We start from the raw sequence: 54,821 nt of genomic DNA, 5'->3' as shown, positions 1-54,821 counted from the left end.
CAGGGACCACTGTCCGCCAGATAGGTTGGTGATGTAATCCTTTGTGCAACAGAAAAGAATGTGAGCTCCCTGAATGGAGGCTTCTCTCAGGCCTGTGTGGCAAGGAAAGAACCCAGAAACCCAGCCTTTCTCAGGTCACCCCACCACAACAAACTGGCCTACCTTCTGCACCCTCTCCCAAAGGTGCCTTGTGAAAATGCAAATCAAACTACACCAGAGACCTGGAAGTAGCCAAACTGGAACTTCTGATTCCAAAGCTCATGTTTTCCTCCTCTGTGGTATGTTGTTCCCATCCCACGGTCAGATGATTTGTTCATTTAAAGCCTGGACCACCCAACTGTGTCCATGTCCTCCAGCCCTAATCTGCCAGGGTCATTTTCCCCCGGGCCTGTCTTCAAGTGCTCGCACCAGGGCGGTAGAGTGAGGCTCACCTTCAATCCCATCACTGTATTTTTTCTGCTCCATTTCCTGTTTAAGGCCTGCCCCCCACCCACCACCACCAGACCATTGCCCAGGACTAGAGTGCCTTGCCCACCAAGCACTATGCCTGATCGTCAGTGGCCATTCGGCACTTATAGAGTGAGTGGATCAATGAATGCAGTTCTCAGCAGCTCTGGCAAGATTAGCTGCCTGTGGACCCCAGGCTGGGAATCAGTCCACCATCATGCATGAATCAACCCCTTCTTTCCCTTTCACTGGGTTTTCCTGGTAGCTCCAGGAGCCCACACACACACACACACACACACGCACACACACACACACCACACAGAATATCCCTAACCCTTAAGATCCTGGTCCTCTGATATCACCATCAACTGAAGTCATATGGACCCACACACCCAAAGTGGGGTTGCTTCCTGGTAATGTCTCCCCTTTTCTTTTCCCTCCCCCAAATCCAGCCAGCTTTTGTCTTTGCTCTGGGGATAGAGAGCCTGAAGAATCTAGGCACAAACAGCAGGAAGGCTCCAACTGCTACATAACTTTTTATTGCAGAGGAGGAGTCCCAGGAAAAGAAGGGGATGGGGCAGTTCAGAGGGGAGGGGTGCTGGATCCAGGGAAAACAAATACCATGCTTCCCAGTGGCACAGCATCCAGCCTATCCCCACACTGGGGATGGGTCTACCATGGTCCAGTAAACTACATTCAAAGACTTTATAACCTAGGGTGGGGGACAAGAGGGAGAGGTAAGACGAGGGTCGGAACCGTGGGAGCGGGCATCTGAGACACAGGTCCAAGTCACTGGGGAGGAAGCTAGGGTTCCTTGACTTCTCTGGAGTAGGGCAGGAAGGATTCAGCATCTGCGTGAGCCGCTGCAGCGTAAACCCCCGACACAGCCGGGGGAGCCGCAGAGCGCACAGACGCCGCCAGGGGCGCTCGTCTCCACGGCGCTGGGACCCGCTCTGGGCGGCCGCAGTGCCTCAGGGCCCGAGGCTGAGCCCGGCAGGCCGGTGGGAGCACTTCCCAGGGCTGAGCGGAGAGAGGCTGTTGGAGGAAAAAACCCTGCCCTTTCCGCCCCAGAAGACAGACATACAGACATACAGATATACAGATGTGCAGACACCTCCTCCTACCAGATGACAGACGTGCAAACTCCTCAAAGTGACAGATACACAGACCCCATCCCCTAAGAAACAAACTCGGGAATGTCCCCTCCCTGGAGTCAGCCCCAGATTCTCCCCCACGTGAGAATAAAACAGTCTCTTCCACGGGGATAAACCCACAGACCTTCCTCCCACACCCCAGGACACATCTACAGATCCCCCACCAAAGAGCAGACCACAGAACCCCCTTTCCCAATACACACAAACACCAATTAACCACCCCCAAGAGAAAAAACAGCTCTCACAAAGGGGAGACACACAGGGGAAGAGGCTCCCTACTCCTTCCCAGAGAGGATACATGCCCAGGGTAGGGAGGGGATGACATGTGGCCCCTCCCACCCCAGGTTACTCTCTTATTTACTTACTGATATTTCCTGCCCCAAATCCCAGATCAAGCCTGCAGGGAGAAGGAGGGAGCAGGTGAGTGAACCCATCTACCAGGCAGAATACTCACCATTCTTCAAAACAAAGCACTTCTGGCCCTCTCCAGACAGGCAGAAATCCTTCCCTTCTGAAAGCTACTTGGGTCTCTCAGATCCACTCAGCCCTTTTGAGTAAAGACTCCTTCTGGACCTTTACACTCAACCCTTCCTGTCTTAAATTCAAATAATTCTTTTACTGAAGAATTCTTAGAGAAGGGAGAAGGCAGAAGATTTACACTGTCTTTAGCCTAAACTTATCTTGAAATTAGACCCCAGGATGGGGGCATTTTGAAGGCAGATCCCAGAGGAGATAGGTCAGTTGTCTGGAGAATATTGTTCAAGCCTCACCCAGTCTGTTTCTACTGGTAGGTCCCTAAGGTGGTCTTTTACTCTCTGAGACTCAGTTTCCTCATCTGTAAAATGGGGATAATAGAACCTCCCTCCCAGGAGTTTAAAGGAGACAATACATGCAGCTTGTCTGCTGCACGATGGGTTCCCTTTCCTTCCCCTCAGCCTAGTGGGCCCAGCTGGAGCTGGAAGCCCTTGGGTCTCTACCTGCCTAATGTTAAAAGCCAGGCCCTACCTCTTGCCATAAACCCTGCCTCCCCCAGGCCTGGAGGAGAGAGGAGCAGAGTTGAAGGCACCCACACCAGGGATCTTACTCCCCCTGGCTGGGCCTTGGTCCTTGCAGTTGTCTCAAGACAAACTGGCTCCTGCTTTCTGATCCTGAGAGTGAAAGAGTTATTCATCACAGGTGCTAAAATTACTTGTTAGCTGGGACCCTTGGTCTAAAGGTCTGTGAGATGGAGGGAAAAAAACTGACTCCAGGAGAAGAGATCCCTAGATACCCAGCTCACCTCTCCTCACCTTATCCCCAACCCCAGCTGGCGAGGACCCAGGCGGTATCCTCCCTTAAGCTTCTCTACTCCTCTCCTTGACCACATCTGAAGCACCGCCTAGCCCTCACCTGCTCTCCTCACCCTCCAGCAGCTTCCTGTAGATGGCGATCTCGAGCTCCAGGCCCAGCTTGACGATCATGAGCTCCTGGTACTCACGCAGCTGCCGCACCATGTCCTGCTTGGCCTTCTGCAGGGCAGCTTCCAGCCAGACCAGCTTGCCCTTGGCGCTTCCTGAGGCCCTTTCCTCCTGCAGAGCGGCTGGGTCCTTGCCTCTCTCTGGTTCACAGGCCTGGGGGCAAAGGGAAGACCACAGACGAGGACATCCTCAGCCCCTCCCCACTCAAGGGTCCAGACCTTTCTCCATAGCCGGAGGGCCGAAGAGAAGTTAGAGATCGCTAAGAGGAATGAGTGTGCCTGCTCTGAAATCTGTGTTTGTGTGTCTGCCCCACTCCCAGGGTGGAGGTTGTTGGGGACCAGCCATCTTAGGTGACTGAGAGCCTTTTGCATCTAGTATGTGGGTGTGCCTGCTAAGTCGCTTCAGTCACGTCCAACTCTTTGTGATCCTATGGACTGTAGCCCACCAGGCTCCTCTGTCCATGGGATTCTCCAGGCAAGAATACTGGAGTGGGTTGCCCCGCCCTCCTCCAGGGGGTCTCCCCAACCCAGGAGTTGAACCCGTGTCTTCCGCAGCTCCCACCTTGGCAGACTGGTTCTTTAGCTCTAGCCCACCTGGGAAGCCCACATCTAGTATAGTCATACTTCCAAAAGGAGCTAGGGTCTGGGAAGCAGCAGATACATTTTAGCATGTCATTCTGGGGTTATTGTTTCATCAGGGAAATGAACAGGAAAAGTATCCTTTCCTCACAACAGACTGGAATTTGTAGTCTCTAGAGAAAAAAAATATTGATAATAAAGGCCTGCCTTGGTGAGGCATACTTGCTGCTTAGGGAACCAGTCGGGGAATCAGAGCCGCTGAGGCTGCCGGGAGACTGCCAACAATGGGCCCACCCAGCCACCACTCTGTCACCCTTGGAGCCTGAACGGTTTGTCCCCTCCTCAAAGTCAGGGGTTCCTGGAGAAGGGAGAACCCCCACGAATATCCTGCAGAGCCTGAGACACTTGTCTCTGCAGAAAACAAGAACTGACTGGAAGCAGAACCTCTTCCCTTTGTGGGGTGGAGCATGGGCCAGGGCAGGAGCTTGACCCAGAGGGTGGCTGAGAGGAAAGAGGAGCAGGTGAGAGGGAGAGAGGTGGGGAGAAAGAGGGCATTCATGTGGGAACCTTCTCTTTCCGGAGCCTAAAGCCTGAGAAACACAAATGCCTACAGAGCCTGGCTGGAGACATCAAAAAGTATAGGCCAGCGACTTTCCTGATGGTTCAGTGGTGAAGACTGCACTCCCAATGCCCAGGGCCTGGTTCCATCCCTGATCAGGGAACTAGGATGCTGTAACTAAGACTGGGCACAGCGGGGTGGCAGGGAGGGAGGGGAGACGGAATAAAGGCCAAATATAAAGTGTATATGGATAGTACCCAGCTCCACAAAGAAATATACACACTCTAATTTTCCTGAAATCACAAGCATGTCTTTCCTGTTTTCAGTCTTTCATTTCTTCACCTTAGATAGAGAGCTAGATCCAGAGCCTAGCTGTATCTCTTTGACAAGCATGACAAGAGTACTAGCCAAGGTGAGGATAAATGGCAAAGATCCCTCTGCCTCAGTGTCAAAGGATGCAGTTTGGAGTGGTGGAGTCTGCGGCACACTGCAGGAGCATGACCCTCATGTGAAGATGAAAGAGAAGATAGAGGCCTCTCTTCTCTCACCAGATGTTACTGTGTGAGACCAGTTTAATATTGCCAGATCTGCATGTTTTTAGAGGGAATCCATGATACTGAATTTCTAGGTAAGATCTTGACATTTCTGAAGATGGGCTCAAATTTCACACTGTAGGACAATCACAAAACATACAGACTTAAAAATATATATACATAAAAAAATGATATAAAAACAAGCATCCATATACATAGATTTTTACCTACATGTTAATTACTTATCCACATTAAAAAAAACTCAAAGTCCTGGGCAAATGCAAGTATGGTATATACACACATAAACACACTCCTCTTTGCTCAGACATTCACAAAGAGAAACTCTATCCAAAGGATGAGGGGCGTCTGTCTAGTCTAGTCTAGGATGCATCACCAACATCACCACTCAGCTACCCCAACGCCCGCCCCTCACCTGGCTCTTGGTGCCGTCCACCTCCACTGTCAGCCGCTGGATGGCCTGGTTCAGCCTGTTTAGCTCCTCCTTACTGTGTCGCAGGTCCTGCATGTGTTTCTGCACTGTTGCCTTTATCTCCTCGCACTGTGAGGTGGGGACAGCCAAGTGGGGTTGGGGGTAGATCAAGAAGATGAGGAAGCAGCAGGTGCACTCACTGGAGACCAGCAAGACCGTTCCAGCACCCACCCACCCACTTGCTATCATGGGTGGGTCATTTGACTCCTCTGAGCCTCTGCTGCTCCATCTATAAGATGGGCATGGTCATCCTTTCTATCCCCAGAGGTGGTTGAGAGAAGGAAGGGCACGTGGCTGGCACCATGGCACATGGGCCACCAGGTCTGTGGATGCCAGAGGTAGTGTGGACTCAGCCACAAAGGGTAACAGCGCCGCAGTCTGTTGAGTCTTTGGACTGAGACCACACAGAGCTGACCCCAGGAATCAGGGTAGCTGACCCTAGGACATCAGTTCTCGTCCTTCACTACACAGGCTCATCTAAACGAATACAAAAGGCAGTTAAAAAAATTCAACATTCCTGAATTTCAAAAATACTTTTTCAAATCTAAGAATATGAAGAAACTTTCCTAATTTGATGAAGGTTATTAATCAGTGACAAAAGACCCAGTTTCCAGCTACTTCCCCAAACCCAAGGCCACTCTGGGACAACATTATGGGATGACAAGGGACAAAATCAGTGGGCCTTTACCCTTCCTGCATCCTGTCTGTACATGCCAACATCTAACCAGTTGGGTACGGTGACCAATGCTTTCACAGTGCCTTACACTCTCCAGTATTTTCCCTCCACCATCTGCCTGGGGCTCAGGACCACCTGTGAGGTAGGCCAGGGAGATGTTCTTGTCTCTAGTATCCTCCCTCGGGCAAGCTGATGCTCAGCCACCGTGCAAGAAGTAGGGACCCTGAGGGATATGACCAACCCTGCCAGTCAATGGCTGAGCCTGGCTGCATCTTAAGTCCACACACTTTGCTCTGCTCCCCAAGGAACAGATAAAGTCAACAGGCCCTTCAACACAGAGAATAGGAACTGTTCACTCCAGCCCAGTGCAAATTTCCTTCCAAGGTATTGATAGATAGGGTGTGGGGAATGGATGAAAAGAGACTGTGAAACTTCATCTCCGACCAATCTCTGCCCTATTCTTACTGCCTGCACCCGCTCTCATTCCCAAAAGCTGAAGACACAGCAGGCAAGCTTGTGCCTGGCAGGGTCCAACAGATCTGGGTGGAGTTCAAGACTCCTCCTCCTGTGTGAACTAATGAGCCGTACAGACAAGTCTCACCATGATGAGCAGAGCTGTTTTCTCCTCCAAGCCTCCCGTGGGCCCTGAAACTCAGCTCTAGCCCAGAGAGCTCCTAGAATGTTCAGCTCTGAGGGACAAAGCCTCTTCTTCCTGGGGGCTCTGTGACCTCATCTTGTTACATTTGCAGAGTTCTTTTTGGGGGGAGTGGTGGAAGGGGCCGTCCTGTGAGCCCAGAGGGGAACATGATAGTCTCTAAGCTGGAAAGGACCTGCAAAGAATAAGAGGAGGAGGAGGAAGCAGGGTAGGGGAAGGAAAATGACTTCAGGTGGGGGAAACCTGTGGAGCTGGGGAGTCTGGGCTTTGGGAGTGGGCCATGGGGAGCCACAGAAGGTGCTTGAAGAGGCCAGCAGCCTGGTGTACGTACGATGCAGTGTGGGAAGGCCTGTCTGGTAGCAATGCAGAAGACAGGAGGGAGAGAGACTACGGCTGGGAGTCCATTTCCACTAGTAGGTAGGAAATCTGGGGAAAGACAGGACTCCAAACTGAAGGAGTAACAGGGACCAGAGAACACAAGTTGATCGGCATTTTCTTTTGTTTGATAAATTTCTCATACATGCAAGAGTATATATAACATGCATTTAATGATTTAAATAGCGACATAATAAAACAAGCCCTTGTGTGCCCACCAGTACCTCCAAAGCCCGCTGTGGGATGGACCCTTCCTGCTTACAGCGTCCTCTCCCTCTGACCCCATTCAGTCTCCAAGGTGACCACTATCTTGGGCTTCTGCGTTGAGCACCCCCTTGCGTTTTCTTTATTGTTGTATCATATGTGTATGAATCCCTAAGCAACTGTTTTAGTTTTGCCTTCCTTTAAGACTTCTATATGGAGAAGGCAATGGCACCCCACTCCAGTACTCTTGCCTGGAAAATCCCATGGACAAAGGAGCCTAGTAGGCTGCAATCCATGGGGTCGCTAGAGTCAGACACAACTGAGCGACTTCACTTTCACTTTTCACTTTCATGCATTGGAGAAGGAAATGGCAACCCACTCCAGTGTTCTTGCCTGGAGAATCCCAGGGACGGTGAAGCCTGGTGGGTTGCCGTCTCTGGGGTCACACAGAGTCAGACACAACTGAAGTGACTTAGCAGTAGCAGCAAGACTTCTATAAATAGAATCACATGCAGGCTTCTATGACTTGCTTCTCCCTCCTCAACATGCTAATTGTGAGATTCAACCATTCTGATGTGTGTAGCTTAGTTTGTGTTGCAATGCTGTAGAGTATCCCAGTGTGATTATTGCTTCTAGGGGTATACACATGTGTGCTTTTTTTTTTTTTTTTTTTTGGTCATAGCAAACAATGCCACTATGAACTTTGGGGTTTGTATTTGCTAGTGTACTTTGGCAAGAGCTTCTTTAGGGTACTGGCTGTCAAATTTTTTTGTAGCCATAGCTCAAGTTATAAGAAATACATTTTAGGGACTTCCTTGGTGGTCCAGTGGTTAAGAATCTGTGTTGCAATGCAAGGAAGACAGATTCTATTCCTGGTCAGGGAGCTAAGATCTCACATGCCAAGGGAGCAACTAAACCCAAGTGCTACAATTACTGAGCCCACAGGCTCTGGAGCCCACGCACCACAACCAAAGACCCCACATGACTCAGCGATGATCTCATGTGCTGTAACTAAAACCCAACACAGCCAGTTAAATAAATAAAAATTAAATAAATTTTTTAAAAATATATTTTATATCATAGATCAGTACCTATACACATATCCACACACATGAACTGAAATAAATTTTATGAAACATTACTTCTACTATAAAGTGCCCTCTGATCCTCTAATTGATCACTTTAATGTTTCACTTTCAATTTATGGACCTAGGTTTTCAGTAAGGGCTTGTGTTCAGGTTTTCATACGTTTTAGTTTTTTCACCAAGCCTTATGTTTAGGTTTCATTTCTTATAAACAGCATATTAACCTCATTATTTGTTAAATAATGTAATGAAAATGAAATATCCATGAACTACCTTACTGCCACAAGAACCCATTCTGTCCTCTCCCTCTCACTCTGGAGGTAACCACTTCCTTGAATTTGTGTCAACATCCCCTTGCTTTTTTTTTTTAAGTTTTATCACATACATTACATATTTCTAAAAATATATCTGTAAGGTTTTCTTGTTTGTTTTTTAATAAAAAGGGTATCAGTTACACAGTGCTTGCTTTTTTTGTTGTTGTCTTTTAACATTATATAGCTAGGATTCCTCCCCTAGCATTCATAGTATTCTCTTGAGCGAATATACTACATTTCTATGTTGTTCTGTTTTATTTTTTCCTTTTACAAAGTTGGTTCTACAACCATTTTTCTAAATGACCCCTGATGCACATATGTGAGAATTTCTCTTTGATACACATCTAAGATCTAGGACTGGAACTTGGGGATCTTAGAATGGTCAAATGTTCAACATGACAAAACAAAAATTATCTGCCAAAGTTGTTATAGTAAGAATTTACACTTTGGTCAGCACTATATGACTTCCCAGGTGGAGCTAGTGGTAAAGAATCTGCCTTCCGATGCAAGAGAATCAAGAGACACAGATTCAAACCCTGAGTTGGGAAGATCGCCTGGAGTGAAACATGGAGACCCACTCCAGTATTCTTGCCTGGAGAATCCCATGGACAGAGGAGCCTGGTGGGCTACAGTTCAGTTCAGTTCAGTTGTTGCTCAGTTGTGTCCAACTCTTTGCGACCCCATGAATCGCAGCACACCAGGCCTCCCTGTCCATCACCAACTCCTGGAGTTCACTCAGACTCACGTCCATCGAGTCAGTGATGCCATCCAGCTATCTCATCCTCTGTCGTCCCCTTCTCCTCCTGCCCCCAATCCCTCCCAGCATCAGAGTCTTTTCCAATCAGTCAACTCTTTGCATGAGGTGGCCAAAGTACTGGAGTTTCAGCTTTAGCATCAGTCCTTCCAAAGAAATCCCAGGGCTGATCTCCTTTAGAATGGACTGGTTGGATCTCCTTGCAGTCCAAGGGACTCTCAAGAGTCTTCTCCAACACCACAGTTCAAAAGCATCAATTCTTCGGTGCTCAGCCTTCTTCACAGTCCAACTCTCACTTCCATACATGACCACAGGAAAAACCATAGCCTTGACTAGACGAACCTTTGTTGGCAAAGTAATGTCTCTGCTTTTCAATATGCTGTCTAGGTTGGTCATAACTTTCCTTCCAAGGAGTAAGCGTCTTTTAATTTCATGCCTGCAGTCACCATCTGCAGTGATTTTGGAGCCCAAAAAAATAAAGTCTGACACTGTTTCCCCATCTATTTCCCATGAAGTGATGGGACCAGATGCCATGATCTTCGTTTTCTGAACGTTGAGCTTTAAGCCAACTTTTTCACTCTCCACTTCCACTTTCATCAAGAGGCCTTTTAGTTCCTCTTCACTTTCTGCCATTAGGGTGGTGTCATCTGCCTATCTGAGGTTATTGATATTTCTCCCGGCAATCTTGATTCCAGCTTGTGTTTCTTCCAGTCCAGCGTTTCTCATGATGTACTCTGCATTTAAGTTAAATAAGCAGGGTGACAATATACAGCCTTGATGTACTCCTTTTCCTATTTGGAACCAGTCTGTTGCTCCATGTCCAGTTCTAACTGGTTGCTTCCTGACCTGCATATAGATTTTTCAAAAGGCAGATCAGGTGGTCTGGTATTCACATCTCTTTCAGAATTTTCCACAGTTTATTGTGATCCACACAGTCAAAGGCTTTGGCATAGTCAATAAAGCAGAAGGAGATGTTTTTCTGGAACTCTCTTGCTTTTTCCATGATCCAGTGGATGTTGGCAATTTGATCTCTGGTTCCTCTGCCTTTTCTAAAACCAGCTTGAACATCAGGAATTTCACAGTTCGTGTATTGCTGAAGCCTGGCTTGGAGAATTTTGAGCATTACTTTACTAGCGTGTGAGATGAGTGCAATTGTGCAGTAGTTTGAGCATTCTTTGGCATTGCCTTTCTTTGGGATTAGAATGAAGACTGACCTTTTCCAGTCCTGTGGCCACTGCTGAGTTTTCCAAATTTGCTGGCATATTGAGTGCAGCACTTTGACAGCATCATCTTTCAGGATTTGAAATAGCTCCACTGGAATTCCATCACCTCCACTAGCTTTGTTCGTAGTGATGCTCTCCAAGGCCCACTTGACTTCACATTCCAGGATGTCTGGCTCTAGGTCAGTAATCACACCATCGTGATTATCTGGGTCATGAAGATCTTTTTTGTACAGTTCTTCTGTGTATTCTTGCCATCTCTTCTTAATATCTTCTGCTTCTGTTAGGTCCATACCATTTCTGTCCTTTATCGAGCCCATCTTTGCATGAAATGTTCCCTTGGTATCTCTAATTTTCTTGAAGAGATCTCTAGTCTTTCCCATTCTGTTGTTTCTCTCTATTTCTTTGCATTGATCGCTGAAGAAGGCTTTCTTATCTCTCCTTGCTATTCTTTGGAACTCTGCATTCAGATGCTTATATCTTTCCTTTGCTCCTTCGCTTTTCGCTTCTCTTCTTTTCACAGCTATTTGTAAGGCCTCCCCAGACAGCCATTTTGCTTTTTTGCGTTTCTTTTCCATGGGGATGGTCTTGATCCCTGTCTCCTGTACAATGTCACGAACCTCATTCCATAGTTCATCAGGCACTCATCTATCAGATCTAGGCCCTTAAATCTATTTCTCACCTCCACTGTATAATCATAAGGGATTTGATTTAGGTCATACCTGTATGGTCTAGTGGTTTTCCCTACTTTCTTCAATTTAAGTCTGAATTTGGCAATAAGGAGTTCATGATCTGAGCCACAGTCAGCTCCTGGTCTTGTTTTTGCTGACTGTATAGAGCTTCTCCATCTTTGGCTGCAAAGAATATAATCAATCTGATTTCGGTGTTGACCATCTGGTGATGTCCATGTATGAGTCTTCTCTTGTGTTGTTGGAAGAGGGTGTTTGTTATGACCAGTACATTTTCTTGGCAAAACTCTATTAGTCTTTGCCCTGCTTCATTCTGTATTCCAAGGCCAAATTTGCCTGTTACTCCAGGTGTTTCTTATCTTCCTACTTTTGCATTCCAGTCCCCTATAATGAAAAGGACATCTTTTTTGGGTGTTAGTTCTAAAAGATCTTGTAGGTCTTCATAGAATCGTTCAACTTCAGCTTCTTCAGCATTACTGGTTGGGGCATAGACTCGGATTACTGTGATATTGAATGGTTTGCCTTGGAAACGAACAGAGATCATTCTGTTGTTTTTGAGATTGCATCCAAGTACTGCATTTGGGACTCTTTTGTTGACCATTATGGCTACTCCATTTCTTCTGAGGAATTCCTGCCTGCAGTAGTAGATATAATGGTCATATGAGTTAAATTCACACATTCCAGTCCATTTCAGTTCGCTGATTCCTAGAATGTTGACATTCACTCTTGCCATCTCTTGTTTGACCACTTCCAATTTGCCTTGATTCATGGACCTGACATTCCAGGTTCCTATGCAATATTGCTCTTTACAGCATCAGACCTTGCTTCTATCACCAGTCACATGCACAGCTGGGTATTGTTTTTGCTTTGGCTCCATCCCTTCATTCTTTCTGGAGTTATTTCTCCACTGATCTCCAGTAGCATATTGGGCACCTACTGACCTGGGGAGTTCCTATTTCAGGGCTACAGTTCATGGGGTCACAAAGAGTCAGACACGGCTGAGTAACAGGCATGGCATGACAGCATTGTATGAAAGATTCATACATTCTCCACATGTCTTAATTTTCAACAGTTTAATGGAGACTTCCCTGGTGGTCCAGTGACTAAGACTCCATGCTCCCGATGCCAGGGGACTGGGTTCAATCCCTGGTCAGGAAACTAGATCCCACATCCTGCAACTAAGAGTTTTCATGCAGCAGTTAAAGATACCATTTGCTGCAACTAAGACCCAGAACAGTCAAATATATAAATAAATATCTTTTAAAAAACAATTAAATAGTATAATCAATCTTATTTTTGACCTTGCTTTGAATTTTCATGATTACTGTTGAGGTTGAATAGCTCTTTAAATGTTTATTAGCCATATGGATTTGCTTTCTTTTGACCATTTTTTCCTATTGGATTGTTTGCCTTATTCCTATTGAATTAAAGATGTTCTTTATATTTCTAGATATTACTATTTTATCACTTATATGTATCACAAATAGCACTTTCAAATTTATAGCTCATCTTTTTACTTTCTTTACGGCATATTTTTATCAATAAAAGTTCTTAATTTTAATGTAGTCTAACTTATCAAGCTTTTATATTAAGCACTCTGTGTGACTTGCTTAAAAGTCCTTTTCTATACCAAGATCAGAAAGGTAGTCTCCATTTTTTTTCTTCTTAGAGTTTTAAAGTTTTGCGTTTGACATGTATAATTTTAATTTGCTTGAAATTGGTTTTGTGTATCACAGAAGTCAGAGATCCAATTTCATTCTTTCCCATGTGGATAACCAATGTATAGTTCTTTCTCTGCCATTGATCTGTGGATCAAAGATATATATAGATATATATCTATATAGATATAGATATAAGGTATATTTAGCTTTATATATTATATAATGTTATTTATGTCATATTTATTTAATATATTTATATCATATATACACACAAGAATAAATTGACCAATGTAACAAAACAGAGAGCCCCCAAATTGATATGTATTATATACGTGTGTGTCATATATACATATGATGCAATATATTATACTGTATGTCATAAGCATAAATAATGCAATACATATGTTTTATATATGTATGTATACAATACACATCAATTTAAGGGCTCTCTATTTTGTCTCATTGGTCAATTTGTCTAATCTTGTATAGATACTGCACTGAATTTCTGTAGCTTTCTGAAAGGGCAAATATTCATTCTTTCTTTTACATCAGTGCCTAACTATTCTCAAACTTTTCTCTTCACCATAAATTTAAGAAACAGCTTGTTAAGATTTATATAAACCCTTGTTTGGAATTCAATTGTAGTGGCACTGATACTGTAAATCAATTTAAGGAGAATTAATGTCTTCTTTTCTCTCAACAATGCTGTATCTCTTCATTTAGTTAGGTCTGCATTTTAACTTTCATTTCCTATAACATTTCGTAAAATGTTTGTATTTCTCTAGGCATAGTTCTCTCACATATTTGTTAGATTTATTTCTAAGTATCTTATGGGTTTTAAAGTCATTAGCTTATCTATTTTATTGGGAGATAATTTACATACAGTAAAATACACACAGTTCAACAAGTTTTGATAGATGTTTGCCCTCATTCAACCATCACTGAATGAAGATAAATGACATTCCAGCAAGCATCTCAGTAGTTTCCTTCACACCCCTTTGCAGCAATCTTCCCACCTCATCCAAGACAACTACTGAACTAATTTCTAGCAATGGAAATTAGTATCACCAGTTGGAGAGCTTCCTATGAATAGAAGCACACAGCGTACACTCTGATTATTTTCACTTAGCATAATGTTTTTGAATCATTCATGTTATTTCATGAATCAGTAGTTCATTCTTTTTTCTTGCTGAGTGATAATCATTACATGAATATATCTCTGTTTATCCATTTACCTATTAATAAAATGTTTTTATTGTTTCTACTTTGGGGCTATTATGATTCAAGCTCCTAAGTAATTCATGTACAAGTCTCTGTGTAGACCTGTTTTCATTTCTTGTAGATAAATACCCAAGAGAGGAATTGCTGTGCCATTTGGCAAATGTATGTTTAAATTTATAAGAAATTGGCAAACTGTTTTCAGAGGTGATTATCTCATTTTATCCTCCATGAAAGTTCCAGCTACTCCAGCTACTAGGTCAGTCTTTTAAATAATTAGTCTTTTAAATGATTAGTCTAGTGGGTAAGCTTTTTCTCATTGTGGTTTAGTTTAGGTTTCTCTGATGACTAATAATGATGAATGGCTTCTCACATACTTCAGTTCAGTTCAGTTGCTCAGTCATGCCCAACTCTTTGCGACCCCATGAACTGCAGCATGCCAGGCTTCCCTGTTCATCACCAACTCCCGGAGCCTACTCAAACTCATGTCCATTTCATCAGTGAAGCCATCCAACCATCTTATCCTCTGTCGTCCCCTTCTCCTCCTGCCTTCAATCTTTCCCAGCATCAGGGTCTTTTCCAATGAGTCAGCTCTTCACATCAGGTGGCCAAAGTATTGGACTTTTAGCTTCAGCATCAACCATTCCAATGAATATTCAGGACTGATTTCCTTTAGGATTGGCTGGTTGGATCTCCTTGCAGTCCAAGGGACTCTCAAGAGTCTTCTCCAACACCACAGTTCAAAAGCATCAATTCTTTGGCACTCAGCTTTCTTTATGGTCCAACTCTCACATCCATACATGACTACTGGAAAAATCATGGCTTTGATTAGATGGAACTTTGTTGGCAAAGTAATGTCTCTGCTTTGTAATATGCTGTCTAGGTTGGTCATAGCTTTTCTTCCAAGGAGCAAGAGTCTTTTAATTTCATGGCTGCAGTTACCACCTGCAGTGATTTTGGACCCCCCAAAAATAAAGTCTCTCACCATTTCCATTGTTTCCTCATCTATTTGGCGTGAAATGATGGGACCAGATGCCATGATCTTAGTTTTCTGAATATTGAGTTTTAAGCCAACTCTTTCACTCTCCTCTTTCATTTTCATCAAGAGGCTCTTTAGTTCTTCACTTTCTGCCATAAGGGTGGTGTCATCTGTGTATCTGAGGTTATTGATATTTCTCCCAGCAATCTTGATTCTCACATACTTACTCAACCTTAATACACCTTTGTATTAGGTTTGTAAAGTGTCAACTGAAGTCTTTTACCCATTTTGATTGAGTTGTTTGTCTTCTTGTTACCGAACCCAAGTCTGACTGCTCAATGCTTGAAAACTATTAAAGAGGCCAGGCTAGTGGAAAGAAACTTTGCTTTATTTTGCATGCCAGCAAGCAAGGAGGCAGGATGGGGGTGGGGGAGGTGGTCACCTGTCCAAAAACTGACTCCCCCGACCACTGACAGGGGGCAAGAGCTTTTATAGACAGAAGGAGAGGGTTACATGCAGAAATAGCACAGTCAGCTCTGACAGTCATCTTGAGGTTGGTCATCAGTGGTCTGACCAGTGTCAACTTGACTGTTTTAGGTATAGTTTATCTTCAGGTCCATGGTCTATTTGTTCTCATTTCCTTGAGGCCAAATCTTGGAATTACAGCAGCTTATGTCATGGCTACAGTCTGGTCATCATACAGTTACCTTCTTCCACCTGGTGAGGGTTTCAGTATCTATAAGATGGTTCATAGGATATGGCTCAGCATATTATCCACAGTCCTTGAGAGGGAACTAAATGTCCCTCATTATGCTTAATGACTATATTATTATTATGTTGTCTCCTTTGATTGTTTTCCTTTGTTTCTGCATTTTCTGATTTCTCTGATTAAACTTATTCTTTGGCTAAAGTTTTTCCATGGACAAAATGCAGGCAGAGGACACGAGGGGGCAAGGACTATGGGGTCCTGCTCCATTTCATTCTTATTGAGAGCTGAGTTCTTTACATTTACATTTAATGTAATCGTTGATATGATTGGTTTTAAGTCAGTAATTTTGTTGTCTGTTTCACATTTGTCTGGTGTGCTTTTTCTGTTCTCTAAAGTTCGTTTCCTGCCTTCTTTTGATTTAATCAAACATTTTTTAAATATTTCAAGATTATTTATTCTATTGGCGTTTTAGCACTTTTTTTTTTTATATAATAAACACTGTTTAGTGATTGTTCTAGAGCTAAAACTGATTGTGCATCCTTGGGACTTGCCTGGTGGTTCAGTGGTTAGGACTCTGATTCCACCGGTGGGGCTGAGGTTCAGTCCCTGGTCGGAGAACCAAGATACTATAAGCCATGCAACTTGATTTAAAAAAAAAAGCATCCTTAATTTATCAAAGTCAATTAAGATCCCCTGGAGGAGGACATGGCAATCCTCTCTCCAGTATTCTTGCCTGGAGAATCCCATGGACAGAGGAGCCTAGCGGGCTGCAGTCCCTAGGGTTGCAAAGAGTTGGACACGACTGAAGCATCTGAGCACACGCACAAGTCATCTTCCTGGGGATTAGGCTGATGTGAGATGCTTCTGTTCACCCCACTTATGATAGCATCTTGGTTCACATTTCATGATTTTTGATTAATTGTGAGCTTCCGTTTGTTGTAACACTCTCTGGAAGAATTCCTAGAAGCCTGGGTTTGAATGGCATTCTTCTAGAAAGGATTTGTATTTGCTCTTGCCAGATTCAGGGGAGAACCACCAACCTGGGCTCATTTTAAACAATGTTCTCAAGTGCGGTACTGTGGGTATTTGCCACCAAAAGAAAAAAAAAAAAGTAAACTGCGGCCCAGAGCTGGATGAGAGCAAACTTGTGGTTTAAAGTTATCAGGAAAAACTTTTCTTTACCAAAGCCAAGGTCAAGACGTACATGTTTCTTTCCTCTCTTTTTGTGGATTCTTGTCCTGCTTCCCCCTTCACTGAGGATCATCCAGTTGCCTATTATGGACCTTGGGTCCTATTTTCCCTTTTATGGGCCTAGGCTTTGTGTCCTGTCCCCTAACCATAGTGGGCTTCCATCCACTGAATGCCAATCACCAACAGATGCCCCTTCCATGCCATCAGGCTTCATCATTCACATACTTCCCTGGAGTCATGCTTATTGTTATTGTTATCCAACTCTGATCATCTCCCATGTGTTCTTGCTAGCTCATGATGCATTAAAATATTTTTTAAGTATATTATCTAGAATTTTAATGACAAAAACTTTATTCAGAGTTCCTAGTCTAATTTACTGCAAGAAAAGAAGTTGCTGGTGGCATTCTTCAGAGAAAACAATTCATGTAGTTTGGTGACTCGTTAGATAGGGAAAATAGGTGTCAAAGAGTTTTAAGCTGGAGATATTAGAAAGAACTGATAGAAAGAAGGAAAGTTGATGAATGGGCCATCTGTAGACGGGAAAATGATGAGATATTTTAAGGCTGCTTGAATTTCAATTATCAGTGCAACATTCATGTGGAGGTGCCCCGTGGTCGATCGGAAACCTCAGAGATGAATTCATTCATTCTCTCAACATTGCTCAGTGCCTGCTATAAGCCAACATTGTGTCAGACACTTCCTAGCACTAGAGAACTACCTCAGAGAGCTCTGAGCCATCGGAGCGCCCCTCCTCAAGGTCCCCAGCCCTGACCACACAAGAGCACAGCCTGAGCAGCAGGCCCCCCCACTCCCCCAACTCCCCACCCCCCACTTCCTGGAGATCCCACCCACCCATTCCAGGCCTGGAATAACGGACAGAAAGATGCACACATATGATGGAAACTAGATGGCTTTATTTTAAGCACAGTTAGCAAGGAGGAAAGATTTGGGAAAGGAAGTGAGAAACATTCAAGAATGCAAGGGAAAGAAAGGTGGGAGGGGGACTTAGGTGTTGCCCTCTTTGTGGGATCAGAGAGCCCAGGATCCTCAAATAGACTACATCCACGGATCACTCCTCCTAGCAGTCTTTCTCAGCTGGAGGCAGGCAGGAGACAAGGAGGGGAGGAAGGGACTCCCACACAAGAATTGAGAGGTGGACAGTAGAGAAGGTGAGTCAGAATGATGGGTTGCACATGGTAGGGTTGGGCAGACAGGCCAGCTGGGAGGCTCGGAGAGGGTGAGATGGGCTGGGGCTTGGGTGCCTCCTCAAGTCCTGCCAACTCAACACTTCTTACAGCTGCTGCCACAGGCTCCCACCCCATAGGAACTGATGCCACAGGTACGGGTGGCTGAGAGGTCACCACATACAACTCCACCCTGGGAGCGGCTCACACCTGCGCAGAGACAATAATGGTAAGTCAGAACCTTCGGGGGTGGTGGGGAGCTGGTCCCAAGCATAGCTCCCTCCCTAACTCCCAGTAGGACATCTCTGGATCATCCACATCTCCAGAGAGAAAGACAATCTGAACTCCTGTGTGGTCTTAGGACTCCCATCCTCACTGGACAGGAATGACCTCAATCTTTCTTAATCTATTCTTCTGTAGCTGATTTCAGGAAGACCTCCATGCAGACAACCACGCTGATAAAATACCTGTTTTGATCCAGAACAAGACAACTGGAGTATGGACAAGTGTGTTTGGACAAGGACAAAGTCAGAGCTTCCTATGATGGGGAAAATAAGACTGATACTCTAACAGGCAGGAGGTGAAGTGTTATTCCACTCATAACCTGTCAACCAGCTCCCTCTTTGTAACTGTGTGGTTGGAAATGAATGGAACTCTTCTCCCCGGGTCTTTTCACCCTCAGAGCTAAGACATTCTTCCCACTGTCTCACTTCAGTGTCTCCCCTTCAGGGCCCGAATTACTCACTGACATTCACAGCATTGATGCCTTCACACAGCCTAATGTGGGAGAGAAAAGAGCATTAGGACTGGGTGTTAGTTTCTGACAACAATCCCAGAAGTCACATGGTCACCCACTCTGAACCTGATCACCTAAGGAGCCACCCAAGTTCCTCACCAGAAGGTCAGAGAAGGTCTGGGGTCCAGCACCCCTAGAGGCTCAGCATCTCCCCAGCTCTGTTTCAAGAGAACACAAGGGGCAGGATCTCCCAGTCCCTCTAGGAAGACGGTCCTACTGAAGTGCAGTGGGACTGCCCCCAGGACTCCAGCTTCAGACTGCCTACCCCACTCCTACTGACTAGCTCTACCATCCTGAACAATCCAGTCTCCCTGGGCCACAAACTTTTTGTCTCTGTAATCGAAATGTATTTTTCTATTTGCCCTTTCAGTTTGAGGCCATTTTTATCCTGTCCCTTAAGCAAGGGTGTTCTGGCACCAGCTCCTACCAGTTGGTTCACAGATACTGTTTTGTACATTTCTAGCCAACTCTGCATGAAGTCACAGTGGTAGCTTGAGCCCAGCCATGATTGAAGTATTTATACCACTAAAATATGCAAATATTATACATCATAGACTTTTTATTCCCTCAGAGAACCAGCAAACTATTGTCCCTAACTAAATGATGTAGGAGCCCATTGGAAATCAGACAGGGGGCTCAACTGAGACTGTTCTCCTTAGCCTCTCCTCAGAGCAGAGAGGGAGGCAGAAAGGGTTCCAAGATGTGAGCAGAAGAAGGAATGGGGGAGTAGTAGAGGAAAAAAAAAGGGACAGGTCTATGCAATTGAGGCCCCAGCTGTGCAGACTGTACCCACCTCTGCTCCTCGCCCTCCAGCAGGCGCCTGTAGGTGGCGATCTCGATGTCCAGGCCCAGCTTGGAGCTCATCACCTCCTGGTACTCCTTGAGCAGGCAGGCCATGTCCTGCTTGGCCTTCTGCAGGGCTTTCTCCAGCCCCGCCAGCTTGCCCTGGGCATCATTAAGGGCCGCCTCGCCCTGCTGCTCCGCCTGGGTCACTGCGGCCTCCAGCTTGGAGTTCTAAGGGCCCAGGAGAGAACAAGGTGGGTTATGGCCTCTGGGTCTCTGTGTCCATTTCCTGGATGTGTCTAGTCTCTACCTAGATGAGATGGCCCCAGAAACAGACCTCTCCCCTTCATCAACTGGGGCTCCCTGAAGGGCCATAACCTGGGACTCAAGTCATACAAATGGGCTGGAGAGTGAATGGTGAGATCCAGCTGGGCACACACACTGCCTATGGGACCCTGGGTGGGCCTCAAAAAAACCCTACCTGGCTCTTAGCATTTTCAATCTCAGCTGTCAGCCTCTGGATCAGGCGGTTGAGCTCATTGATCTCCTCCTTGGTGCGGCTCAGGGTCTCCCCATGCCGGATCACTGTGGCCTTGATCTCCTCATACTGGAAGAGGAAGCAGAGAGGCTTATGAAAAATCAGGACAGACCTCCCACACATTCAGGACAACCTAGATGATTTGCAGATTGTCCAGTTCTCAGCCTGTGCAACCATACACGGCAGCCCTGCCTTTCTACTCCAGCCTGAGAGATGTCAATACTTTATTTACCGTCCCTAGGGATCAGAATCCCCAGACAAAAGTAGCCTTTTTATAATAAATGCCTTGAATCCCCCCCAGCGCCACATCTAGGAGGCAGGTGTCCTGGACCACTCACCTTGCTGCGGTACCAGCTCTCAGCCTTGGCCTGACTGCGGCTGGCGATTTCATCATAGTGAGCCTTGATCTCAGCGACAATGCTGTCCATGTTCAGGTACCGGCTATTGTCCATCTTGACAATAACTGAGGTGTCTGAGATGTGGGCTTGCATGACTCTCAACTCCTGTGGGGCCAAGAGTCAATCACATTACATACACCATCCAGAGCCAAGTAGAACAGAGTTCACATTCTACCTTTACACACACACACACACACACACACACACACACACACACAAGCCCACAATTTCCAAAACCCTCACGCCTGCAGGCACCCCTGTCTATTTCCTCTGTACACAGGCCGGCCTGGGAAGCAGGAGACCTGAGTAATGTTCTCTCTGCTGGTGCTTACCTCTTCATACAGGGTCTTCAGGAAGCCCACCTCCTCTACCAGGCTGTGTGCGTTGGCCTCCAGATCTCCCTTGAGCACATAGGCACAATTAACCTCCTGGAGATACAAACACACAGCAATCCCTGGTCATTGCAGAGGCTTTCCAGCGGGGGCTCCACCTCCCCCAACCCCATCCCCAGCCCTGCAAAGCAAGTCATAGGCATAGATCAGTAAGTCAAGAATAAGGGAACTAAGGTCTCCCACCAACTCTAGCAAAACGTCCTGTGTGACTTTAGAAAGTCCTTCCATCTCTCTGGGCCACCCTATTAAGGAAGAGCCAAAGAATGCCTGCCCTGTAGATCTCCCAGAGTGTGAAAAGGGAAATGCCCTTCTATCGGTTGGAATAAAATATAAGTTTATTAACTGAACAAGGGCATACCGATGCCCTGAGGGCTACCAGACTCCCAGGCAACTATCCCCCAAGCAGACCTACTCACCTGCTTGATTTTGACAAACTCATTCTCTGCCGTGGTCTTCAGGGCGACCTCTTCTTCATACCTCCACAAGGGAAGGTAATTTGAAACAAGAGATTTAGCTAGTAATGGAAAGGAGGGCTCAACCTGACCCATCACATCCAGCCCCCAGGATATCTGAAACATCCCTCTCACCCATATCCCTAATTACACATTTCTCTAACTTAGACATGATTCACTTTAAAGATATTGGTTTTGTTATTACTCAAGTATAATAAACTGCCTGGAAAGGTGGATGGAACTAGTAAGTTGAACCAGTGATTGTGAACAGTGGAGAAGACATAGTGTCATTTCTTTGTACCTCCAGTACCTAGCACAGTAAAGCAAAAGAGTGAGTGTTCAGAACAGGTTTATGGGATGGGTCAATGGATGGATGGATGGATGGATGAAGAGGGATATGGTCGCTAGCCTAAGAAGTTCATAACGCAATAGAAAAAGACTCTTTGCTGACATTTCAGCTTCTCTTCTTTTCGTGTGTCTTCCTGTCACTGCCTTTAAAGCTGATAAAAGCAAAAGCAGGTTAATGAAGAAGTTTCTAAGGCCAGTGTGCTCAGTGGTTCCCCAATTGTCGTATCATGTCAACCTTCTGAGAGAAGTGGACCTTCCCAAATGCACTCACTTCTTCTTGTAGCCCTGCAGCACCTCCTGCAGGCTGTTGAGCTCTGAGGCCAGCCTCCCGCTGTCGGCCTCCACACGCTCAGCCTCCCGCCTCAGCGTCTCGATGTAGCCATTGAACAGGGGCTCCAGGTTGCTCTCGCAGCAGCGCTGGTTCTGGTAGAACTTCCACTTGGTCTCCAGCAGCTTGTTCTGCTGCTCCAGGAAGCGCACCTGCCGCCCAGAGGAATAGTCACCCAGACAGCCGTAATCCCAGCATCCTGCAGGACCTACCCTCCAAAACTTCCGCCCATCCCTTCCCCCATCCCACCCCAACACATACATGAGGATCTCTGTCACTGAGATGGCTGCAGATCTGAGTCCAAGTATCCATGATCAAGCGGAAAAGTCCTTTCTCATGCCTGGCTTCACTGTGCCAGGAATCAAAATCCCCTCCCAAATGACTAAGCCTTCCCCTGGAAAACCTTCCCCAGTTAGGTCTCCTGCTGGCCCATTCCTGTCTGAAGTGAACATTACTGGGGAAGCCTCAGCTGGCCCCAGAGTTCAGTGTGAGAGTGTGTGAGTGAGTGAGTGTGGGACGGGGGTGCGGAGAGAGAGATTGGCAGGGGACAACTAAGCATTCCAGGTGTCCGCAAGGATGACCCTATAGTCCTATTTCTATTTCTTTTTTTCTTCTGTTTCTATTTCTGACGTAAATTTTGTATGTGTCCCATGGGGGACAGGGGTCTGTGTCCGCTTCCCTCTGACATGCAGTTCCAAGCCTGTTCTTATCTCTCTTGTACGTTATAACAGTGCTATCATACCAGGAGCCCCTGCTCAATGCTCACATCTCTCTAGTCTGTCTGTGCCCTGGAAATGTGTCCATCTCCTCCATCGGACTTGGGGTTCATCTGGTCCACATCTCTCTTACTCCCTGACTAACCCTTCAGTGCCTACCCAGGAAAGAAGGTTCAGGAAGGGTGTGATCAAGGACACCCACCTTGTCAATGAAGGCAGCAAACTTGCTGTTGAGGCTCTTGATCTGCTCCTTCTCCTGGTGCTTTATGCTCTGCACATTGGGGTCGATCTCCAGGTTGAGGGGCCTGAGGAGGCTCTGGTTGACTGACACAGAGGTGATGCAGGGAGGGCTGGGGCCACCAGAGCGGTACCCAAAGCTGTGGCTGCTGGAACCAGCACGGGAGCCCCCACAGACACTGCGACTGCTGAAGCCCCCAGTGAGCCCACGGTAGCAGGAGACACCGCGGTAAGGAGCAGCCGTGATGCAGCAGCGGCTGGGCCTGGGCCCGCAGGCCGAGACACAGCTGAAGGTGCGCCCAGGAGCGTACCTTTGAGTGGTCACACAGGAGCTGGAATTGCGGACTCCACTACGGGAGCTAAAGCAAGCTGATCCACAGGTCATAGTGACTCAAGCCTGGAGGAGATGAAGCCGGAGGAAGAGGAGAAGGGTTCTGAGCTCTCCCTCACTGTCTGTGCCTTTTATAAACCCAGACACCTGGCACTGTCTACATCACCATGTGGAGCAAACTTCTTGTCACCTTTATGGGCTTGGGGAATTTCTCAGTCATTTCTCCGCTCTTGGGATAATATCATCAAGATGGGGCTTTGGAAAATCCTATACTCAGGCAACTCTGAAGCCTTGGCAGAATTTTTTCCATAGTTCAGGGCCTGAGGATGCCAAGGAGCCTAGGTCAACCAAGGCCTAGGGACTCTGCATTTTGCAAGATAATTGAGGAGAGGAAGGGAAGCTGGGTTGGGATAATGGTTTTCAGGTCAGCTGGACTCATAACCTCTGACTTTTAGTTTGGGCCACAAGATGCACTAAGACCAGGGACAAAGGGTGGGCCAGCCTAGGGTGGGAAGGTGAGCATGGACCCTGGCAGCTTTGAGAGCAAGAGCCTTCCAGGGGCTTCACAGGTAGGTCTTGGGGGCCAACTCTTCAGGGCAACCTATGACACTTGACCCTTGGCATGGCCAGAAGGAAACTGTGTTTACTCCCACCAAGACATGGAAAAGCCAGTCATACAACCAAAAAAAAGTATTTGTTCAGCCACTTCATGCTGGGGGATCCATGAAGTGAGTAGATGTGTGTGAGCAGTGTGGTGTGAGAGTTCAGTATCTGAATCCCTAAAACCCCCTCTGTCCACCCACCTCCACCCCTCTTTGTGTGCCTTCAAGATTCCTCACCCACACCTAACACAGAGTGTCTTCCTCAACTAGACTTTAAGTGCAAGGCCACACTCCCCAGACAGTCTCTTTCAAAGGCCTCCCTGTTTTCTGGGGCATTTTCAGAAGAGCTTCTCCAATAAGCTCTGGGCCTGGACTGAGTGGTGGGACCTGGGATCCATTCCAAGAAACTTCAATGGGCAGGAGGCCCCAGCTCCCAGACCTGGAAGACAAGGCAGGCCCAGGGTGGGGGTGAGGGGAGTGCGGAGGCCAGGATGGTTGGAAGGGAAGGTATCTGGGGCAACCAATGGGCCATAGAGGGGAAATAATAACAACAACAATAATGATAACAGCTGATATTTATTGACCACTTACTAGGCACCAGGCATTGTATTAATGCTTTACATATACCCTCACTTTATCCACATCACATCCCCGGATAAGTTTGATTATCTTCATTCTAGATACAAAGGTAACTGAGGCTCAGAGAGGTTATGGAATTTTCATCCAGATTGCAAGGTGCAGAGCCCAGGCTTGAACCCAGGTATGTCTGATTCCAGAATCACTTTGACTATTATTCCATGGAGAAAAAAGAAGTGTGTCTCTGAAATGGGCATGCTGATGTTCAAGATGTTTCATAAGGACGCCTTGGGTTACCAAAAGTAGACACACACACACACCCTCCACATACTATCCTCACATCCCATTTGGTCACACACGGTGAATACAGCCTTCTCCCGGTCAACTACCTCTCACACTCAGCTTGACAGTCTAAGCCCACCTTACCCACCCACCATTTTCACCATCCCCCTGCCTCCTTTCCCCCTAACCTCATCCATCCCCCATTTTCCAACCTAAGTAGACTCGCTGCCAGCTGTTCCCCCACATCCTCTGGCCTCCCTCGCTTTGTGTCTTTGCTTACATGGTTCCCTCTGCCTGAACCCTCCTCCCCTCTCTCTTCCCTGTACATCCAGCTCTTCAGTGTTTTTCATCCCCAGCCAAGCTGTCATTTCCTGTAAGACCATGCCCTGACCTCTGGCCCCAAGGCACTGGAGGCTGACTCTCCCACCAAGTACCCTGGCATTAAAGTCAGATCCCCTGCAGCCTTGATTTAAGTCCTTTGCATGTGCCTGCCCTCCGTGGGGACTGCAGACTCCTTCCAACTCTGAGCCTGGCTCCTGTTGGGTATCTATTTGCTCCCTGCCTTGTATCGGCTCCAGGGGCCTAGGGTGGGGGTAAAGAAGAGACACGACACCAACTTTCCATCCGTTGACTGGTGGGTTGGAGATAAAGGGGGCAAGGGATCAATTTCTAGAAGATGTGGCTGAAAATGGAGCAGCCCCCCTCTTCCCCATCACTGTGACCACCAACTGTCTTTATGGGGAAGTCTGTCCTTGAATGTATCAGAAATTGGAGCTGGGTCAGGGATTGGTACTGACACTTGGAGGACCACTGTGCTTTAGTTGTCAAACCTGTCATTTCCATCCTTCCGGTCATGTTAGAGAGCACAACTCAGCCTGCAGGCCTCTGGTCTCTTGGGGCTTTAAATGCACTTAATTATCAGTGTGAACAAAAGCTGATTATTAACCTCCTCATTGATTGTGATAGCACAGAAAATCTGCTCCATCCATCCACCAAAATGCAGAAGGAGATCCAAGCAAGCATCATGAAAGTGCTTCTGTAAGTCTAATTTAAATCTTTAAATTAAGGAAATTAAATACTTTGGGGTAAGTCCATTTCCTCTTGTGAGGGAGATACCAAGGGAAGACTTCTTCAATACCAATTTAGTCCCTAAAGAAAATTGGAGTAGAGGGCTTCCCAGGTGGCTCAGTGGTGAAGAATCCACCTGCCAATGCAGGACACACAGGTTCAGTCCCTGGTCTGGAAAGATCCCTCATGCAGATCAACTAAGCCCGTGTGTCACAAACTACTGAGCCCGCTTGCTGCAACTAAAGAGTAGCCCCTCTCTCTACAACTAGACAAAAATCCGCACAGTGACGAAGAGCCAGCACAGCCAAAAATAAATAATTTTTTAAAGAAGAAAACTGGAGTAGAAATTCATAATCCTGAAGCCATTAGTCACACAGCTAGAGCTGGGAGCAGAAGCAAAAGACACTGGAGGTGGGGCTCCATCTTCTACAGAGGATGGCACTAAGGTTACACTGAAACCCCTGCAAAATCAAAGCTGGACCAAAGGGATTCAGGCCCACAAGAGAATTGGGAAAGACAGCAAAGGGAGCAGTGAGGCACTCCCTAGAAATGGGACACCAGGCCACCAAAGCCAGGCATGCCCGGCCAGGGTGACCTCTGCTGTTCCAGGATTTAATTACCCCTTTGCATAATAACAAGTCATATTTAAAAGCAAAGGAAGCCAAAGATGATTTGCGTATTTCTCTTTAATGCAAGCTGCTGAGTTCACACTCTGGTTTCCTCTGTCCATAATTGGACACATAATTAACTACTATTATGACAGCTTGTAGCCTTCTAGGGTTTTGGCCATGAGCAAGCATCAGTTGAGGAGAAGGCTTTGGATCAGACTTTGGATCTGATTTCTCTAAGACCCCAAAGCCTAGCAGTCTGGGCTCCTGCCTCCATGAGGAACTTAACTCTCATTCAGTCCTGAAGACTCAGACCCTTGAGTCTTGGCAGAGGGCTAGGAGCCTCCTTCCAGATTCTGACTTTGCCCTTGATGGACCCTTCTGTGCTTTACCTTGTTTTTTTTTTTTAATCATTATTTTTATTTGTTTGTTTCTGACTGTGCTGGGTCCTTGTTGCTGCGAGGGCCTTTCTCTAGTTGTGGAGAGCGGGGGCTACGCTCTAGTTGCAGCAAGTAAGCTCAGTAGATGTGGCTCTCAGGCTGTACAGCACAGATTCAACAGTTGTGGCACACAGGCTTAGTTGCCTCACAGCATGTGGGATCTTCCCAGACCAGAGCTCAAACCCGTGTCTCCTGCGTTGGCAGGCAGATTCTTTACCACTGAGCCACCAGGGAAGCCCCCGTGCTTGATTGTAAATAAGCCATTGGTTCACTCTGAGTTCACCTTCCTAATCAAGTAAATGGGCACAGTAATTCTGACCTCAGAAGAATGCCCTCGGGGTTAGATGAAATAATGCAGTATAAATTCCTCACACATTGTATGTGCTTGTGTCCTCAGTCGCTTCAGTCGTCTCCTGCTCTTTCCAACCTCACAGACTGTAGCCCACCAGGCTCCTCTGTCCATGGGATTCTCCAAGCAAGAATACTGGAGTGGGTTGCCATGCCTCCCTCCAGGGGATCTTTCCAACCCAGGGATTGAACTCGCTTCTGTTGCGTCTCCTGCCTTGCAGGCAGATTCTCTAACTGCTGAGCCACCCAGGAAGCCCACACATTGTAGGTACTCCATAAATGTAAACTCCCTTTCTCCTCACCAGTAGAGTGGAGAGAAGTATGAGGGGTGGGGGTGGAGGATCCAGCCTTACTGGGTGAGGAGCTATGAGCTGAGTTCTGACAGAGAGGAGAGAGAGTTTTTGTCCCAGGGGAAACAGGAGGAATGGCAAATTAATAATAGAATAAACAGAACAAACAACTAACTAACATTTATGGAGCTCTTATTAAGAGCTAAGTAGGGCCCTAAATGCTACCCTGTCCATTGCGCCCCAGCGGGTGCTGTTAGGATCCCTATTTTACACATGAGGAAACTGAGGTTCAGAAAGGTTATTCACCTGTCCCAGATCACGACAAGAATCTCCAGAACTGACCTCTAAGATGCCTCCCCTTCAACACACACACAGACACACAACACATACACACACAGAGACCTCGTAGAGCCGCACGGGCAACTAAGACCAAAGCTGCCCAGCCTGCAGGGCGGTGGCGCAGGCTGGTGGGGCCGGGGTGCCTAGCTGCCCAGTTTGGGACTAGAACCAATGCCCCTGCGCTTCCCGGCCCAGTCCCGGCCTAGGGCCGCGGGCGGCCGGCCCCAAGCCCGCAGCGCACGGCCGGCGAGGCTGAGCAGGCGCTCCCCGGTCCCATAAAGCGCGCGCGGGCGGGAGGTGAACGCCGTTTTATGGAGGCAGCCGGGAGGCCTGGTTCACTTTAATTCCGGCTCGCAGAGGCTCGCAGCCCGACCTCCAAGCTCATAAACGAGTGGGCCGAGCGCTCCTCCTTCCGGCCCGCGGGCCGCGATATAAGGCACATGGTGGGCTTCTGGGTCCAGCTGCCCTCTCCCACCGCCGCTCGCCGCCACAGCACCATGTCCTGCCTCTCATCGCGCGTCTGCATTCCCGGCGGGGTCCGAGCCTTCAGCTGCGTCTCCGCCTGCGGACCCCGGCCCGGCCGCTGCTGCATTACGGCCGCCCCCTACCGCGGCATCTCCTGCTACCGCGGCCTCACCGGGGGCTTCGGTAGCCGCAGCGTCTGCGGGGGCTTCCGCGCCGGGTCCTTCGACCGCAGCTTCGGGTACCGCTCCCGCCGCGTGGGCGGCCCCTGCCCTCCCTGCATCACCACGGTGTCAGTCAATGAGAGCCTCCTCACGCCCCTCAACCTGGAGATCGACCCCAATGCGCAGTGCGTGAAGCAAGAGGAGAAGGAGCAGATCAAGTGTCTCAACAACAGGTTTGCTGCCTTCATCGACAAGGTGGGTGTCCTTGATCACACCCTTCCTGAACCTTCCTTTCCTGGGTGGGCACTCAAGGGTTAGTCAGGGTGCAGGAGAGGTGTGGGCCAGGTGAGCCCCCAGGCTGATGGAGGAGATGGACACACTTCCAGGGCACAGACAGACCAGAGAGATGAGTCTAGAGCAGGGGCTCCTGATTAGAGCACTGTTACTATATACAACCTCTTTCCAGACAGGCAGGGTCCCCATAAACAAGATCCCACCCTTCCTGAGCCCGGAAGTCCTGGCAGGACCTGAGAATTTACCCCTGAAAGTTCATTCCTGGTGGCTCAGTGGTGAAGAATTCATCTGCAATGCAGAAGACCCTAGTTCAATCCCTGGGTGGGCAAGATCCCCTGGAGTAGGAATGGCAACCCACTCCAGTATTCTTGCCTGGAGAGCAAGAATACACAGAAGAAACAATATCTTAATGACCCAGATAACCACGATGGTGTGATCACTCACCTAGAGCCAGATATCCTGGAGTCCGAAGTCAAGTGGGCATTAGGAAGCATCACTAAGAACAAAGCTAGTGGAGGTGATGGAATTCCAATTGAGCTATTTCAAACCCTAAAAGATGATGCTGTGAAAATGCTACACTCAATATGCCAGCAAATTTGGAAAACTTAGCAGTGGCCCCAGGACTGGAAAAGGTCAGTTTTCATTCCAATCCCAAAGAAAGGCAATGCCAAAGAATGTTCAAACTACCATACAGTTGCACTCATCTCACATACTAGCAAAGCAATGCTCAAAATTCTCCAAGCGAGGTTTCAACAGTATGTGAACCGAGAACTTCCAGATGTTCAAGCTGGATTTAGAAAAGGCAGAGGAACCAGAGATCAAATTACCAACATCTTTTGAATAATCAAAAAAGCAAGAGAATTCCAGGAAAACATCTACTTCTGCTTTATTGACTACACCAAAGCCTTTCACTGTGTGGATCACAACAAACTGTGGAAAATTCTTCAAGAGATGGGAGTACCAGACTACTTTGCCTGTCTTCTGAAAAACTTGTATGTGGATCAAGAAGAAACAGTTAGAACTGGACATGGAACAACAGACTGGTTCCAAATTGGGAAAGGAATGTGTCAAGGCTGTATACTGTCACATGCTTATTTAACTTCTATGCAGAGTACATCATGCAAAATGCCAGGCTGGATGAAGCACAAGCTGGAATCAAGATTGCACGGAGAGAAATCAATAACCTGAGATATGCAGATGACACCGCCCTTATGGCAGAAAGCAAAGAAGAGCCTCTTGATGAAAGGGAAAGAGGAGAGTGAAAAAGTTGGCTTAAAACTCAACATTCAGAAAACAAAGATCATGGAACCCAGTCCCATCACTTCATGGCAAAAAGATGGGGCAACAATGGAAACAGTGAGAGATTTTATTTTCTTGGGCTCCAAAATCACTGAAGATGGTGACTGCAGCCATGAAATTAAAAGACGCTTGCTCCTTGGAAGAAAAGATACGACCAACCTAGACAGCATATTACAAAGCAGAGATATTACTTTGCCAACAAAAGTCCATCTAGTCAAAGCTATGGTTTTTCCAGTAGTCATGTATGGGTGTGAGAGTTGGACTATAAAGAAAGCTAAGCACCAAAGAATTGATGCTTTTGAACTGTGGTGTTGGAGAAGACTCTTGAGAGTCCCTTGGACCACAAGGACCTCAAACCAGTCAATCCTAAAGGAAATCAGTCCTGAATATTCATTGGAAGGACTGATGCTGAAACTGAAACTCCAATACTTTGGCCACCTGATGCGAAGAACTGACTCATTTGAAAAGACCCTGATGCTGGGAAAGATTGAAGGCAGGAGGAGAAGGGGACGACAGAGGATGAGGTGGTTGGATGGCATCACCGACTTGATGGACATGAGTTTGAGCAGGCTCCTGGAGTTGGTGATGGACAGAGAGGCCTGGTGTGCTGCAGTCCATGGGGTTGCAAAGAGTCAGACATGACTGAGTGACTGAACTGAACTCTCCTGGAAATGGGGAATGAGGACCCTTGATATTTTATGTGATAGTTTTAGATGTTCCACTGAAGCATTAAATAACATTGAAACACCTGATGAGAAAATTAATCTCTTTAATTTATTAATTTATTAATTTAATTTATTTAATTTGATCCTTAAAATCAGATGCGGGAAATCTCATTAGGTATTAATATGTCTTTAATATCCCTCTAATACTTGCTACTCTCATGCTTTTAATGAAAGAGAGCAAGCCTCAGCTTCAAAGCTGTCTGGGGCAACAGTTTCAGCTAGAATGTCATGCTTTCTGTTTTCCTCTTATGTATCCCCAGTGATACTGGTTTTACAGCTATGATGCTAATATAAAGTTATCCCTTTAAGCCCCATTTGTGTTTAGTGAAATGCTAAACAAATCCATTTGTAGATAAATCATGAGTAAAACAGGCAAAATCCTGAAGTTAGCCTATGAAGGGTTCATGTTTGAGAATCACTGCCACCAGAGTAGTCCTCTGAGTGCACATAGAGGAGAAAGGAGATGGGGAATTACGGCAGGACCGGCCCCAGCCCCCACCCACATTCCCTGAGAGTGGGTGGCAAAGCAGGAGTCCAAGCCTGGCCTTTCCAGGCTCTCCAGGCCCCTGAGGCTAGAGAGTTCAAAGCTTGGGGCCCAGCTCCCCCACTCCTCTCGAGCGAGAGCTGGCCACTTCAGCAGGCACTCTATCCTGAGTTGCTGGAGCTCACACCCAGGAAAGGTGGACAGGGAGTGGAGCAGAAAGGGTCCTGGCCCAGGAGCAGGCAGCAGGGGCTCTGTGTCCAGTTTCTCCACTGATTCTCTGTGTGATGCTTCTCTGTATGTGGCTTCCCCTCTCAGCCCCAAAGCTGTGCTAGCTGCAGTGTGTGTGCTGGCCACGACTCTGAAAGGAAACTCAGGGATCAAAACAGACAAGCAACTCACCACCATGGTTTGAGCCCTGCCAGCTAAGACCCCCTAAAATGATCCCACGTAACATCAGAAGTCCCCTTTCCCCATTTCTGGGAGCTCCACAGGGATTGCCTAGCTGCATTCATCAGGTTGGATGAAAGGATACCAGGCCTATAAAAGGCAAGCTGCTGCTGCTGTGTCGCTTTAGTCGTGTCTGACTCTGTGCGACCCCATAGACAGCAGCCAACCAGGCTTCCCGTCCCTGGGATTCTCCAGGCAAGAACACTGGAATGGGTTGCCATTGCCTTCTCCAATGCATGAAAGTGAAAAGTGAAAGAGAAGCTGCTCAGTTGTGTCCGACTCTAGCGACCCCATGGACTGCAGCCTACCAGGCTCCTCCATCCATGGGATTTTCTAGGCAAAAGTACTGGAGTGGGGTGCCATTGCCTTCTCCATAAAAGGCAAGCCAATGTCCCAAATCCAGCTTAAAAAAATCTGAGAAGGGGAAAACTGGAGACCAGGGAGCCTGGTCCTGTTTGCTGATTCCTTTCTGGCGGCACAGTGATTGCTGCTGTCACATCTGTCTGGTTTGAATGATTTCCAGCAGAGGTTTGCATGCTTTACTTCCCTAAGCCCCCACCCTCCCTATTTTTGAAAATCATCCCCCCTTCACATTACCTGCCTGGCTTCCAGACACATAAGAGTGTGTCTCCTCACACAGGCGTGTGTGTCATCCTCCACCAGGCCTCTTCAGACCCCAGCCATTCTACTTGGTGAGAAACTGCCCTCTCCAACCTCCCTCCCCAGCTAGGAAGCTCTGCCCAGGCTGACCATCCATTCAAGCCCCAGACTGGCCACTGAGGACAGAGCTCCCCTGCACTGGTGAGGTTCACAGTGAAAGGCTTTCCTCTTACTCTAACCCTCTCAACCCTCCTCTACACGCCTTTCCTCCAGGAAACCTTCCCTGATTGTCACTACTGTCAACCCCTATCTAGCTCCACCCCAACCCAACCCAGCACAACCCATATGCCCTTCAGTGTCTCACTTACCCCAGCCAGGCCCAACTGGACAGACCCTCACTCAGATTCAAGCAAGTAATCAAGAAACAAGGAGTCTCCAGCTGCCTCCTAAGGCCAGGAGAGTCTAGCAAGGATGATGCCATCCACCCACCCTCTGCCTCTGCACACCTTGCTGTGAGCTCCAGTTCTCTCACTCTGCCTGCTCTTGCAGGAGGGCTGGGCTTACTGGCTCCTCTCACTGTTTCTCCCACCTCCACACCAGGTGCGCTTCCTGGAGCAGCAGAACAAGCTGCTGGAGACCAAGCTGCAGTTCCACCAGGACCGCGAGTGCTGCGAGAGCAACCTGGAGGCCCTTTACGAGGGCTACATCCAAACGCTGAAGCGGGAGGCTGAGCATGTGGAGGCTGACGGCAGGAGGCTGGCCTCACAGTCCAACCACATACAGGAGGCACTGGAGGGCTACAAGAAGTGAGTGCATCGGGGAGGAGGCTGTGGAGAAAAGAAATGGGGTGCAATCAAAGCAGGGTAGATTTGGGTTTAGACCCCTAGAAGAACTTTCCACTAGAAAGTAGAGAGTGACAGAAAGACTGTGGGGAAATTTTTTTCTTTTCTGAGATGGGAGAGGAATCACTGGCAAGTCTGTGCTTCTCCAGCCACCTCATCATTCTGTGTTTATTTTATTTTGATTTATCAAGCATTTATCTATGTTCCAGGTGCTGTGTTGGGCCCTGAAGAGGGGTAAGGATAAGAAAGTCAAGAGGACAGGAAAAGGAGACACCTAAACTAGATCAGGGTGCCGCCGCCACCACTGGGGAATTAGCTTCAGGAACAGAAAGGAGGCCTACAAGAATGTGCATGGCACCCACCCTACCTCTAAAACAGGAAGAACAGTGGGTGACATGGCTGGTTTGGGTGCCCATAGGAGAGGGATGGACAATTTTTGATTCCATGACCACGTCCAAAAAATCCAGTTCCTGGAATGTGTTTGTCAGAGCCTTCCTTCTCTTTGCTTCTCTTCAAATCCCAGCCTATTGAAACTCTGGCCACTGAAACTTGTGCCCTTTTTGTCCCCAGGTATGAAGAGGAGGTGGCCCTCAGGGCCACTGCTGAGAATGAATTTGTGGCCCTGAAGAAGGTGAGTGGCCCCAGAATACACATCCCACAACTCAGAACCGTGGACAGAGGTGGAGGGAGCACTCTGTGATTCATTGAAGCTAAGTGACTTCCCCGGAATCACACAGCCCAACCTCTCCCCTATTTCTTTCTCCAAATGTCCCAGTGCTCCCTGAGTGGCCCTGGACATCAGAGCATTGCTTCAAACAGGGCAATCTTCCACCATCCAAGCTAACTCCCACCTGCCCAATGGCTTCCCACCTCCTCCTGCTCTGAGCCTGGGAGAAAACAGGCACTGCATAAATTTTTGTGAACGGAAGAGCACCTGAATGCTTGGGGATGGCTCCATCCTTGGCCAGCAATGGTTGGGAAATGCTGGCATGAACAGAGCTGTTGCTCCTCACCTCTTAGGACTTGACTCAGCAACACCACCCTCAGTACACTGAGACACAGACCAAGCAAGGGTCTTGCCCTGAGTCACATTGGTTTGGCAGCAGAGTTGATCCCTGGGATGACTACTGACCACACATCTCTAGATTTCTTTCCATAACATTCCAGAGCAGGGAGAAGTGGGTCAGCGTTAGAACTGAGCTATTTTACATTAGATCCTACGTTTCATGATAGTGCCTTCTAGAGGGATCATCCTAGTACCAAGGGGAATGCCTGGAAACATCAGGACCCCCTCTCACCCAGACCTGCTCCTGACCCCTCAAAATGAGTAAAGGACTTCACTAACACCATGACACCAGGCACCGGAATGAGCAGCTAAGGAGGGTCCAGGGAGTGCGCCCTCCCTGCTGGGGAGAGCTCTGTGTTGTCTCCCCACTGAGACTCTTGCTCCTCCCTCTCCCTGTAGGATGTGGACGGAGCCTACCTCCGTAAGTCAGAGCTGGAGGCCAACGTGGAGGCCCTGACCCAGGAGACTGACTTTCTGCGCAGATGTATGAGGAGGTGAGGGGCCACAAAGCAGCTGGGCACCAAGGAGGATGGCAGTTAGACACTGGAAAGCACTCGCCACCATTTGGCTCCTGAAACTCTTGGTTTGGGGACACAGGGCAGAGTTGAGGGACCCGAGGCAGGTTTACTGTCAGAAGGTGAAAGGCATAGCTTCGTGTCTTACCTGCCAAGCCCAGACAAGCTGGTGCTCCCAGTTAGCATGGTGACAATTATCACAAATTTCAAGTTCTAGTCCTAGATCCAAAGGATCAAGACAGGAGGCCCTGACTGAAATCAGGTAAGCAGGCCTCAGAGCTAGACTCCTCTCAGCCTCAGGCCTCTGGTCCTGAGGAGCACTGAGAGCTTCCAGGGTTGAAGGGAAGATGTCACCTTTGAACTGAGGTTTCAGACAGTGAGGCTGTGGAAGAAGCAGGGGCAGGGGACAGGAAAGGAGGTGAGAAAGCGGACTGCCTGGAGGGGGGATATGGTCCAAGGGGCTCTTAACACTCCCTACTTCCCCTCAGGAGCTCCAAGTTCTCCACACCCACATCTCAGACACCTCGGTCATCGTCAAGATGGACAACAGCCAGGACCTGAACATGGACAGCACTGTGGCTGAGATCCAGGCTCAGTATGACGACACCGCCGGTCGCAGCCGGGCCGAGGCTGAGTCCTGGTACCGCAGCAAGGTGAGTGGTCCAGCACTCCCTTCCCAGAACAGGGATGCTAAAATCTGAAAGCATTAGCAGAGTGGGGAGGGATGCTGAAAAAGCGTTGACCTTTGTCTGGGTGGGCAAGGGAAGGGCGGGCAGCTCTCGGGATGGGGTGCAGATGTGCAAGCTGTGGAGTTCAGTCGGATGACATAGCCTGTGTTTCATGAGCATCTGTGCTTCTCCCCAGTGTGAGGAGATCAAGGCCACAGTGATCCAGCATGGGGAGACCCTGCGCTGCACCAAGGAGGAGATCAACGAGCTGAACTGCATGATCCAGAGGCTGACGGCCGAGGTCGAGAATGCCAAGTGCCAGGTACAGGATCTTGGCCCACCCCTCAGTGTAGAAAGAGAACAGGGTTGGGCTGAGGCAGGGAGATTGAAGTCAGACACCTTGCCAAAGTGTGGGAAAAGGAGCAACGTGAAACTTCAGGCAGGTCCCCTCCATAGACAATGTTCTCCATTCCCCCTGAATGTGGGTTGTGGGGGGAGGGCTATGGAGGAGAATGGAGTGACCTGGTCTTTCATGGTCTCTGAAGCAAAATGAGGCAGGGAAAATAGCAGTCTGAGGGGTCGGAAACCTACGCTCTCTAACCAGCCCTGCCACTAGCTCGTCACGTGACTTGGGGGGCCCATTTCACCTCTCTGACCCATTGTTTTAGGTCAGCGATCACACACTGAGATGTCCCCAGAGATTAGTGAACGAGCGAAGCAGGCCATACCAAAGGCACTAGGGTTTGGTAAACTGGAAAGCACAATGGGCAAAGCTCATCAGATCAAACTGCAACAGGCCCTGTGGAAAAGCAGGCCCAGTGTGGCCAGATCCTCGGATTTTTCAAGAGACGCCAGGAATGTGGGGTTATACGTTAAATTTCAAAAAGTTAAGGACACTGTGCCGACATTCCCCAAGAGCACTAATTTGCAACCCCTGACCCAACAAACCAGTAAGGCCCCTTCTTCCCCTGACAGTCAATGGCCAGTGGATACCTGGTCTCTGACCCTAAGTCCCAAAGAAGGAGCCTTAATAACCTTACCCTCCCCCCCAGAACTCCAAGCTGGAGGCTGCAGTGACCCAGGCTGAGCAGCAGGGTGAGGCGGCCCTTAATGATGCCAGCTGCAAGCTAGCAGGGCTGGAGGAGGCTCTGCAGAAGGCCAAGCAGAACATAGCCTGCCTGCTCAAGGAGTACCAGGAGGTGATGAACTCCAAGCTGGGCCTGGACATCGAGATTGCCACCTACAGGTGCCTGCTGGAGGGCGAGGAGCAGAGGTGAGGACCACATCTGTGCAGAGGATGTCTCTTCACCCTCCAACCTGTGTTCAGAGCCAGGAACTGTCTGCATCTTATTTACATCTAATTTGCATCAAGATTATTTGGAGGAGGGAATTTGCTGGTTCTGCTCTCCCCAACTAATTTTTGTCTCTTTCTTCTCCCCACAAGGTTGTGTGAAGGCATTGGAACTCTGAATGTCTGTAAGTAATCTGTACTGTGGGTCCTAAAATAAGAGCCTGGGGTTCCTGGTGGGCAAACTTTTTACCAAATGGCCAAATAGTAAATATTTTAGACTTGGTGGGTCATGCGGTCTCTGCTCAACTGCTCTGCTTGTTGTAATGTGAAAGCAGCCACAGCCATAGCAATACTTAATAGATATGATTAGGTTTCAATAAAGCTTTATATACAAAGACAGGAGGCCCTCAAGGGGCCACAGCTTAAGACCCTGAAAGGAAGGAGGGGGTGTGGCAGTGAATGATTGTAATTACTTAAATAGATGTTCCTGCCTATAGGGAGGGCCTGGTCTAACAGTTTTTCTAGGATGCTTGAGGTTGGACTACAGGAAGGAGTGTTCGGATATGATGGTGTTTGACGGGGAAGGGGAATAGAATGGAGGGAAGGGGCTCTGAGCAAGAGAAGAATGGGTGGGGGGACTCTGGCTAGCAGGCAGGAGCCGCTGACGACAGCCTTGCACGAGGACTGAGCCACATCTTTCTCGCCCCGCAGGTGTCAGCAGCTCCCGCGGCAGGGTCGTCTGCGGCGACCTCAGCATGTCTGGCTCCCGGCCGGTGACGGGCAGCGTCTGCAGCGCCCCCTGCAGCGGGAACCTGGCGGTGAGCACCGGCCTGTGCGCGCCCTGCGGCCAGAGCAGTGATAACAGCCGCCTGCTGCGCTTTGCATAGCGCCTTCCGCTTTGTAAATTCACCGCTCCGCAAGCCAATCCTACCTGCCTCGAGCGGCGGCGGGTCTTGGAGCTTCTGGAACTAGCCGGCTTGACCTGCCCCAACGGCTGCTTTCTCCTCCTGCATCTCTCCTCCGCTTTGTCTCTTCATTTCTTTCAGGGAGAGGGGCGGGCTACTCGCCCCCAGCCCCCCAGAGTCAGAATGACCGGTTTTCTCCAGCCCTGGGCAAAGAGCCCATCCAGACTCGGGCTTGGACGCCCTTGGCTTCTAAGGGACAGACTGGCCCCAGGGCCCCTCGGGTGCCTCCTAAACCCTCCCACGGTGCCCGAGTTTGAGTCCCCGGGGGTGGGGGGAACAACTGTATGCCCCCGCCTCCCTCCCACTCTCTCCCTTGTGCTTGGTCTCCAAGTTTCCAATTAAGCTCATGACCCAAATATAACGCTCTCTGAGAATCTCCCTACACATGTGGACTGCCAGCTCCGTTTCTGCCCTCTTCCAAGGGAACAGAGGAACTGTTCTAAGCAAAGAGGGAGAGAGGGCTGTCTCTAAGGTACCCTGCCCCTAGGACCACACTGTACAACCTGAAGGGTGCCTGGGGGTGTCCTGCAGCCCCCAAAATCCAGACACACAGAGGCATAAGGGGGAGCTGGGAGGGAAGTGAGAGGGGCTGCAGGGAGGAGTGGTAGCCAGCAGGGGAAGGGTCTCATCATGTGTGGCCGCTGAAACACCAGTGGTCCCCTTCCTCTACTCCCTCACTCCACTCCCACCTCAGTGTATGAAAATTCCTGACCATGGGACCAAACACACAGCCTTCACCTCTTCCCACAAACCAACACTTCCTAGATAGTCCCCTCCAACCCTGCCCCCACACCCACCACCACCATCACCTCCAGGACATCCCAGTCAGAGACCTCCTACCTCCCCTCCAGTACCCAAGATATGAGCTGCTGTCCATCAGAGATGGATACTCCCAAGCACAGACCCCCCAAACACCCCACACACTCACAGACACACACACCACGTCAGAGACCCTGACATATACAGACGTCCCATCAAGTAGAGCCTTAACATACCGATGCCCGACCCGATCCCCACCCCATCAGGGATCCAGATCCACAGCCCGTCCCTGGGTGACGGGGGTGAGACAACCCCCTACCAGGGATCCAGACTCTGGGACCCCCTCACCCTAAAGTCCTCCCAAACACACACAGACCTCCTCCCACTTCCATCACTCCCACAGAATCCTAGAACCCCTCCAGGACCTCAGACACACACCATCCAGGGCCCAGGGCCTGGCCAACTCAGCACCAGGAAGGGCTGAACCGCCAGTTGGCCGGTCCACCCGAAACCCAGGCCCGGGGCAGCTGAATGTTTGTGGTCTTCTCACCACTGAGGAATGTTCTCTGACAGCACAGGGCATTGGCAGGAGGAGGGGGTGTGCAAACAGCCCTCCCACCCCCTCAGCAGGAGAGGAGTCCTGTGCCCACTTCCTGGCAGAACCAGAACTTCCAGGGCTTTCTGGCTTGTTCAGGAGAGGAGCTGGAATCAGCCCCAGCCTTGAGAGGGGCCACGGCCTCACTCTAACTAAGAGCCAGTTTCGGTTCAGCAGCGCCCCACGTCACCAGTGTGCTCTCCCAGTGCTCTCTAGAGCCCTCACTCTCCACACCTTCCCCTCCGGGCCTAATGAAGCCAGGATACCAGGTGCCAGGCAGGGGCTCATCCAGGCCTCAGAAAGCAGCTGCTTTATTGGAAGCTATTCTGATATCTTTTTTCAAACTGCCTTGCAGTTCTTGGGATGAGGGTGGGACCAGGGTTGGGGGTCTCCTTGTGACTATGGGAGGAGGGGGTGTGTATCTCCCCACACCCAGGGCTCATTTGCGGGGGCTCCTGCTTGTGGCGGATGTGGTCCTCATGGAGTAGGCCTTGAGGGTCCCAGGCCCTCCAGCGCTGGAGAATCTCAGGGCGTTGTTGCCCATGGTCCCCCCAAAGGTCAGCCGGCTACCAGAGCCGCCCGCGGAACTGACCACAGCTGAGAGAGAAGAGAAGAGGTCTCCATCAGTGTGAGGCCCACTACCTGCACCCCCAGCCTCCTGCCACAGCTGCCTGTTTCCCTCCCTCTACCCACTACGTTTCCCCCACCAACAGCCAGGGGCCAACCCAGAAGTAGCCTCAGACAGAAGTGAGGGCTGCTCCACACTGCCCAGCCCCACCCTGCCCTCATGCATGGCTTTGCTGGGCTGTTGAGCCTGTATGGATGGAATCTCCAGGCACCTGCTGAAAGCTATTTAAGGGAAGGAGGTGCAGGGCCTCCATGAGGCCAGGTCTTCAGGCCAATGTGCCATCTAATAGACCCAGCCTAATCTGGACAGCACAGGTGATGGGCCGCAGCCAAGGACTTACAGATGTTCACGGCTCCCACTCCATCTCCGGTCAACCTGGGGGCAGAGGAGAGACCTGTGAGGGCTGCTCTCTCCTCAGCACTGGAGGAGGCACTCCTGCACCCCTCCATCCAGGCCGCAAGCAGGACTCATGTTCATTCCTGTGTCCCCACACATCCAGCCTTCCTGCAGCCTTTCACTTCTGGCTACAACAATCTTGGGAACGTCTCAGAGCCTCCATTTCCTCACTTGTAAATGCAGTCTTAACCTGTCCCAACCTCACAAGGTTGTTTGTGAGGGTTAAACTCATAACTTACCTAAAGCCCTGGGCACACAAGATTCTGTAAATGGTAGCTGCTCTTATTATTTATGTAGATGGCTGCCTCCCTTAACCAGATCATAAAATCTTCAAAGAAGGCTGTGGCTTATTGATTTCTGCATCTCCAGTCACCAGCATGAGGTCTGGCACATGCTATTTACTTAATATGGGTTGAAATGGTTAACGAAGTGTAAGTGTTGACTGAGTGAATTCAGCTACAGTGGAAACTGCGAGGGGAAGAGGAGGCAGCGGTGGCTTTAAGCAGCCTGGGGAGCTGAAACAGGTCTTGTACTGGAAATTAAACATCTATCCGAGACAGGTATGTTTGTTCTGTGACTCATAGCCCCATTGTCACCAAGCCCTTGGCCGTGAGGATGAATTTACGCTGCAGGGAGGAGGGAAGGCCTCAATTTAGTGGAGCAAGTGAAGGAAGCCCAGCTGACCTCAGCAGCCCCATGTCCTGGAAGGGGATAGAGCAAAGGGCAGGGGCAAGAGAGGTAGACACTAGGAATCTTCCAGGCCCCTTATCTGTTGACAAAATGAGTCAATCAAGCCATCAAGGTATGAATGAAGACCCAACTTTACGGACATAGGTTTTGAGTCTTTTGTGAAGAATTTCCTGTAAGACTAACCCAGCCCAGCTTCATCACAGGCTGCAGGTAAGCATGCAAATATCTCTGGGGACAGGGGAAATTTACCTCCTCACCATGCTCAGTGAACACCCCATGACTTAGCCCTCAATTATGTAGTGAGAAGCAGACTGTTGCCAAGGAAGACGGCTGGACCAGGACTCAGCAGAGCTCAATTGCATACTGGCTCTGTCCCCTCAGTTAATAAAACTAACCAGTTTCCCCTCTGTATACTCAGAAGTCAATAATACCTGTCTTGCTTACCTGATGTGAGAATCAAATAAGATGACCTTGTTAACACACAAAAATGCTGTTATCAACTTTCCCACTGAGCTTATACCACAAGGTCTTCCCTCCAGAAAGCCATCAAGGGCAAAGAAGCAAGCATTATCTGTACCCTCCCTGCACTTCCCATCCTCAGCGCCCTGCAGAAGGAGGGATACAGGAAATGCTTGCAGGTGGATGGGTGTCAAGCTGCAAGCCCCACTGAGCCAGCTTGTACGTCCTCACCGGCTCTCCTCGCCCTCCAGCAGCTTGCGGTAGGTGGCGATCTCGATGTCCAGGGCCAGCTTGACATTCATGAGCTCCTGGTACTCCCGGAGCTGCCGGGTCATGTCCTGCTTGGCCTTCTGCAGGGCGGCCTCCAGATCCTCCTGCTTGGCCCGTGCATCCTTGACAGCCAGTTCCCCACGCTGTTCAGCATCAGCAATGGCGGCTTCCAACTTGGCGCGCTGTGGGGAGTAGCGGGGGGCTCTGAACCGGGGTCGCAGGCCTCATCAGTCACTGCCTTCCTGTCTCCCCATCCTGTGGTAAGCTCCTGGGCAACTTGCTTAATGTGGCTTCACTGGCACCAGCCTCCTTCCCCAAGCACCAGGGAATCCCAAGGGTTTAAAACATGGGCTTTGAGGGACTTCCCAGGTGGTCCAGCGGTTAAGAATCCACCTGCCAGTGCAGAGGACACAGGCTCCCTCCCTGGTCTGGGACGATCCCACACACCAAGGGGCAACTAAGCCAGTGTGCCACAGCTACTGAACCCATGCGCCCTAAAGCCTGTGCTCTGCAACAAGAGAAGCCACAGCAATGAGAAGACTGCACATCACCACTAGAGAGTAGCCCTCGCTTGTCACAACTAGAGAAAGCTTGCGTGCAGCAACTAAGACCCAGCACAGCCAGTAATTAATTTTTAAAAACATGGGCTTTGATACCCAATGCCTAGCTTTCAGTTCTGGCTCTACCTCTTACAAGCCATGTGATCTTGTATGAATCAACCCTTCTAAGCCAAAAGTCTCCTCTTTTCTAAAATAACATTAATCACAGTATATAAATATAGATGGGAATAGCTCAAGTAATGAAATGAAATAATATACAAGTCCTTGGCACAGTGTCTAGTATTCAGTAAGCACTTAATAAATGCTACTATGAGTAAATGCGATTATGATTTACAAATGCTCACATACCCGACCCCTAGCTGGAGGAGCTCCAAGGCCATGGGATTCTAGCGTAGTACTCAAATTTCAGGCAGATGACCAGGCACCTTTCAGGTACCTTGAAAACAGGAGCCATTTTGCAACAGGCCCAGAACAGGGAGACTTGGAGCACAGAAATGCTTCCTGGAACCCCTAGATTCCAAGTCAACAGCCCCCCAGGTGCAGGGAGGGGTGGTGTGATTCAGAGGGACCTGAGCAACAGCTATCACTTCCTGCCTGGCCTTAGTGTTCCCTCTTGTGGCCCATCCCCCACTAGAGGAGCCTATATAGTGTTTTGTGTGTGTGTGTGTGTGTGTGTGTGTGCGCGCACTCAGGCGTGTCTGACTTTTTGCGACCCCATGGACTGTAGCCTGCTGGGCTCCTCTGTCCATGAGAATCTCCAGGCAAGAATACTGGAGTGGGTTGCCATTTCCTTCTCCAGGGGATCTTCCCAACCCAGGGATGGAACCTGCATCTCCTACCTTGACAGGTGGACTCTTTACTGTTGCACCACCTGAGAAGCCTGAGCTGCCCCTTATTCATTTCCAAGGGCCACCATCCCATCCCCTAGCCCAGGGCTCCTTCTCCTTCATTCTCACAACCACCTTCTGCCCTCAGATCCTCTCTCCTCAGCGCATGCACTCTGCCTCTCTGCCCAATCCTCCCAATCCTGCCCTGAAGGCTGGCTGACGCCCTTGCCCCCATCCACTGGTCAGCATCCTCCCCATCACATTGGTGCCCCCTTGGCAGGGTCATTCCACTGCGTCTGAGCCACAGCTTCCAGGCCTGAGCCTGCCCTGCTGTGTGAGAGAAGAACCGGATATAGGAGAAGCTGTGGGGTTCGGGAAACTGCCACCCGTTACTCTGGGCCTCCCCGCCTGGCCTGGATGCTGGCTCACTGCACCACTGACTCATGGCTCTGATTCTGTGCCAGGAGGAAGCCTCCATCCTCGCCCACATGTAGACAGGCCTGCAGGGCTCCAAGGGGTGGACATTTCTGGGTAGATCACCCTCACATCCCATCCCCCAGCTGTCAACCATCATCTTCTTTCCCTTCCCACTGCAGATGCCTGCTGAAGCTTAGCCTCCTCCCCTACTTCCATGCCTTCGTCAGATCTTAGGGGACCCTTTCTCATCAGTGCCCCCCGCCCCAGCTTCACAGGATCTCCTCCCATCAGTCTGTCATCTGAGACCTGTGCCCTACTATGCTGGGAAGGGAGGAGCAGTGAACCAGATGGAAGGGGGGCCCAGCTACTACAGCATTTTTAGTATCCCAGTGGAGGTGGGGGACAATATTTACTTACACTTAATTAATAAGACTTACCTAGTAAGTCAACGGACTTCCCTAGTGGCTCAGACAGAAAGACTCTGCCTGCAATGTGGGAGACCCGGGTTTGATTCCTGGGTCAGGAAGATCTGCTGAAGAAGAGAATAGCTACCCAGTCCAGTATAAGACAGAACATTTCAGAGAGTGTTAAGTGTTTCAGGGATCTTCCCACAGACTGCTAAGAGAGTGGCTAGATGGCTGAGGAAGCCATCTCTGAGAAGAGGTCTTTTGTCCTCAACAAAAGATGATGAGAAAGGGGCACGATGTGCAGAGCTGGGAGAACCACATTCTAGGTGGAGGGAACACCAAGTGCAAAGGCCCCAAAGCATGAAGATGCTTGGCAAACATCATCTCCAGCAAGCGGCAAGAGCACGGCCAGAGAGGGAGTGGTGGGGAGTGAGGTCAGCGGATGTGGCAGGGTCTTGGGAGTCACAGCAAGTTGGCCCCAGACCCCGTGGCCCCCATCCCAGGTAGACATTGCACCCAGAGCTAGGTGCAAGAAGAGGGCTCAGGACCAATGTGACAATGAATGGTGGTTCTCATCTGGCCAGCAGCCTGAGGCTCCCTCCACGAGCTCTATGCCCTGCTAGGACTCCTGTTCTCCCTTAGGCCAAACCAGCACCTGGTCAAGAACATTTCATCCTGGAGGGTCTGAGAGGCTAGAGCTGCCCCAGCCTCATCCCCAGGGCAGCAGGGGCAGGACTGATGCCCCTGCCTCCTGCTTGTCATCCTGAGCACGGTCCCAGCTGGCTGCCCTTCACCTGCCCCAAGGACAAGCACTGGTGCCCACCTGGTTCTTGATGCTGTCGATCTCGGCCTGCAGCCTCTGGACAGCCCGGTTCATGTCCGCAATCTCATTCCGGGTATTCCGGATGTCGTCCCCATGCTTCCCAGCCTGGGCCTGGAGGGTCTCAAACTGGAGGGACCACACAGAAGGGTATGGCAAGGGTGGGCTATGATTACAGGGGGCTTGTCTTCTCCCCACCCAAAGAAGGCCCCAGGTTCTGAGTGACAAGGCCTCCCAGCTTATCATGCCAGGGAGGGACAGTCTGACTCCCAGCAAACTTTGCCCGATGCCAGAGGCCAGACTCCTGGACAGTGGGGTGGGGCAGGGTTCAGCTTCGTCCCAGACAGGACAGGGAGGACAACGATGGCTCCCTGGGCCCGTCCCCACTGATACCAGTGCTCTTCCCGTTTCCATCATGTCCTAACGCTGGAGAACCACAGGAAGTCTGAGATCAGCATCATCCATCTCACAGATGAAGAGAATGAGTCCCAGAGAGTGGAAGGGACTGCCTGAGAGTCACACAGCAAGTCCTTACTGACATACCTGTGTTCTCACGTGCACCATGGATGACCCCCTATATCTGCAGAGACATCACTCTAGCCACTTTTAAACCCTCAGGCTCCTTCCCTCAGTTACCCCAGCATCCCCCACCCCACCCCAGCCCCACCCACTCCCTCAGCTCCTGCCTGTCAGCTGCCCTGCCCTTGCCCAGTGCATATAATGATTAAACCTAATCTGGAGCCCTTGGATCCAGAATCTGGTCTGTGCTCTTCCATTCACTACCTGTGTGGAGCTAGAAAAATCACTTAACCTCTCCACGCCTCAGTTTCCCCACTTGTGAAAAAGGGATAATATTGCCTACCTAACGGGCTGTTCTGTGGGTTATATGAGTCAATACAGGTAAAACATTTGAAATGTTGCCTAGCACTGTGCTTACTCGCCAAATTTCAGCTATAATAATTATTACTCCATGTCCATTTCCTCTGCCTTGCCCCCTACATCAGGCTGGAATCTCTCCCTGGGCAGGGGCCTGGCCTTCTCTTCCTCTTCTTCCCAGGATGCTGGAGACCCCCACAGACTTAATCCCTGGTGCCTGTCAGCACAGTGAGACACAGGCCCCAAAGGCTCGAGACAGGGTGAGGGGTAAGGGAAGCCACCACCCAGGACCCTGCCAGGAAGAGAAAATAATGGCTCCAGTGAGCACACACCTTGGTCTGGTAACAGGCCTCGGCCTCGGCCCGGCTGCGGTTGGCGATCTCCTCATACTGGGCCTTGACTTCAGCAATGATGCTGTCCAAGTCCAGGGAGCGGTTGTTGTCCATGGACAGGACCACGGATGTGTCTGAGACCTCAGACTGCAGCTCTTTCAGCTCCTATAGGGACCAGACAGGGCATCAGGGCTTGGGTGACACATTCCTGTCCCCACGCCCATCCTGGGATCCCTTGCACTAGGGAAAGATAAAAGGAGAAGAGGCCAGAGTGGGAGCGAGTCACCAGGCAGCCAGAGGGCACAACAGACCCAGCACCTACTAAATGGCTCCGCCAGCCCTGGCTCCCGGAGGAGCCCATCAGCAGCTTGTCAAATCAAAGAGTCTGGTGGGATCACAGAGGAAAAACAGAGTGTGCTGAACTGCGGTGGCTCCTGGCTGTGAGTTGCTGTGCAGGTTGAGCTCTATTATGAAGAGGATCACTAGGGGGTGGGTAAAAAAAAGTCATATTCCACCCTAGTATGGATGGAACACTCTGCAGCCTTTAACACTGATGATACAGCCATATTTATGGACAGGGAACTATATCCATGATATACAGTTATGTAAAAAAAGTATGATTCTATTTTATTAAATGTGTATATTTCTGTATCTTTATGTGTGTGTACATATATATATATATATATATATATATATATACACAGAAAGAGCCTGAAAAGGTAGCTATCAAGATGATAAGAGATGGTATAGGAAGCTTGTTTTCAATTTTATGCTTTACTTAATTTTCTAGATTTTTTGCAGTGAGTATGTATTTCATAACAAGAGGAAAATAATTACATATACATGTATATACATACACACACACACATATAACATGTGATAGACATATAAAGGCCCACAATGAGACTAGGAGGGCCCAAAATCAGCTTCAAGGATCCAGCCCCCAAAATTAACACACATGGAAATTCTCTCAGAGATGCAAATGGAAGCTGGATGTTCAGGTAAAAACGAGACTGAAGAAGTAAGAAGTAAGAGAGGTAAGAACTGAAGTAAGAAGAACTGAAGAAGTAAGAAATAGGAATAAGTAAGCCCTTATTCCTAAGGCCTTCCAAACTCAACTTACTTGTGTAAATATGTGTAACTTGTGTAACTAGCCTCTTGTGTAACTATGTCCCAGACCAGCCTGATGATCAGCCATACTATCTTCTGCCTAAGGCCAGAGCCTCACACTAATGGGATGAAGTGTTTTTTAACCCCCTTCAGGGAAAGGATCTGGAAGCTCAGGGCAGGGCAGGAAAGGAGATGGGAGGGGTAGGGAGAGAGAGAGGCTGGGTGGTGGGCGTAAACCCTCAGGCACTCCAATCTCTCCTGACCTGGCTCCCCTGCCAGCCCACCCAGCGCACCCATGAACCCTGTCACAGCCCAGATCCCTCAACATCCTCCTGGTTTCTTCCAGCCCCTCCCAATCCCCCTTCCTTACAAATGATCATCCCATGTCGCTAGAAGGCCAATTTTGACTGACACACCCCCCAACCCCCCTTCTTCACCCCCCTGCTGCACTGCCTCAGCTCTTCCTGAGCTCCTCACCCACCACAGATTCCTGAATCTAGAAAAAGTAAAGAGCAGGGTCATCTCCCCTACATCTCCCCAACACACACCCAGACTGACCCAGAGGCAGAGGGTAGACCAGATGGCCCCCTGGCTAGGACATGTAGGATATGGCATATTTCCCATCTCTGAGGTCTTCACCTGCTCATAGAGGGTCCTGAGGAAGTTGATCTCATCATTCAGGGTATCCACCTTGTCCTGCAACTCCACCTTGTTCATGTAGGCAACATCCACATCCTGGGAGGGGTGGTGGCAAGAAGGGGTAGATAGATAGCGTGTTCTCAGTACGTGAAATATTTGGCAGCCAGTACTGTCCAACCCCAGGACCAAAGCCCATTGCCCTACCAAGAAACATACAGCAGCTCCATGCTGCCTGACACATCCACAGCGGAAAGTTCCCTCCAGTGGACCCACCCAGGCTTTGAGATAGACATTTTCTCCACTCATCCCCAGGACTGGAGGTGCCTTCTCAGCACTGACAGCCCAGAGCATTCTGAAGCCCCAAACCTAGCACTTCACCAGTTCCTAAAGGCTTGTTTAGACACACCCCCGGTTCTGCCCACTAGAGGCTATGTCACCTTGAACAAATCACTACAACTCCAGGAGCCTCAGCTTCAAATAGGAGAGCATGAAATCACTCAGACTCCAGGATACCACCCCCAGAGATGAGAAATCTCCAGCCCAAATGTGTAACTGGCAACTTGGGTGATACTGAAGCAGGAAGGCCACAGATAACTCCACAAGTCCAGATGATGCCTGGGCCCCATCCTCTGCTGTGGGTTAGCTCCTGTGGGGAGCGCTCACCTCCACTCATCCCTGAATTTCCAAGGGCTAGCACTCCAGGGCAGGTTACATTTCTGTGGATGGGCCTGGGACACTGAGTAAGTGTACTTTAAATCATAGTCTTAAGTCAAGCCCTTATTCCTAAGGCCTTCCAAACTCAACTTGCACACCTCCAGGTATGGGAAGGCTCCCTCTGCCTCAAGGCAGCCCATCCATTCCATATTTCAGGCCTGCCATGTGCCACCCTCTTCTGTAACTGAATGTTTTAACTGATAGAACACTTATTTATTGTGGGGTTGAAACTGCCCTCTCTAACCTCCAACTTGTAGTCTTAATTCTAACCTTTCCAAGCCCAGAAACAAGTCTACTGACTTGCCAGACACACACACACACCACACACATGCACACACATACATGCACACAATATAGCCTTATAAAGGGCCTGGCTTTCAGATCTTTCCTTCTCCAAGCCCATCATTTCCCTCTTATAGACCCAGCCAGACTCTGACCCAGGTTCCTATTGGTTGCTTTGGTGAGAGGCATGTGGTCCCCTGGCCCCTCTGTTTCTACAATGATCCCTACCCTCCCTGTCTGCCCCCTCACCTTCTTCAACACCACAAACTCATTCTCAGCAGCTGTGCGACGGTTAATTTCATCTTCATACCTGCAGCAAAGAAGGGAAGCATGGTGTTGGTGCAACTCTGCCTCCATCCCCTCATATCCAAGTGTGAAGGTCTGCCATGCATCGCCTTCACTCCCTCCTTAATGACACAGTAGCTCAGTTGGTAAAGAATCTCCACAATGCAGGAGACCCTGGTTCGATTCCTGGGTCAGGAAGATCCAGTGGAGAAGGGACAGACTACCCATTCCTGTATTCTTGGGCTTCCCTGGTGGCTTAGCTGGTAAAGAATTCACCTGCAATGTGGGAGACCTGGGTTCAATCGGGTTGGGAAGATCCCCTGGAGAAGGGAACGGCTACCCACTCCAGTGTTCGGGCCTGGAGAATTCCATGGACTGTATAGTCCATGGGGTGGCAAAGAGTCAGACACGACTGAGCGACTTTCACTTTCACTTATGACGCAAAGTGTCCCTGACTCGTCCATATGGCTATTCCTAGGACTTTGAGTCTTGGCAGGGGGTGGGGGTGGGGGAGCAGGGAACATATGTGAATTAAAGGACAGAGGCTACATATCCTGGGAGTGAGACGGCAGAGAACAGCCATGCTTATGGACCGCTTCATATGGCCCTGCCCCATTACGTGCTTCCTGCGCATTTGCTTATTTAATGTCCACAACAATCCTGTTAACAATGGTGCTGTGACTCACAGGAAGAGGAACAGAGGTGCTGAGAGGCAAAGTACTCTGTGCAGTCATCAAGCTGTTAAGTGCAAAGCCCAGACTTGAGGCCTGGTCATCTGACGCTTGAGCTTAACCTGCTTAATCCCATTGGCTGAGGGTGAAGAAGGGGCCTGAAGAGGAGGAACCTTGTGGACTCGGGAAGAAGAACCAGGTCCCAAGTAGGTGGGGAGCCCCCATCCCTACTCTCACAGCCCCCCTCCCATCCTTCTTTCTCTCAAGGAGCCAGCCCCTTGCCCGTAGAAGGACACCAGCAAAGCCAGGCACAGAGCAAGAGGGCAGCTGGGCTTGACCCAGTGTTTACTGGAGGATTCAAAATAGGTGTCGGAAACTGAAACTCAGCAGTGCACACAAGCTTCCAGAGAACAACAGGAGCAATGTGGGGCAATTTCAGTGGGGAGCAGGATGCTCAGACAGGCAGAGGCCCTCCAGGAGCCCAGACCCCCAAAGTCCACTCCCCCTACCCCAGCCTCTAGAATAGTTAGAAAAATATCTACAAGGCTGTCTGTCCATTCCTGCTGTGCCACTGGGCCCAGAGGGCACACAGAGGAGGGCTCCCTGGGCAGCTGCATCAGGACCCCTCCGCACATTCCCTTCCAGCTCCTCCTTCAGCCTGGCCCAGAGCTCAGCCTGGGGCCCCAGGAAAGTGCTCTGGGGCTTTGGCTGGGGGGGGAGCATGTGTGCACACACACAGGGCAGGGGAGGCCTGGACGACAGGGGCTCACAGGCTGTCCCGAGCCTCCCCTGCCCTGCACCTGTCTGGTTCCACCTGCTGTGGGATTAATCCTGTTGACTGTTGCCCTAGGGAAGTTGGGGGAGGGGGGAAGGGACGCTCCCTTCTGAGGCCTTTGTTTGTTCTACCTCCAGTCAGAGGAAGTGGCCCTGCTCGCTTAGTCATACACCCCTAGGCAGAGCACAGAACTCACTCATTACCCACCCCCAACCCTGTGCCCACAGGGCAGGGATGCCCACTCAGCCTCTGGCTTTGGTTTCTATTCAGTGAGAACAGCAGGTACCTCAAAGGCCTGCCCTCAAAACCAGCTTCCATACTCCCTGCCCCTCCTCATAGCCTCCTTTCCGGTTCCTGCTCTGGCCAGAAGCCCCCATCCCCACCCCCACCCCAGCCTCTGCAACCTCACCCACTGCTCACAGTGATCATCCTCTCTGCTTCTTTCCTCCTCAAGTTGGCTCCATGTATGTCTCCTCTCGGGAGTCAGGGGCCCCAAAGCAAGACCCAGCACTCCCAATGATCTACTCTGCAACCTCAATCAAGTCCCTGCAGCTTGCTGGACTCTAATCCTCACAGGAAAAAAATGGAGTTGTTCTAGAATAATCTGAGGGTCATACAAGTTCTGACGCACATCTGTCATAGGACACTTCTTGCCCTGCTGTCTCCTGGGCCCTGGTCAGGCTCCCAAAGGGAACAGTGTGGATCAGGAAAGGGCTGAGAGAGTTCTTTGGAAATAAGTCGGGAGAAAGGACCAGAATGACTTGAAAACGGCCCCCAGAGACAAAGAGAAGCAAGCTGAGGAGAGGCAGGGAACCTGTGAATCAAGACCTTCCTTCCCTTGAGGGAGGTATTGTACTGAGCAGCAGCACCCCCTGACCTCTGACCCCAGAAGGATTATGAGGGGGTGAGCTGACAGGGGCACATTGGCCCAGGGCACGAATCCCCACAGGTTGCACTGGGGGACCATACTTATTCTTGAAGTCTTCCACGACATCCTGCATGTTCCGAAGCTCCACCTCCAGGCGACCCCCATCCAGCTGCAGGGCCTCTAGTTGCTTCCGCAGGCCAGCAATCTGGGCCTCAAAGATGCCGGGGAGGCGGTTGCTCTTGGCAGACTTCTGCTCCTGCAGCAGCGCCCACTTGGTCTCCAGCAGCTTGTTCTGCTGCTCCAGAAACCGCACCTAGAAGGAGCAGGAGGAGGGAACTCATGGAGGGCAGACTGTGCCACTCAGCGCAGTTGGGAGGCTCTCCAGCCACCTGGCAGAATCGCATTCCCACTGGCTCTTCCCCCAAGCTGGACCACTAGTCCTTGGCCCTCTTCTCCAGGAAGCCCACCCTGAACAAGCCTCTCCTCCAGGACTCTCTGTCTCCAGTGTGTGCAGGGCTCAGATCACAGACATGTCCCAGTGCTTACACTTTAGGGTCTCCTCCTTCCTCTGCTCCCCATCACACCACAGGTGATGGTCTCCACCACCCTCTCGGAAGGGCTGCTACTGCTGCTAAGTCACTTCAGTTGTGTTCGACTCTGTGCGACCCCATAGATGGCAGCCCACCAGGCTCCCCTGTCCCTGGGATTCTCCAGGCCAGAACACTGGAGTGGGTTGCCATTTCCTTCTCCAATGCATGAAAGTGAAAAGTGAAAGTGAAGTCGCTCAGTCGTATCCGACTCTTAGCTATCCCATGGACCTACCAGGACATACCAGGCTCCTCCATCCATGGGATTTTCCAGGCAAGAGTACTGGAGTGGGGTGCCATTGCCTTCTCCACTCGGAAGGGCTGCCTCCTTCCTATCTTCATCCTGAGCCTGACTTGGGCCCCCTCCCTTCAGGCTGGGACCTTATCTCTTCCTCTCTCAATATCCTCCCTTCCCCTCTTCCCTCTTTGTCCAACAGGGCCTCAGGACAGGATGCTAGAATCAAGCCAGTGTAAAAGGAGCCCTAAGAAGCACCAGTATGACTGGTGGTGGGAAGCCAGCCTCCTCAAGACCAGCCATTCAGGCAGCAGAACCCTGGGGCTGCAGCTAAGTTGCAGGGGGAGGAAGCCTGGGCCTGGGGCTTTCTGTGGAGGCTGCCCCAGAACCTGAAGGATGTGTATGGTCTGAAGGGTGAAGGAGAGGAGGAGATGGGGAACAGAGAAGCGGAGAGTTACACAAAGCAGGAGAGGAAAAGCCTGCTCCATGCCCAGGGAGGAGACCCTGGCTCTGCTCCAGGGAACTAGCACTTAGTTCCTGGGTCCAGCCCCCACAAGTCTGCGCCCCCATCTCCATCCCCCACTCTTTTGGGACCTGAACAACCGAGAAAAACACTTCCTAAATGGCCCTTCCAGGGGGCACTCAGTGCCCCCAATGGGCTCTCTCCAAGGGCAGGAAGAGCCTCACTTCCCACCACCAAACAGAGGGTGGGAAGACCAAGTAGGTGGGGCAGCCAGGGTTGGGAGCCTCCCTCTCTCCAGCCCTTTATTTCCAGCAACTGCTAGATAATAACTGGAGAGGACAGGTGGGAGGGTTCTCAACCTATCCCATCTCCGACTCCACACAGCCCCCTCTCAGAGAAAGGGGCCCAGGGAAAGGTGTTTGGAACTCAAAAACTGGGCCCAAGAACTCCAGCTCACAGGACAGCCCCCGGCACACATTAGGGGAGGGAAAAAGCAGGTTGATTTGGGTAGCTTGCCGGGAGAGGCTGAGGTTGGCAAAACAGCCACAGGATTCATGGGGAGGGTTCAGTCCCCGATATCCGAGGAAGGAGAGCCCTACCAGCCCTCCCAGCGCCCGGCTCACGTTGGCACGGCGGGGCCGCTACTGGGGCCTGGAGCCTGGCTCCTGGCAGTGAGGGAGCTCACCTTGTCGATGAAGGAGGCGAACTTGTTGTTGAGGGTCTTGATCTGCTCGCGCTCCTCCTGGCGCACCTGCTGGATGGAGGGGTCGATGTCCACCTGCAGCGGGGTCAGCAGGCTCTGATTGATGGTGACCGCGCGGATGCCGGGGCCCACTGGGGCCCCGTAGGATGAGCGCGCGGCCACTCGAGGCCGAGAGGCGCCCAAGCCATAGAGACTGCTGCTGCTGCCGAAGCCGCCGGGGCGCACCGAGCTCAGGCGCACCTGGGTGCCGCGGCCCGGGAAGGCGGCGGAGCGCGAGCTGAAGACCTGGGAGCCGAAGTGGAGCGACATGCTGAGCTGGGTCGGGATAGAATGAGCGGCTAGAGACAAGGGGCTGAACTCGCTGACCTCCGGGGAACACGGCCGCTTTTATCCGCTAGGCGCGAGCGGATCGGCTTACACAGGTAGGGGCGGGGCTGGCCGCGCGCCACCTTTCTCTGCCCGCTGGCCCCTCCCGGGACCGCGCTTCCGCCCTCCGCGCGGTCCACCTGGGGGAGGCTTTCTGTCCCAGCCTGGGCCAGTCCAGACTGGGGAGGAGGGCTGTAGACCCCCAGACCCCTTGATGCAGGCGAATGCAAAAAGCGGTGGAAGACAGCGGGCCCAATCCATCTGAGAGTTAGGGGAGGCTTCCTGGAGGAGGCATGGGAAAGAGGTGAAGAATATCCAGATTTCTGACAGCAGAAAGATCAAGCGATAAAAGATTGAGCTAAGAGGTGAACAAAATGTTCCAGTGCAGGAATCAGCCTCCCAACCCGGGTCCCTTCCCCAGGCTACTGAAAGCCAGAAAATCATTCCCACCCAAGTTCATCTCCAACTTGAGAGATCAAGCAGTCCAGTTCTTGAGTCAGCTAACCCCAAGATGAGCCCACCAGAGCTTGGTTTCCCTGGCCACAGGCCCCACACCTCATTTCTATACAGAGACTAGCCCAAGTGGGGCAGGACCCCAGTTCTTGCCCCTCTCCTCCCCACCCAGGAGCCATCTGAAGCCCAGAGGCCCCTGATAATAGTTACCCTGGGCCTGCCCTTCCCCCCACTCCCAGATCACATTCCTGTCCACTTACTTCACTTGTCTCAGGAGAAGAAGGGGACACCTGTGTGTGTGTGAGACGCTTGGCGCTAGTGTTTCATGTGTTTTGTGTGCACATGCCCGCAGGTTCCTGGGCTCGGCGGTATACACATTCTAGGCATTTGTGTTTACATATGTGTTTGCATGATTGGGAATGAACTTGTACAAATGGGAGTCTATTTTGGGGGAGCAGGTGGATAGGTGCCTCTGTGGATACACACTTGCACACTTTTGTAAGCACATCTGTGCAATATGCTTATATTTGCACTCAGACACTCCTGCCTATTCCCCACCCCTGCCACTTTCCTGTTTAAAGGTCCCACAGCTGAAGCCACCACCAAACAATGCCCAGCAGTTTCAAACCCAGGATGAAGATGGGGATAAATGTGCTGGAACAAGGAACACTGGACCAAGGAGCTAAGCACTGGCCTCACTACCTAGTCTCCAGCCACACATGCCACACCCTCTGCATGGCTCTGCTGCCCTTTTAGCTCTGCTAGAGAGGTAGCCAGAGAAGCTTTTGGAAAAGACAACTGACAGGGC

General features: G+C 49.9%; 4 protein-coding genes and 1 long non-coding RNA gene across 5 annotated transcripts; 2 read left to right on the top strand and 3 right to left on the bottom strand.

The window, feature by feature from the left end:
• Nucleotides 1–970: 970 nt before the first annotated feature.
• On the bottom strand, nt 971–6,571 carry LOC102408861 (keratin, type II cuticular Hb1). The gene is made up of 5 exons (XM_045165479.1): nt 6,496–6,571; nt 5,162–5,287; nt 2,991–3,211; nt 1,967–1,998; nt 971–1,482 (listed from the first exon to the last, which is right to left on the bottom strand). The coding sequence occupies exons 1-5, from the start codon at nt 6,496–6,498 to the stop codon at nt 1,292–1,294; spliced, it is 573 nt and encodes a 190-aa protein (XP_045021414.1). The 5' UTR covers nt 6,499–6,571; the 3' UTR covers nt 971–1,291.
• A 93-nt stretch (nt 6,572–6,664) lies between these two features.
• On the top strand, nt 6,665–18,678 carry LOC123465692. Its single transcript, XR_006640964.1, has 3 exons — nt 6,665–6,757; nt 18,246–18,361; nt 18,553–18,678. It is a non-coding gene; the product is annotated as an uncharacterized LOC123465692 (long non-coding RNA).
• Nucleotides 18,679–18,845: 167 nt separating this feature from the next.
• On the bottom strand, nt 18,846–24,118 carry LOC102390653 (keratin, type II cuticular Hb1-like). Its single transcript, XM_044941770.2, has 8 exons — nt 23,086–24,118; nt 22,111–22,319; nt 21,456–21,516; nt 20,980–21,075; nt 20,588–20,752; nt 20,193–20,318; nt 19,722–19,942; nt 18,846–18,909 (listed from the first exon to the last, which is right to left on the bottom strand). Exons 1-8 carry the CDS (start codon nt 23,503–23,505, stop codon nt 18,870–18,872), a joined length of 1,338 nt encoding a protein of 445 aa, XP_044797705.2. The 5' UTR covers nt 23,506–24,118; the 3' UTR covers nt 18,846–18,869.
• A 442-nt stretch (nt 24,119–24,560) lies between these two features.
• LOC102390981 (keratin, type II cuticular Hb1) lies at nt 24,561–39,317 on the top strand. Its single transcript, XM_044941769.2, is given in 10 exon segments — nt 24,561–28,885; nt 33,080–33,285; nt 33,383–33,385; nt 33,892–33,952; nt 34,787–34,865; nt 34,868–34,881; nt 35,391–35,555; nt 35,767–35,892; nt 36,623–36,843; nt 37,015–39,317. Coding segments are annotated over 10 exon segments (1,356 nt in total). The 5' UTR covers nt 24,561–28,444; the 3' UTR covers nt 37,055–39,317.
• Nucleotides 39,318–39,450: 133 nt separating this feature from the next.
• LOC102391325 (keratin, type II cytoskeletal 7) lies at nt 39,451–53,576 on the bottom strand. The gene is made up of 9 exons (XM_006058474.3): nt 53,177–53,576; nt 51,308–51,519; nt 48,857–48,917; nt 47,612–47,707; nt 45,863–46,027; nt 44,658–44,783; nt 41,585–41,805; nt 40,149–40,183; nt 39,451–39,777 (listed from the first exon to the last, which is right to left on the bottom strand). The coding sequence occupies exons 1-9, from the start codon at nt 53,501–53,503 to the stop codon at nt 39,620–39,622; spliced, it is 1,401 nt and encodes a 466-aa protein (XP_006058536.2). The 5' UTR covers nt 53,504–53,576; the 3' UTR covers nt 39,451–39,619.
• Nucleotides 53,577–54,821: the final 1,245 nt, after the last annotated feature.

The sequence above is a fragment of the Bubalus bubalis genome, chromosome 4 (genome assembly GCF_019923935.1).
Source record: "Bubalus bubalis isolate 160015118507 breed Murrah chromosome 4, NDDB_SH_1, whole genome shotgun sequence".
Taxonomy (NCBI): domain Eukaryota; kingdom Metazoa; phylum Chordata; class Mammalia; order Artiodactyla; family Bovidae; genus Bubalus; species Bubalus bubalis.
This window is presented reverse-complemented; position numbering and strand designations above follow the sequence as displayed.

What these genes read in the sequence shown, in the direction of transcription:
- LOC102408861 (XM_045165479.1), bottom strand. An exon ending in TGGACGGCACCAAGAGCCAG is followed by an intron (nt 3,212 to 5,161) that starts GTGAGGGGCGGG and finishes CTTTGCCCCCAG; the next exon opens with GCCTGTGAACCAGAGAGAGG. An exon ending in CTGGAGGGTGAGGAGAGCAG is followed by an intron (nt 1,999 to 2,990) that starts GTGAGGGCTAGG and finishes TTCTCCCTGCAG; the next exon opens with GCTTGATCTGGGATTTGGGG.
- LOC102390653 (XM_044941770.2), bottom strand. Translation starts at nt 23,505, where the DNA reads ATGACCTGTGGATCAGCTTGCTTTAGCTCCCGTAGTGGAGTCCGCAAT. An exon ending in TGAAGACCCTGTATGAAGAG is followed by an intron (nt 20,753 to 20,979) that starts GTAAGCACCAGC and finishes TTGGCCCCACAG; the next exon opens with GAGTTGAGAGTCATGCAAGC. An exon ending in CTGGAGGGCGAGGAGCAGAG is followed by an intron (nt 18,910 to 19,721) that starts GTGGGTACAGTC and finishes CTCCCACATTAG; the next exon opens with GCTGTGTGAAGGCATCAATG.
- LOC102391325 (XM_006058474.3), bottom strand. Translation starts at nt 53,503, where the DNA reads ATGTCGCTCCACTTCGGCTCCCAGGTCTTCAGCTCGCGCTCCGCCGCC. An exon ending in GTGGAAGACTTCAAGAATAA is followed by an intron (nt 48,918 to 51,307) that starts GTATGGTCCCCC and finishes TCTTTGCTGCAG; the next exon opens with GTATGAAGATGAAATTAACC. An exon ending in AGTTTGTGGTGTTGAAGAAG is followed by an intron (nt 47,708 to 48,856) that starts GTGAGGGGGCAG and finishes CACCCCTCCCAG; the next exon opens with GATGTGGATGTTGCCTACAT.